The sequence below is a fragment of the Bos javanicus genome, chromosome 5 (genome assembly GCF_032452875.1).
Source record: "Bos javanicus breed banteng chromosome 5, ARS-OSU_banteng_1.0, whole genome shotgun sequence".
Classification (NCBI taxonomy): domain Eukaryota; kingdom Metazoa; phylum Chordata; class Mammalia; order Artiodactyla; family Bovidae; genus Bos; species Bos javanicus.
The window spans coordinates 118,580,519-118,652,201 of record NC_083872.1 but is presented as its reverse complement, the minus strand read 5'-3'; the positions used below and the strand labels follow the sequence as shown (position 1 = coordinate 118,652,201).

The window sequence follows — 71,683 nt, the reverse complement described above, 5'->3', positions numbered from 1 at the left end:
TCTTCCTGACCCAAGGATTAAACCTACGTCTCTTATGTCTCCTGCACTGTCAGGTGGATCCTTTGTTACTAGTACTACCTAGGTAGCCCTAGGTATATAAATACATACAAGCAGTCCACAGATAAATTAATAGTTGACTAGATAGAGGAGAACAGGGCTTTCCTGAGTGAAATGTCCACTAGTAAACACCCAGGAAGGAGGAAACTAGAAAATGTCACTTGTAATCATTTTAGGGTTCCCAGATGCTAGTGGTAAAGAACCTACCTGCCAATGCAGGAGATGTAAGGAAACACAGGTTCTATCCCTGGGTTGGGAAGATCCCCTGGAGGAGGGCATGGCAACCCACTCTAGTATTCTTGCCTGGAGAATCCCATGGACAGAGACCCCTGGTGGGCTACAGTCTGTGGGGTTTTAAAGAGAGAGGACTGAAGTGCCTTGGCGTGCATGTATGCAATCATCTTAATAACAATTTGTTTAGCAAACTCTCGGTGGTTCTGATGTCTGGGAGACAGGATGATGTGTGTTGAGGAACAGAGTATTTGTATCATCTCAAAATTAATAATCTCCCTATAGAGTAATTGCTAATTTCAAAATAAAAACTAGTAACTGTACAGTGGAGAAAACAGGTCACACTTTAACCAAGTGTTCAAAATTAGTTTTGAGATTAGGGGCAAACACACAAATGAGTCCTTTGTGGTTGTCTAGAAAGACCAACATCACTTCTGTAGTATTTCAGCCAAGATGTGTAAACCAGACCTAATCATTGGGAGATACAAGACAAGCCAAAATTCAGGGACATTTTACAAAGTAACTGATGTGCACTCTTAAAAAATAGGTGTAAAATCACCTCTGAGTCATCCAGTTCAAAAAGCAACATGTCCACAGAAGCAACATGAATGTCCATCAACAGATGAATGGATAAAGAAGACATGCAATGGAATACTTTGCTGTTCAATAGCTAAGACGTGCCTGACTCTGAAACCCCATGGACTGCAGCACGCCAGGCTCCTCTGTCCTCCACTGTCTCCCAGAGTTTGCTCAAATTCATGTCCGTTGAGCCAGTGATGCTATCTAACCACCCCATCCTTTGGTCCCCCTTTCTCCTTTTGCCTTTAATCTTTCCCAGCATCAGGGTTTTTTCCAATGAGTCCGCTCTTTGCATCAGGTGGCCAAAGTATTGGAGCTTCAGCTTCAGCATCAGTCCTTCCAATGAATATTCAGAATTGACTTCCTTTAGGACGGACTTGTTTTATCTCCCTGCTGTCCAAGGAACTCTCAAGAATCTTCTCTAGCACCACAATCCAAAAGCATCAATTCATTGGTGCTCAGCCTTCTTTATTATAGTCCAGCTCTCACATCCGTACATGACTACTGGAAAAACCATGGTTTAGTGGCTAAGTTGTGTCTGACTCTTGCGACCCCATGAACTGTAGCCTGCCAGGCTCCTCTGTCTGTGGGATTCTCCAGGCAAGAATACTGGAGTGAGTTGCCATTTCTTTCTCCAGGGGATCTTCCCAACCCAGGGGAAAACCATAGTTTTGACTATATGGACCTTAGTCAGCAAAGTGATGTCTCTGCTTTTGAACATGCTGTCTGGGTTTGTCATAACTTTTCTCCAAGGAGAAAGTGTCTTTGAATTTCCTGACTATCAGCAGTGATTTTGGAGCCCAAGAAGATAAAATCTGCCACTGCTTCTACTTTTTCCTCTTCTATTTGCTGTAAGCGGTGGGACCAGATAGTTTTAAGCCAGATTTTTCACTTTCCTCTTTCACCTTCTTTAAGAGGCCCTTTAGTTCCTCTTTGCTTTCTGCCATTAGAGTGGTATCATCTGCATATCTGAGGTTGTTGATATTTCTCCCTTAATTCCGCATACGAGGACACCTGACCTGCCTCCTGAGAAATCTGTATGCATGTCAAGAAGCAAGTTAGAACTGACATGGAACAACAGACTGGTTCTAAATTGGGAAAGAAGTACGTCAAGGCTGTATATTGTCACCCTGTTATTTAACTTACATGCAGAGTACATCATGAGAAATGCTGGGCTGGATGAAGCATGAGCTGGAATCAAGATTGCCGGGAGAAATATCAATAACCTCAGATATCCAGATGACACCACCCTTATAGCAGAAAGTGAAGATGAACTAAAGAGCCTCTTGATGAAAGTGAAAAAGGAGAGTGAAAAAGTTGGCTTAAAACTCAACATTTAGAAAACTAAGATGGCATCCGGTCCCATCACTTCATGGCAAATAGATGGGGAAACAGTAGAAATGTGGCTGACTTTATTTTTCTGGGTTCCAAAATCACTGCAGATAGTGACAGCAGCCATGAAATTAAAAGACACTTGCTCCTTGGAAGAAAAGTTATGAGCAACCTAGAGAGCATATTAAAAAGCAGAGACCAACAAAGGTCCATCTAGTTAAAGCTATGGTTTTTTCAGTGGTCATGTATGGATGTGAGAGTTGGACTATAAAGAAAGCTGAGCACTGAAGAATTGATGCTTTTGAACTGTGGTGTTGGAAAAGACTCTTGAGAGTCCCTTGGGCTGCAAAGAGATCCAACCAGTCAATCCTAAAGGAAATCAGTCCTGAATATTCATTGGAAGGACTGATGCTGAAGCTGAAACTCCAATTCTTGGGCTGCCTGATGCGAAGAACCGATTCATTGAAAAAGACCCTGATGCCGGGAAAGGTTGAAGGCGGGAGTAGAAGGGGATGACAGAGGATGAGATGGTTGGATGGCATCACCGATGCAACGGACATGTGTTTGAGTAGGCTCTGGGGGTTGGTGATGGATAGGGAGGCCTGGCATGCTGCAGTCCATGGGGTCGCAAAGAATCAGACACGACTGAGTGACTGAACTGAACTGAACTGTGGTTCATCCAGCCCAGTATTTCACATGATATACTCTGTGTATAAGTTAAATAAGCAGGGCAACAATACACAGCCTTGACCTACTCCTTTCCCAATTTTGAACCAATCTGTTGTCCCATGTCTGGTTCTAACTGTTGCTTCTTGACCAGCATTCAGGTTTCTCAGGAGACAGGTAAGGTGGTCTGATACTCCCATCTCTTTAAGAATTTTCCATGGTTTGTTGTGATCCACACAGTCAAAGACTTTAGTGTATTCAGTGAAACAGAAGTAGATGTTTTTCAGAATTCCTTTGCTTTCTTCATGATCCTACAAATGCGGTCAATTTGATCTCTGATTCATCTGCCTTTTCTAAATCCAGCTTGACCATCTGGAACTTCTTAGTTCACATACTGCTAAAGCCTAGCTTGAAGGATTTTGAGCATTACCTTGCTAGCATGTGAGATGAGTGCAATTGTACGGTAGTTTGAGCTTTCTTTGACATTGTTCTTCTTTGGGATTGGGATGAAAACTGACCTTTTCCAGTCCTGTGACCACTCCTACGTTTTCCAAATTTGCTGACATACTGAGTGTGGTGCTTTAACAGCTTCGTCTTTTAGGATTTGAAATAGCTCAGCTGGAATCCCATCACCTCTACTAGCCTTGTTTGTAGTAATGCTTTCTGAGGTTCACTTGACCTCACACTCCAAGATGTTTGGCTCTAGGTAAGTGACCACACCGTCGTGGTTATCCAGGTCACTAAGACCTTTATTATATAGTCCTTCTACTCAACCGTAGGAGGGAATTAAATAGCGCCATTGCAGCAACACGGATGGGCCTACAGACTATCATAGTCAATGAAGTAAGCCAGGCAAAGAAGACAAGTATTACATGACGTCACCTATGTGTGAAGTCTAGACCGTGGCTCAGATGGACGCATCTATGAAACGGACTCACAGACATAGAAAACAAAGGCGTGGTCCCCAAGGGGAAGGCGGGGAAGAGTAAATTAGAGTTTGGGGTTAACATGTATTCACAAGTGCGTGTAACATGGGCTTCTCGGGTGGCACTGGTGGTAAAGAACCCGCCTGCCAGTGCACGTAGGTGTAAGAGACGTGGGCTTCATCTCTCGGTCAGGAGGGTCCCCTGGAGAAGGGCATGGCAACCCACTCCAGTGTTCCCGCCTGCAGAATCCCATGGACAGAGGAGCCTGATGGGCTACAGTCCATAGAGTCACAAAGAGTTGGACACATTCTACATATGTAAAATCAACCTACAACAAGGACCTACAGTTTAGCACAGGGAACTATTTTCAATATGCTGTAATAAACTGTAATAGAATATGTGTATATGTATAACCGAGCCACTTTGCTGTTCACCAGAAACCAACACAACTTAAAACCAACTATATTTCCATAAAGAACCAGACAAAGTAGTGTGTCAGCTCATATAGTGTAAGATAGGTGCTTCGTGCACTCTCCAGAGAGCATTCATTTGTCTTTTTTCAAGAATATTCTACAATTGGATTAACCAAATTCCACTTCTTTCTATGGACAATGTCATATATAATCATCACAAGCTCAGTTGTGTCCTGCTCTGCAACCCCATGGACTGTAGCCCACCAGGCTCCTCTGTCCATGGGTTTCTCCAGGCAAGAACACTGGAGTGGGTTGCCATTTCCTTCTCCAGGGAATCTTCCCAATCCAAGGATCGAACCCAGGTCTCCTGCATTGGCAGGTGGATTCTTTACCACTAAGCCATCAGGGGCACCATGGACAATGCCTTGGACACTCAAAACAAACCCAAACTCCAAACTCACTCCAGGTTCCTCTGTGTCTATGTGTTAGAGCTCCCTGCGGCAGCAAGAGCTGGAGAATGGATTTCCAGGGACGGATCAGCTGGGGTGAGTTAAACTGCCTCAGTGACAAGTAATGGTGGAATCCGAGGACTGCTCACTTCCTGATTCTGCATGGTTTGGCAGGAACTCTTCCCCATACTGTCTGCCAGGGTATACTCCTCTGTCCAGGAGGACAGAGGCTCCGCTTTCTCGAGTCTGACTCGTGTGGAGCTCAGCCTCTTCTCCTGCCCCCATGCGGGTGGTGAGGAGAATTTAGAGAGCAGACCATCCATAGCAAGTGCACCTGTCACCTCCAGGCACAGCCCGTTGGTCCCATTCAGACCCCTGTGGCACTTCACTGTGGGGGTAGAGGGCACAGTCTGTCCTGGGTCTGGGCAGGGAAGGAAGCTTGGACACGGGTGAGCAGAGTCAGGCCTGCCCCAGGGCTAAGGGGAGGACACTCCACAGAGCCGGGGGCCCCCAGGACCTTCTCCTCTGGGGACCCCCGAGGTCAAGGCACAGGTCAGCAGCATGGACACCTCATAGAAAGTAAACGCCTTCTGCAGAATTAGCCAGAGACACTAGTGACCGAGAGACAGGAGGCACGGCTTCCATCCTTCACGAGAAGGACTTCGACTGGAACGTGCATTGCGAGTGTCTGTCCTGGGTCCTCTGTTGCCCTCAAGCCTACCCTCCCCATGCTTCCCGGTTGCTATCTTTAAAAAAAAAAACCTTTCTCAGAGTGGATTGGACCCATAGTAGATACACGATACATACGTGTTAAATTGCAATATTTAAGCTTTGCCACTCACAGCGGGAGACTTAACGACGTTTTAGAGGAAAACCGTAGGTGATGTTTCATTGTGTTTGCCTGTGATTGCAGTTTAGAAAAAGTGAACACACTGTCGGGGGAGTTATTTTCATTTTTTAATAGGAAAAAATTATCTTCTTATCATTCACCTGAACCATCATTGTAAACTCCTGAGGAAGCTGCAGGCCTCATATCTCATGCAGGGAAGTCATGGCCCCAGCTAAGCATTGGGGATGGGTCTTGTTTACTATGGCTTCCCTCATAGCTCAGTTGGTAAAGCATCTGTCTGCAATAAAGGAGACTCAGGTTCAATCCCTGGGTCAGGAAGATCCCCTGGAGAAGGAAATGGCAATCCACTCCAGTATTCTTGGCACAAGGACAGAGGAGCCTGGCGAGCCACAGTCCGTGGAGTCTCAAGAGTCAGTCACGACTTAGTGACTAAACCATCACCCCCACCACCTGGTTGGCTTAGAATTGTCGAGCATTTTGATAAACCACAGTCACGCTTGGGAATCGTTCAGCCACAAACAACGGGAGAATGTAAGAGGCACGTGGGACCTTGGTATGCAGCCGTCTTCCCTCCTGCCTCTGGTGGGTCAAGGTCACTGCTGAGGTTCTGTGAAAACGGAAGTGCCTAGTTAGCAGGAGGGGATGGTGGGGACAGGCAGAGATTCCCAGGCTCCAGCTCTGAGTCGGTGAACGCGCTTCCTCCTGATTAAGTGTGGGAACAACCAGTTCTCACCAGGGACCTGGGGACTCCACAGATTGTGGGGTCTGACCACGTGGGGTCCTGGATCCGAGGTGCCCAGTGAGGGGCCAGCACAGAGGGGCCTGGGACAGTGAGGTGTCCTGCCAACTGAGGTTGCCCTCCCCAAACTGCCAATGGCCACGTCGCTGGTGGGCAGAGATACCAGAGGTGCGGATGTGGTCCCCCTCCTCATGGCCGCTTCTGCATTTGAGAAGATTTAGATTAAGGCCAAGTAGACAGGAGCACAGGGAGACGCCCGAGGAGCCGTCCAGTAAGAGACGGCGGTCCGCGCCAGGCTGCGTGGAGGGTGGACAGAGGCAGGGACGCCGAGCCTCGGTTCATTCACTAAGTAAATACTCAGTCAGCGCCTGCCCTGGGCGCCCCCCTCGTCCTGTTCTCTGATACCCACGTGAAGGGAAATTAAGCAGAAAGACAGAGCCTTGAGGATGCATGGGGTGGGAGTGGTGGGTCTCCGCAAGTGACATTCAGGAGGTGGTCCAGGCAGAGGGCGGGGAGGTGGTGGGCATGGTGGCCTGCACAGGGACCACATCCAGGAGGAGGCCCAGGAACAGGGGGCGGGCGCCTGTCCCTGCGGCAGGTGTGGACGCTGTCTGTCCTGGGGCTCCAGGCGGCAGCGAGCTGCAGGGGGCGACCTGAGCAGGCAGCCTTCTGGCGAGACCAGAGCCCACCCAAGCCCTCCTGCAGGACGTCCCCCTGAAACGGGAGCCGGGCAGGCACGGCGAGGCCACCATGTCCCCTGATGGGCACGAGGCAGCCTCCCCGGAGACCAGCAGAGACGAGGTCCCTCCGTGACGTGGTGACGACAAAAAGGAGACCACACCCAGGAGAAATCTGAGCGCAGACACGAGGCCACCGGCGGAGCGTGGACGTGACACCCCTCCTCCCAGCTGGGCTGTGTCCCAGGGGACCTCTACCGACCCCGCTTCACCTGTACCAGGCAGCCCTCCCCCTCATCCCAGACGACACGTGTTAAGAGACTCGGTCACAGGCCCGGATCTGCCCTGTGACCCAGTGGTGCTGCCCCTGGCCGAACAGGAGAAATGGAAACGTGTCCACACACAGACGTCCATGAGTTCATAGCACTGTTATCATTCATAACAGCCCCAAAGGTGGAAAGGACCCAAACCCCATCAGCTGGATAAAGAAAATGTGGTCCATGCATGCACTAGGATATTATTCAGACAGAAACGAGCAAAGCACCGATGCAGCTACGGCAGCGAGGGACGTTTCTAACGTGCTGCTCGGTGAGGGAAGCCAGTCCCCGAAAACCGGCTAACGTGAGCGTCTGGCCGTACGTAGGAAACGTCCCGAACGGGCGAAACACAGCGACACAAAGCGCATGCGTGGTTGCCAGGGGCTGGAGCGGGGTTCAGAAGGGCTGCCCATGCTGGGGCTCCCTTTAAGCAGGTAATGAAAGTTTGCACAATCTTACGAAGATACTAGAAAATTGAGAAGTGTATTTTTAAAAGCGCCATTTTTATAGTATTGGATTTACATCCCCTTTAAAAACAAAGGCACTGAACACAGAATTAGCCTCCTTCCAGAAAGAGTCCCTCCCAGAGCACAGAAGGAACACAACCTTGACCCCTCCCCCAGGGTCCCCACGAAGCCCAAGCCCCGTCGGGTCACGTGGACACCCTCTGAGGCCCCGCGGCGCCACGCTTCCTCCCACAACCAGCGAGGGACTGCCTGCTCTGCTGGGTTGGGGGGCTGTGGCCGGGGAGGGGGCAGCATAGACAACTGAACATTCGTCTTGAGCACATCCTCATCCGCGAGGGCTGGGATGACCTTGAAGGAACCGGGTCACCTCCGAGGGTACAGACTCAGAGCATCACCTCTGCTCCGAACCCCCGGTCTGCCAAGGCGGCGCAGCTGGCTCGCTGAAAACGCCTACCAGGCTGGGCGGTCAGAGCACGTGGCCACTCCCGCCAGGCCTCTTCCTTCCCCTGGCCCTGCGGGGGGAGTGGGTTCTGCAGGCCTCTCCCCTCACCTGGCTCCTACCTGTGCCACACAAAGGCCGCTGGCTCTCCCGCGCCCAGGCCGGAGTGGGTGCAGTGACGTCGACGTGTCTGAGCCGCCCTCTCTGAGTGACAGACGGCCCTGCCTGGTGACGGTAGGTCTACCTGATGTACTTGGCTATGGGCAGGTGTCCTTCTGCACAGACCCCAGAGGAGCCAGCTCCTGGCTGTCCTGGCCTCTCCTGCCCTTGGACAGTGACAGGAGATGCAGTTGTGATGGAGACGCAGTCAGGCTGGGTATCCTGGCACTGGTGAGAGATAATGTCAGTCTTAGCTTCCCAGGTGGAGCAGTGGTCAAAAATCCACCTGCCAAAGCAGGGGATGTAAGAGATGTGGGTTCAATCCCTGGGTCAGGAAGTTCCCCTGGAGAAGGGAGTGGCCACCCACTCCAGTATTCTCTGGGAAATCCCATGGACAGAGCAGCCTGGCGGCTACAGTCCATGGGGTTGCAAATAGGTGGACACGACTGAGTGCTGGCTTAAAACTCAACAATCAGAAAACTAACATCATGGCATCCAGTCCCATCACTTCATGGCAAATAGATGGGAAAACATTTTGAGCTCCAGAATAACTGCAGATGGTGACTGCAGCCATGAAATTAAAAGACACCTGCTCCTTGGAAGAAAAGCTATGACCAAGCTAGACAGCATATTAAAAAGCAGAGACATTACCAACAAAGGTCCGTCTAGTCAAAGCTATGGTTTTTCCAATAGCCATGTATGGATGTGAGAGTTGTACTTTAAAGAAAGCCAAGCACTGAAGAATTGATGCTTTTGAACTGTAGTGTTGAAGAACACTCTTGAGAATCCCCTGGACTGCAAAGAAATCCAATCAGTCCATCCTAAAGGAAATCTATCCTGAATATTCATTGGAAGGACTGATGCTGAAGCTGAAACTCCAATCCTTTGGCCACCTGATGCAAAGAGCTAAATCGTTTGAAAAGACCCTGATGCTGGGAAAGATTGAAGGCGGAAGGAGAAGGGGACTACAGAGGATGAGATGGCTGGATGGCATCACCGACTCCATGGACATGAGTTTGAGCAAGTTTCAGGAGTTGGTGATGGACAGGGAGGCCTGGCGTGCTGCAGTCCATGGGGTTGCAAAGAGTTGGACACGACTAAGCGACTGAACTGAACTGAACTGAGTGTGCACGCCTGCACGCAGCCTGTGATGAGTGTGTGCTGGAGGTGGGAAGTGTGCACCTTGCGAAGATGCTGGTGTTTTTAGATTCTTCCTGCTGCACAACAAAGCCCGTCCTGAGTGACGCGGTTGCCTTGGAGTCTTCTACCAACTCAGTCCTGCCCTAAACAGGAAAGCTGCCAGACAAGGTCTGGGGTTGGGGAGGGTCACGTGGGCTCCTAGTGCCTCATCGAGGTGAGGGTCAGGAGAGCGGCGGTGGTGGTGAGGAGGGCAGGCTGGAGAGCCGGTGGGCCTGTGTCTGATAGGTCAGGAATGATTGCTCCCCCTGGGGCGAAGGGGCGGCATTGGGGGAGCCAAGGGGTGGTCCCCTGGCTCTTGGGTGGGTAGCTCGATGGGGAGGCTTCACGGTCAGAGTGAGTGGTCAAGGCCGGCGCCAGGAGGGGTCACTTCTGTGCGTGTGGACTGTGATCCCTGGCACAGGCTGATGCAAACAGTGAGCTGTGAATGGAATAAAGAATAAAACACTCATGCTCCTGCCTCGCTCTGAAGGTCGGGGGCGAGAAACAGCCTGGAGGAGATGTCCGTGCAGACACAGTGCAGACCCAGCTTCTGTGACCCTGGGGTCCAGCCAGGCTGGTCTGCGTCTGCAAGGCAGGCCCTCGAGAAGGGCAGGCTGGACCCCTCAGCACAGGTGGGGTTTCCTCCCCGTCCGGGAATCCTCTGCTCCGCTACTAAGACCTTTCCACTGACTGGGTCAGGCCCCCGTGCCCCCCCGTTATCTGGGGCGACTGTGCCAGCAAACATGCATTTTAGCCACATCGGTGGAGCCCTTGCTCTCTGTGTGGCTCCACCTCCCAGGCCAAGTCTGGAAATCCAGGAGGAACATGGCACTCACCACGTTTTCAGCTCCAGGGTCATGGCCAAACCCCAGCTCTCTGACCCTATACAGTTATGTACGTAAGCAAAGCAGTTGACCTGCACCTACGTTTATGATGGGAGAATAAGGCAGAGATCTGCTGAACTTTTGATTAATTCAAAAATGGTTCCTGCTATACAGTGTGAGATGAGGATCACTAGCTTTTTTAAAAAATTGCTTCCCTTTTGGGGTCTCCACTTCAATCGGGTCCTGAAAGCTTGCAGGTATGCAGACACAGCTTCTCCACGGCAGAGTGGCATCCCGGCCCTGGTAGGAGACCAAAATGGACCACCGATGCGCCAGCTTCCTCTGACCGAGGCCCCCTCCATGAGCGTCAGATCAAGGGCCCAGTGAGACACGGCGCCTCCACGGCCAGATGGGCCTGCAGGGCCTGCAGGGCGGCTGGCCTGCTCAATGGCCCCGGAGTTCAGACGCCCCCACTTCTTGGCAGCCATCCGTGGATTCCTTCTCTCAGAACACTCCCGTCTCCGGAGAGGGGAAGGTTTCGACCAGCGGGCCGTAACAGACACACCGCTGGGTGCTGGCCTCCCTGCCGAGGTGTGTCTGTGGTTCCCCGGGCGACGGTCCGGGGCTGAATCTGATTTTGTATCCCCTTGAGGTTCGCACCCGGCTTCTCCTCCCAGAGTCAGGCCTTTACTGACTCAGAGGGGTCACTAAGGGACCACTGTGCTAAAATTAGAGACTTGGCCACAATCAGTTGCGGGTGTTTGCTCAGCCACTAAAAAACGTATCACAGCTCGCCCCTTCCTGCCCAGCAGGCATGGGGCACAGAGCCTGAGGGTAACAAGGACCCAATCTCAAGGAGCCTGGACTCCTCTCAGCCTGCGTGGGGCCGGGAGCGGCCGTCCGCATGCCTCTGCTAGATCACCTGTCGGGAGGTGGAGAGCCCTGCCCCCCCAGTGCCTGTGACCGGCCATCAGTCTACACTGATGTACACTGATGTCATCAGCCTACACTCGGGACACTGCCGAGATGCTTGGTCTTCAGCCCCCATCTCATCGTCTTTCAGGTGAAGAAGCTGAAAAGCTAATGTCGACACTTGGAGTGGAAGGAATGGGGGTCGTTGTTCCGTTTCGCTGCTGACCTGGGAGGGCCCGTGATGGAAGGGTCGGGGAGGCCTCACTGTCAGACTCGGCCTTCCTGAGTGCCGCCCAGCCTCCAGGGCACGGGGAAGCCTGGGGTTGGCCGGTGGTGCGTGTTCCCGCCTGCTCGTCCAGCCTGCCTGCTGGCACCACGTTAGCCCGTGGGGTGGGCGCTGTCCCCTCTGCCCACACTGCAGCTTGGAGCCCACAGTCACCACCCCGCACGATCTCCCTGCAGACGGAACGGAGCACACTGCCCCTCCACACGCACCCTCTGAAAACTACTTAACTGAGACACCTGGGAAGAGGGTGCCTGGGTTTTCAGCCCGGGGCCCTCAGGGTGGCTGCCCAGGGCAGACCACAGCCTGGAACGCTTGGAGCAGAGCACAGTGCCCACTGTCCAGGACCACAGAAGCGGAGGATCCGCCTCTAATCGAGGTCTCGATTACTGATGGTTGTCCCAGAAACGAGGCCCCGCTCCCCTGGCACGCGCTCCACAATGAATGGACAGCCCACATGTTCAGGCGCAGGCCCCGCAGGGCTGCTGCGGTGATTAGATGAGGATCGGCTGTAATCGGCCCTGTCACTCCTGGTTCTCGAGAATGATTTTAAAGCCTTGCTTCTCAGTCCGTGAGCTCTTCTCCCCTCATCCCTCTGCCCACAGTGAACCCGTCCACTGCCTGAAAGCTTTCCTTTGCCAGCGGTGCAGGGACCCCAGGCCACGTCTCCCGGTCAAGAAGACGGGGAACTTCCCAGCCCAGAGCTCTGGAGGTGCAGGGAGCACAGCCCGGAAGCCTGGCTCCCAGATCTTCATCTAGATTACAGTTGTGTGTACACGCGTCCCTGGGTGTCACTGAACTCTAAACACTGCCTAAGGGCTGCTAAAATATTCTGGTCAAGGAACTGATGTGCTTAGCCGATGCAATTCAGGGAGGGCATCCGCAATTTCGTACCAAGGCTGAGAGATTAGAGGGGCAAAGACCAGCAGGGGGGCTGCCCCCAGAGGGGGGGCAGCAGAGGGGGATGCATGTATTTCCCTAGAGTATCCGGCAGCTGCAGGGGGCTTGGACGGCCCTGGTGGGGTCCTTGCACTCTGAGTTAAGCCCCATGAACTGCCCGTACGCTGGGTGCCGCCTCCCAGATGACCAGGGCATGCCGAGCTCCTCCGGACCGAGGTGTGAGCACAGACTCTGTGCCCCTCCTGCTGACCAGCTGTCCCTGCTGCGAGAGGAGCCCTGTTCCTGACAGAGGAGACCCCATCCTGCATAGGAGGTCCACTGAGCTCCCAGAGACATCAGGACTCTACAGCTGTGATGGCATCCCAGGAGGAAAGCAAGCAACCGGAAGCAGGGCGGAGATCCCACGTGGGGACGGAGGCCACCAGGATGCTCCTGCTTACGGCCCCTCACCCTCTGAGCCCTGGAGGCCAGGCTGCGGGGCTGTGCCTTCCCACACAGACACCAGCAACCGGAAGGCCCCCCAGGACCCCTCTGGGGAGGAATAGAAGCGTGGAGAAGGGAGGCGAGGAGGGCACTTAGCACCCCCAGGGGCTGAGAGAGTGACGATGTGTCAAGGCTGTGGAAGGGGCTGCAAGCCAGGGCCTTGGAGACAAGCCTCCCGCGCCAGCGGCCCCTCCGCCCACACACCCCACCCCCAGGCAGCACGCCCAGCTTAGCGGCAGAGCCCAGGGGTCCCCAAACCTGGCTGTGCCTCCGAATTCCTGGGGACACTTTGTAAAAACCCGGGTTCCTAGGTCCCACTATGAGTTGAACTTCCCAGAATGCATGTATCAAAGGCTTACCTCCCAGCACCCCAGAATGTGACCTTATTTGGAAACAGGTCACTGCAGACATAATACATTAAGATGAGGTCATCCCGGCAGAGGGTGGGCCCTTTGTCCAACTAGACTGATGTCTTTCCAAAAAGGGAGTGTTTGGACACAGGGAGACACAAAAGGAAGTCCACGTGGGCACACAGGCAGAAGACAGCCGTCTGCAAGCTCCAGCGGGGCGCTCAGAAGCAATCAGCTCTGCCGGCGCCTTCAGCTTGGACTCCTGGCCTCCAGAACAGTGAGAGAATAAACCCTGTAGTTTAAGCCCCCACGTCTGTGGCACTTTGTTAAGGCAGGCTTAGCGAATCAGGATCAGATAGCAGGAGTCCTGGACGTGTCTATTCAACAGCCATGGATCGATTCTTACAGGAATTTTGGCAAGTCCCACAGACAGGATGGGGCTTTGCCGGTGTCTCAGTGATAGAGAATCTGCCTGCAATGCAGGAGATGCAGGTTTGATCCCTGGGTTGGGAAAATTCCCTGGAGGAGGTCATGGCAGCCCACCCCAGTGCTCTTGCCTGGAGAATCCCATGGACAGAGGAGCCTGGAGGGATATGTCCATGGGGGTCACAAGAATCGGACACGACTGAGTGACTGAGCCCACAGCATGCACAGGGACAGGACGCAGGGCTCTTGGAACTTGGCTGTGGGTGTGGATGACCTGGGAATGCTGGTCACACGCAGGTGGGGCCCAGCAGGTCTGGGGACTGAGACTCTTCGTTTACAAGCTCTCACACGTCACTGATGCCGCTGGTCCACACGTCTCACTTTGGACAGCAAGGAGCAGGTGTTTAAAGGTGGCTGGTCCCTCCAGGCGCCTGGTCCCACAGGGTGCGGCCCATCCATGTCTGTGGCCCATCCAAGTATGCGTGTGCTCAGTAGTTTGGTCATGTCCGACTCCGTGACCCCATGGGCTGTAGCCCACCAGGCACTTCTGTCTGTTGAACTTTCCAGGCAAGAACACTGGAGTGGGTTGCCATTTCCTCCTCCAGGGGCTCTTACTCACCCAGGACTGAATTTGCATCTCTTGCATCTCCTGCATTGGCAGATGGATTCTTTGGCAGGAGCCACCTGGGAAGCCTCCATCCAAGTGCGTGGGACTGCCCCGCTCACACATGCTAAAGCTGAATGGGTCCTCCAGGGGTGCGTGCCCACGGCCCTCACTCTGCAGACTCGGAATGAGGCGCAGAAAGTCAGGGGCTGTCTACACACACACCTCCAGCTCCTAGTGGACTGGAACCTGCAAACCTTTCTCTCCATTCCTGGCCCTGCGTCCTCAGGCGTGCCCTGTGTTTCGGACCTTGGCTAAACGGTGTGTGGATTAAGAAGAGGAAGCACTGTTCTCTCCTCGAGAGCTCACCAGCCAATTGGAAGCCTCAAAGCTGGTTAAAGAGGAGGGGCTGATAGAGGCAATTAAGCCCTAAACTGACCTCAGTTATCGTGACGCTTATTCATTGACCCAGCCTTTCCGGGGCTGGCCCAGACCCCCCAGCCTCCCCCATCAGCGGACTTCTCGTGTAGCAGAACTGAGTTGCCTTGCTCCCATCCCCTTCGGGGCTGCCTCTGGCTTCCTCCGGAGGGGGCTGTCACACTTTCTGTGGCCCCCCAGGGCTGGCACAGGACTGGCTAGTTTCCCCACTTCCAGGAACTCGCATATCTTCTCAGGGGGCCTTGGCACCATCCCCTTTAATTATCTTGTTTAAAATTAATGTTTATGGAAGTGTAGTTGCATTACGCTGCTGGGCAGTCTCTGCTGTATAGCAAAGGAATCAGCCTTAAGTATACATATAGCCCCTCTTCTTTTGTATTCTCTTCCCATTTAGGTTACCCGAGAGCCTTGAGCAAAGTCCCCCGTGGTATACAGTAAGTTCCCATTCGTCATCCACTTTATGTAAGGTGGGATGTGTATGTCAATCCAATCTCCAGTTCATCGCACCCACCTTTCCCCCTTGGTGTCCATACGTTTGCTCTCTACATCTGTGTCTCTAGTTTCTGGTTTGCAAATAAGATCGTCTATACCATTTTTCTCAGAGAAGGCAATGGCACCCTGCCGGGGTCCAGCCTCAGCTGATCTAGGGTATTCGAAGGGGAGACGGCTTAGGCGACTATTTAAATATTCATCAAAGATATAAAGAGTAATAGAATGAGGATAGCTCAGTAGGAAAATTCAGTGGAGAAAAGAGGCTGAGTAGCTTGGTTTACGCAGGAGACCAATAAAACTTCAAGACAAGAAGCTTGCACCACTTACGTAGGCCGCAGGTGTCCTTCCGTTCTCCCGAAGGAGAGGAGACACTGAGGCCTCCCCGGTCGGATCTTAGAAGCCCAGGCATAATTAGTAAGCATGGCGGGTTCCACGCTCCAGATGGAGACTCAACCAGAGTGAGAGAGAGAGAGAGACATGGGGAGACCAGTCTTTCGAGGAACTGATCCCAATTCTTTATTTTCCAGGGTCTGTTTTTATACACTGAGATGTTATACAAAAGTCACGTGGGGACAGCAGTCCTGACTTTTATTAAAGTCAGGTGCTTCATACAAATGTATACAGAGGTCTTAGGGGTGTTACATCATCTTCTGGCCAGGGGGGCCTGCTGACAATTTATGACCCTCTCCTTGTGACAACGGTCAGTCAACCAGGACACTTATTTCTCCAGGGGTGATTATTCTTAAAACAGACACTACCCAAATAAAGTTACATTCCTATAGGGTGAGGGTGTAGTGGGTTTTAGTTAAGGAAAGAATTTACTTAGCCTAAGGTCTAACGTGATTAATATCAAAGGTTAATACTTATTTCTTCTATATATTCATTAATGTGTGTAAGGGCAGGGGATGTGGAGACTTAGCAACAAACATTGGCTCAACAAATGAAAAACCCTTCACCAGTACAATTTCTAATCAGCCCATTATACTTATACTAATAGTTTTCTAACTTTTCTAAGGAACCTGTTTTTAGAAGGTTTAAATCATCTCATGCCTCTCACGGTTGGGAGGCTGTGAGCAATCACATGTGGCCGGACAAGCCTGTCAGGCAGGCTAGAGAAACTTCAGAGGAGTTTGTAGGTTGAAACACTCCTATCACGCCCAGGAATTATTAGTAACTGGAGCTCTAAGTTAATTCCTTCTCCAAAAGAGGTGGTGGGGGACAGCCCCCCGTAAAGTCAAAGGTGTAGGTGAGCACAAAGTAGTAAAGTAGGCAGGCTCTGGTTATGGGGGTAGATGCTCGAGGATTTCCAGGGGGACTCCTGAGGCTTGATCCTGCCTTTGTGTATGTCGAGCCTCCTTCCTCATGACCTTTGCCATGGGCGGAGTACCTCACGCCGGCCCCCAACAGCACCCCACTCCAGTACTCTTGCCTGGAAAATCCCATGGACGGAGGAGCCTGGTGGGCTGCAGTCCATGGGGTCACTAAGAGTCGGACACGACTGAGCAACTTCACTTTCACTTTTCACTTTCTCGCATTGGAGAAGGAAATGGCAACCCACTCCAGTATTCTTGCCTGGAGAGTCCCAGGGACAGGGGAGCCTGGTGGGCTGCCGGCTATGGGGTCGCACAGAGTCGGACACGACTGAAGCGACTTAGCAGCAGCATACCATTTTTCTAGAGTCCACACATACGCCTGAATAAACATATTTGCTTTCTCCTTCTGACTTACCTTACTCTGTAAGACACCCTCGAGGTTCATCCATGTCTCCACGAATGGCCCATTTAATTCTAGACAGACACAGTAGAGAGTCGTGGTCAAGGTCAGGGCTCTGCAGCAAACCTGTAGCCTCTACATTCAAGCTGGAGCCTCAGTTTTCTCATCTGAAAGTATAAGCATCAGCGCTGCTTCCCTCCTGGGGCTCAAAGAGGGAAGCAAAGGTCAGAACCAAAGTGAAAGCCGCTCAGTCGTGTCCGACTCTTTGCGACCCCATGGACCACACAGTCCGTGGAACTCTCCAGGGCAGAATGCTAGAGCAGGGAGCCTTTCCCTTCTCCAGGGGATCTTTCCAACACTGAACCGAGGTCTCCTGCATTGCAGGCAGATTCTGTACCAACTGAGCCAGCAGGGAAGCCCACACAGGGAAGGCGACCACAAGTATTAGCTCTGGTCGAGTATCTGTTTCACTTGTTGTGAGTCTGTTTTTATTACAAAATGCTACATCCATCACATTTAAAAATCCATGCATGTACACCCACAGTATATCTGGTAAAATTATAATAAAATCAACACCAATGTTTCTAGTAGTCATATAGGGATATGAGAGTTGGACCATAAAGAAAGCTGAGTGCTGAAGAATTGATGCTTTTGAACTGTGGTGTTGGAGAAGAGACTCTTGAGAGTCCGTTAGACTGCAAGGAGATCAAACCAGTCCATCCTAAAGGAGATCAGTCCGGGGTGTTCATTGGAAGGACTGATGCTGAAGTGGCTTCAATACTTTGGCCACCTGATGTGAAGAGCTGACTCATTTGAAAAGACCCTGATGCTAGGAATTATTGAAGGCAGGAGGAGAAGGGGACAACAGAGGATGAGATGGTTGGATGGCATCACCGACTCGATGAACATGAGTTTGAGTAAGCTCCAGGAGCTGGTGATGGACAGGGAACCCCGGCGTGCTGCAGACCATGGGGTCAAAAAGAGTCAGACACGACTAGGGACTGAACTGAGCTGAAACACCAAGGCACCTGCCATGCAGGTAGAGACACTGAGCACCACCAGGGAGCCTCCTCAGGACATCTGTCAAAGGCAATCCCCACTGTGGAGCTCCCATATACAAGGTCTACTTTTTCCAATGGCATTTCTCTCTATTTGGGGATATCCCTAAAATATATTGTGAACTTTTCAATTTGGGGACTTCGTTTGCATGGTATCATTTCTTGCTATCGTCTCATCCCATCCTCTGTATTTGAGAGGTTTCTGTTTCTTTCATTGAAGGAAGCATCCTGGCTGATCACACTGCTCTCTGGTTCCTCCTTGCTGGACTGTAGCCCCTCCTGTCACTGGACACAGTGGAACTATGAACAGTCATGCTCACGCTTTCCCTGCCCCACACCCGGCATTTACACACAAACGATCCTCTGCGGACTGTGCCCGGAAGTGGAATTACCGATCTCAGGAAAGGCACAAGTGCAGCACACTTTTGGATCACGAGTTCTGTGTTCCAGTATCATTATCCCGGTTCACAAGACCTGCCATCAGCGGGGGGATACTCTCATTCTCACCAACACTCGGTAGCGGCTGCCTTTTTCATTTTAATCTTGTCTGCTTCTTAAATTTTAACCACTCTGGTGGGTGAGACCAATCTGAATGCAATTTTGATTTGCATTCTTTTATTAGTGATGAGTTTGACCATCATTTAAAACATTTATTAACTGTCAATGTCTTCTATTTTGTGAAAAATGTTTTTATATATTGTCTTCCCTTTCCACTGGTTGACATGCCTTTTTCTTAAAGGTTTATAAGAGACTGTAATTCTGGATATACTAATTCGTCCTCGATTAAATGCATTATAAATATCTTATTGCATTTTGTGTGGCTATTTCCTTACTTTTTAATGATGCCATTTCATAAACAAAGGCTTCTGTTTCTAAGATGCTTTATGGTTAGTGCTTTTGTGTCTTGTTTAAGCAACCCGAGGATTCCTATAATGCCATCTTTTAAAATATTTATAGCCATGCTTCTTGCTTTTAATTCTTTAAACAATCTATAATTGATGCTTTTAACATGGTAATGTAGGATGCAATTTTTTTTGTCCGTGTGGATAAGTAGCTGTCCTGAATCACACATCGAATGGTTCTTCTCTTCCTGCTGGTCTGCAGCACCGTCCTGCACTTTATCCCTTCTTTGGATTTTATATTCCGTTCCATAAGTCTCTCTTTCCTGTCCTTGCACCGACACCCTGCTCCGATCGTGAACGTGGATTTATGACTCACGGAGTAGGCTTCAGGAGCATGTTGGCTCGCCATGGCCCTTTGCTCCTCCATATAAATGTTAGAATTATCTTGTCAGATTCTACAGAGACCAGCACTGGAATTTTCCCTGAATCTCTGACTCGGTGTAGGCAGGTTTGACATCTTTGAATATTGAATCTTCCTCACCATAAATATGAAATATATTTCAGTGTGTTTATGCTTTTCAATAAAGATGTGCAATTTTCCTTGTGTGAGCTTTGGCACGTGTTTCAGTAATTGCTGCCTGTGTACCTTGCGTTGTCGTTGCTGAAAAATCTGTAAAAGTGACATTTCAAATATTGATGAATTATAACACAGTAAGTGTGCTTTTGTATTTATTGATCTTACAGCTAGTGCTTTACTAAATGCATACTAATTTTAATCACTTTTTTGGAGAATATTTCAAGGAGTCTGTCTATTTAATATATACAATAATAAATATTAATACCTCCAAATAATGATAAGATTTCCCTTTCTATTTTCTGATTTTTTTTTACTTTATTTTATGAAGCTGTCTAGAACAGCTCACAAATAATGATACAAAAATTATTGCTTCTTATTCATGATGTTATTCTTTTAAAAGTTTTAACTGGAGTATATTTGATTTATAACATTGTATTAGTTGATGCTGTACATCAGAGTGAATCGCATACACATATACCCATTCTTTTTTAGATTCTTTTCCCGTATAGATCATTAGAGAGTATTGAGTAGGGTTCCCTGTGCTGTACAGTAGGTCCTTATTAGTTATCTATTTTATACATGGTGGCTGGAGAAGGAAATGGCAACCTGCTCCAGTGTTCTTGCCTGGGAAATCCCACAGACAGGGGAGCCTGGCGGGCTACAGGCTGGGGGTTGCAGAGTCGGACACGACGGAACTGACTGAGCGAACACAGTAGTGGGTATATGTCCATCCCAACCTCCCCATTATCCCTCCCACTTGCTCATGCTTTAAATGTTTCCGCATTTGTTAGGATGCAGGAGCCGTCCTGGAAGCCGTGGTCCTGCGTCCTGTGCCGAGGATCTGCCTGTTACCACTCGGCTGAGAGCCTGCCCCTGCTCCCTCGCTGGAATGCCAGGGCCGGGCGTCTGTGAATCCAACCTCCCAGACTCCCTTGCCAGCCAGCATCTCATTAGGCTCTGCTCTTGGGAAGGTCTGATGGGAGATGGAAGCAGAAGGAGGCGAGAGGAGGCTTTCGTCCTGTTTCCAGCCCCTGTCAGCGAGGCAGCTGGAGCAGAAATCCAGACCCTACAGCTTGACAGCCATCTCCCTGGGTGACCCCAGCCCCGGCTCCTCCAGGACCCCTGAGATGAGCCATGCCTAGTTAGCCGTTCCCTGAGCACCAGCTGTGTAACTCCCACATGACAGCCCAGCCCCAGCCAAACGGTGTCTGTGTGTGTGTGTGTGTGCAGGGGGATGACCTTCTGAGCCACTACGTTCAGGCCTGGCTGTGATGTCAGTTCTCAATATTATTATATTTGAGTTGGCCCAGCCCGCTGGTTATAACGGTTCCTAGAATGTATGGCCTTGTGGGTACCTCATTAAACAAGTACAGAAAGTGAAAGTGAAGCTGCTCAGTTGTGTCCGACTCTTTGCAACCCCGTGGACTGTAACCTACCAGGCTCCTCGGTCCATGAGATTTTCCAGGCGAGAGCACTGGAGTGGGTTGCCATCCCCCTCTCCACCGGATGTTTTTGACGTAGGGATCGAATCCGGGTCTCCCGCATTGTAGGCAGACGCTTTACTGTCTGAGCTACCAGGGAAGCTATACAAGCCTTCAGCAAATCAACAACCCCTGCGTTAAATCCCCTAATTTAATATCTCTAGCAAAGTTTCGATATTCTCACTGAAGTGGAAGTGAAAGTGTTAGTCGTTCAGTTGTGTCTGACTCTTTGTGACCCCGTGGACGGTAGCCCTCTAGGCTACTCTGTCTGTCGGATTCTCTGGGCAAGAATACTGGAGTCGGTTGCCTTTCCCTTCTCATGGGGATCTTCCAGACCCAGGGATTGAACCTGGGTCTCCTGCATTGCAGGCAGATTCTTTGCCAGCTGAGCCACCAGGGAAGTCCATAGACCTTAATTTATCGAATCACCTCTATTCCATAAGAAAGTGTTGTTTGGTTTTAGTTTCCATCAGGATTGGTGTCAAATTTCATTCCTTCATTAATATGAATCAATTTCAATAACATCATGCTCTCCTCCTTAACTGTGTTAATGTCCTGTTTGAGTATCCAGATCATGCTAATCTGGCAGAATGTGTATTCCTAATCTCTGGCAGATCTAGGCTTGGAGGCATCTTTTCATTGGAAGGTTGTCAGTGTCCCCCTCTTAAAGGAACGAGGTTTTTGTTTTGATAAATCACTCTGAAACTGCTATTCATGTATTTGCCTTGTTGCAGTGTGTGTGCTCCGCGCTGTGGTGGCTTCTCTTTCTGTGGAGCATGGGCTCTAGAGTGCATGGTAGCTGTGGCTCACGGGCTTAGTAGTATGCGGCTCACGGGCTTAGTAGTATGCGCGTCTTCCTAGACTTGGGATCGAACCTGTGTCCCCTGAACTGGCAGGCAGATTCTTAATCACTAGACCATCAGGGAAGTTCTGATAAGCTATTTTTTATTTATCAAGTTAATTGCATTAATGTATCAGAGATCTGAAATGAGAGATTGAGCAGTGAAATCTATTTTAAGAGACCTGGGTGTAAGTGGATGAGAGAATTAGACGAAAATGCCGGGGGGAGTCCCCGTGAAATTAGTGCCCGGCAGGGCCGTGTGTTCCTCCAGGCCCGTTCACTTCTGCGTTATGCTCACCTCACCTCAACCCCACCTGAAAGGTCCTTTTAGTCCTTTTAGTAGACCAACTGTTATTGTTCTATATCTAAAAGCATATACATATTATTGCCAAATCTCACAAGTTCTGCGTCATCCTCTGTTCAGTTACCCACGTTTCATGTGTGGTCAGCATCTATTCCTGCACCTTGCCCCTCTTTCGCCCTTCAGTACTGTTTTTGCCAAAATTTCTTCTTACATCTCATTTTTTATTCTGGGGTCATTTTCTTTCTGAAGTACATCTTTTAGAAGATTTTTTTTGCTGAGGATTTGTTGATGTTTTCCTTTTGAGAATTTTTTTACCCCCTTCTTGTATTTTTACTGGCTACAGACTGCTGCACTAACCGTGACTTTTCCTTAGCATCTTGAATGTGTTACCACACAGCTTTACTATGGTTGCTATTAGGGTCTGCTGTCAACGCAATGGTTCCTCTCTCCGAGGGGAACTGCCTTTTCTCTGTAGAGGTCTGTAAGAACTTTGTGCTTCAGGCAGTTCCGTGACAATGAATCCAGGTGTAACTTCTTTCCACATGTCCTTCTGGTTGCGTGTTTTGCTTTTTATATCTGTGGATTCATGCCTTTCCTCAGTCCTGAAAAAATAACCAGCCATTAACATTCATTTTCTTTCTTCCTGCCCCAGCCTCTTTCGCTGGAATTCTGGTTGCATGCACGTGAGACTTTCTTGTCTTTTTCCCTGTATTTCTTCACTTCAGTCATACATTTCATCTCATCTTTCTGTCTGCCACATTCTGGTAATTTTATCTGATTTGTCTTCCAGTTCTTGGATTTATTTCTTAGCTGTCTCATCTGCTTTGTAACTCAGCTATTGTGCTGCTCATTTTAGCCATTGTGTTTTAATTTCCAGAAGCTTTATTACTTCTTTATGAAGTCTGGTCATTTTGTGGTCTACCACTTCTTACTCATTTTCTTATGTCATATTTCAATTTTTAAAATTTCCATATAGAATTATTTCACACTCTTCTAACAGTTAAATGTCAAATCTCTCTTTTTATGCTGCCTCTTAATTTTGGTGGTTTCTTCTTTGGGTTTGGGGGTGCGTTTTATTTTATATTATTTTTAGTTAAATTTTGTTTCACCTTTGTGCTTGGCTGAATTTAACCTGTGGTCATTCTGAGAGATCTGAATTGAGGATTTACTTATCCAGAAAAAAATTGTTCTGTTACTACCAGGTACCAGAAGGAAGTCTCTGTAATTCTTTAGCTGGAGTCTGTGACAGTGGGGGCAAAGTTGAACTTCAGAGTGCTGTGAGAACAGGGGGGTAACCACAGGTAATCGATGGAGACAATTGTTATTGGAAAGTTGAACTTCAGGGTGCTGTGAGAACAGGGGGGTAACCACAGGTAATCGATGGAGACAATTGTTATTGGCACTGTTTTTTCCCACCTGGGACTGTAGCAGAGAAGACAGAGTCCACGGCACTTCCCTTGGTTTTCAGGTAGGTCCCACCCCACCTTTTTCAGGAGACATAGACCCCCAAGAACCTGACTTCATGGAGAAATCTCAGCTTAGCTCCAACACTAAACAGGGACCACATCCTATTCCTGACACCCCAAGCTGACATTGACCCCCAGCTTCTAGCTTCTTGATCAGTATCAGCTGTCCCTCCAGAGCAGCCCCACCGTTGTGGCTGCACCGTGTTCTTCTACCAACTTTTATGGTTTTGATATGTTCTGATTTATTTCTTCTTCATAGGTAATTTCAGTGTTTCGAGCCAAACCTTTTTTTTTTTAGGTATATATACTGTAATTTACCCAGAGTCTGGGAGATTTTTGTGTCTGAGGGCAACTCAGAAGACCCATTCCATCAAGCTACTCTGAACATGGCTTTATATTTCAGACACAACGGAGTCAACGTGGATGGTGAGGAGCCCTGTGGTCAAGAGTGGGATGAGACATCTTCAAGATGTCATTTGGTAAAGATGGGGACCTGGGCCTGATGGTGGACATCTTTGGGAACCTGTCACAGGGGCTGAACAAGGGCAGGGCCAGCGTCTTGCGCACATTTTCCCCAGAGTTTGCTGGGAGGATACGTGGTGATGTCACTAACTGCGCTGTCCCCTCCACAAAGCTCACCTACGGTCTCTGTCCCTCTCGGCTGAACCAGGGCCTCCGCCGTGGCCCACTGCACGCGGTCCTTTCCAAAGCTGCAGGAATTGAGCATCCCTCACACGGTCGCAGGGCAGTGACTGCAGGCATCGTGGTCCCCAGTGTCCAGCCCCGGACCTGGGGTTGAGGGAAGGACAGTGAGAGCACCCGGAGTTCTAACTCTCACACTCGCGTTTACACAGTGCAAGGCGGCTGCTGCACTGAGGGAATAATAGACACAGTGTAGTCTGTTGAAACCTCAAAGTTGGTTCCCAGACAGTGGCAGTTCTTGTGCTTTGCTGAACACACAGACTTCAGGCTGGTGGCAGGGACTGCTCACCACTCAGGTGCATGCCCCTTGCTCACAAAAGCCTTGTGTTTCAGCCCCTGGGGGTGGCCAGGACCTTCTTCCCGAGAGCTGGTACCTCTCTGGACTTTGGTCCAAGGTAAGCTGTATCCTCACCTATTCACCAGGGCGAGTTCTCAGAATAAATTGGAATCTGGCTGCCTGGTCCTTCAGGGAGATTTGAACTCTGATGTTGGGTTACATGCATCAAATATACCCTCAGTTAGGAAAAAAAAGAAAGCATGATCTGTTGTGACTTTTGAAATGTCTTTAGTGCAGGTTGTATTAATATGGGATTTAAAGAAGATGGGTGGATATTGAGGAGCAAACCTGAAGTAATAATTGCCTCAATTTATTTCTCAGGAACCAAAATTAGAGACAAATGTGTCCCCTGTCTCCTTTCTGGAAGCACAGCCTCCTCAAAGCAGCTATGCTTAATTCAGATACAAAGCCCTTATCCCTCCCGGGTCCACCTGCAGCCCCGCCGCTTTCATCATTTCTCCCTGGAATTCATTCGGATCATAGTCGTTTTCAAGGTTTGTTTGTGTAATTCTAATAAACAGTTGCAGGGCACCAGGGAGGGGAGGCGTGGCGTTGTGGGCTCAGGTACAGGAAGGCACGGGGCCGGGCATCCAAGATCCAGGTCAGGGGAGTGGGGCACAGCAGGGGCCGCTGACGTCATGCTCAGGCACGTGGTTGGTGAATTTTGGGCACTATGGGAATACAGAAGAAGGACAGTTGAGGCTGTCTAGATGGATCACACAGAGGAAATACGACCAAAACTGGAGGCTGAGTGGAGGATGATCAAGAGTGAGGGAGGCGAACCCAGAAGGAAAACGCCAAGGGGAGGAGTGTCAGGGGAGGGTCGCCGAGGGGAGGAGTGTCAGGGGAGGGTCGCCGAGGGGAGGAGTGTCAGGGAAGGGTCACCGAGGGGAGGAGTATCAGGGAAGGGTCGCCAAGGGGAGGAGTGTCCGGGAAGGGTCGCTGGCAAGGCATGAACACAGAACAAAGGGTTGGTCCTTCCAACCAGAGTGTGTGGAGACCAAGAGAGACGCCCTAAGTCCCTGGCTGGGGCCGCGGGCGTGAGTCAGCGTGGACCAGGCCAGCTGGGCACCTGGCCCCCGTGTGCAGAGGCGCCCACGCCATCTGGCCTGACGCACACGCACAGCTCGCTGTCGGTATTGCGTTTGGTCCCTGGCCGTTCGTGCAGGTCGGGCCAGGTCTGGGCATCCCGAGGGAGGGCCACGGCCCTGCTCCGGGCTCAGCTCCCCTGTGTCTGCCCGCAAGCGGGAGCAGGCCTCCCACGCCCTGCCCTGGGCCTCTCCCACGTGGAGGAGGACAAAAGCGAGCCCTCACTCTTCACTCCTCACCCTCTTTTGTGTCCTTCTGGTGCCCGTTGCTCTTCGCTCTGTGCCAGTTCTCATGAGGTTTCAATAAAAATGCCTGAGCATCCATTTGCTCACAGTCCTTCTGATGCAGAGACTCATCTACTATCTGGAGGGACAGTGAGTGTGTGGGTCGGGGGGACGTGGTCAGGATGAAGGAGGTGATCTGGCAGAAGGAGCTTGGGTGACGTGGTCAGGATGAAGGAGGTGATCTGGCAGAAGGAGCTTGGGTGCTGAGACCCCTGGAATCCAGTCCCACGTGCCGTCTGGAGCGGGCAGCGCTCTGATGCCTTCCAAGATCCTTCTGCTCGCTGTCCAATTTATCCCTCACTCTGCAGTGAGGACAGCGTTGCCGGGCCATCACGGGGGCTTAGTGGGGATGCCAGGTGGGATGGAGTGATAAAGCACTCCCGTAAATCAATCTCTTGAAGTTTTAAGATTGCTTTTTCCACTTAATCCCAAGAAATTTCAAGTCAAAGCTCCCTTTAAAGTGAGCTATAGCCGGAGCCAGGTACTTCGGGTCCGGGGCGTTGGTTTCTTGTCAAGTTTTACTTATAGAGAAGATGGTGGCCCAGAAGGAGCTAATAATAATAAACCACAGTTTCCTTTATTATAAATTCCACAGGGACAGTCAATTCTCATGGAAGGCTTTCACCAACTCTTGCCGGTCTTGTATAAGGAGCCAACTAGAACTGCAGCAGATGAATGAGAGTAGGTCGGGGAGGAAAGCTGGCTGATATTTCCGTTTGCATTGTGAGTAATACATAAGATAAAAGCTCGGCAACTAAGACCACCGGCCAGTGACCGGAGGGCCTCGTTTGTAAAGCTGGAGGGTCGTGCTCAGGTACGGGAGGGATCTTTCTTCGTCTTCCTTGTGATGCTCTGCGCAGCAGCTATGATCACACACAGTTTTTCTCACTCCTCTGAACCCTGGGCGTTCTCTCCATCGTTCTTCTAAACAGACCACAAAATGGCAAGCCGCCTGGATCCGTGGCATTTGTCAATTTCCATGGTGTGAATATTCACACCACAGCAGATTTCAAAATACAAACCTGACTCCATTCTTATGACTGCCAGTAAGTAAGGACGGGGGGGAAGGGATAGTCAGGGAGTTCGGTACGGACATGTGCACACGGCTATATTTAAGAGGGATTACCAACAAGGATCTACCATACAGCATAGAGAACTCTGCTCACTTTTCTGTGACAGTCCGGATGGAAGGGGAATTTAGGGAGGATGGATGCGTGTGTGTGTGCCTGAGTCCCTTTGCTGCCCACCTGAAACTATCACAACATTGTTAGTTGGCTAGACTCTAATACAAAATAAAAAGTAAAAAAAGAAAAATGTGATTTCCTGGAACGGGAAGGGGGGCAGTGTTTGGAAGTGATGCTGCGTCCATATGGTTACACTGCGATCCACCGCGCAGGAAAAACAGATGTAAACAAGAGTTCAGGAGTGAAAATCCCACTGAGATGCAGCGAAGCTGTTAGGAGGTGCTGGGTATACTGAGTAAGCTATTAGGCGGAGCTGTTAAGTATGCACTGTCCTTATCTGATGTACCTGACAGTAAGTTTGCACATAGGCATGCTAAGTTGCTTCAGTCGTGTCCGACTCTGCCACCAGATGGACTGTGGCCCGCCAGGCTCCTCTGTCCGTGGTTCTCCAGGCAAGAACACCAGAGCAGGGTGCTATGTCCTCCTCCAGGGGATCTTTCCGACCCAGGGATCGAACTCAAGTCTCCTGCGACTCCAGCATTGAAGGCAGATTCTTTACCGCTGAGCCACCGGGGATGCAATGCCTATTGTCTTAGCTTCCTGCTGCTGCTAAGTCGCTCCAGTCGTGTCTGACTCTGTGTGACCCCATAGACGGCAGCCCACCAGGCTCCCCCGTCCCTGGGATTCTCCAGGCAAGAACACTGGAGTGGGTTGCCATTTCCTTCTCCAATGCATGAAAGTGAAAAGTGAAAGTGAAGTCGCTCAGTCGTGTCCAACTCTAGCGACCCCATGGACTGCAGCCCGCCAGGCTCCTCCGTCCATGGGATTTTCCAGGCAAAAGCACTGGAGTGGGGTGCCATCGCCTTCTCCCTTAGCTTCCTAGGGCTGCCTTAACAAATGACAAGAGGCAGGGTGGCTTAAAGCAGCAGACTTTGATTGGCTCACAGTGTCGGTGGGGCCCCGCCCCGCCCCCGTCCTCCCCACCATGGCGGGAATCCTGCCTGCCCCTCCGGCTTATGGGGCTCCATCTCTGCCTCCGTCTGCATGTGGTCTCCTCCCCTGAGCATCTGAATTTCAAGTCTCTTTCTGCCTTTATCTTATGAGCCCACCACCCGCCCAAATCTAGCATGACCTCTCTCAGGAGCCTTAACTTAATACATCTCCAAGACCCTTGTTCTAAACAAGCAAACTCGTGTGTACAGGCTCCGAGGGAACCCGCTGCACCTCCATCTAAGCAACCAGCTCATAACACGCCTGAAAAATTAACAGCCTTCTCTCGTAAGCCAGTGTGAGCCAGCCCCGGATCACCCCTGGGAAGGTGTCCGTTTCCATCACACTTCCAGTGAAATAAAGCAAAGCCCATTTGTCCTCTTACTCCATCACGTGTTAATAGTTACCAGACCCCCACCAGGTCCCCACCAGGCAGGGGAGCCGGCTGGAGGCCCGAGTGCCTGCTCCCCAGTGGCCCTGACAGATCTGGCTGGAGCAGGTGGTGGCGTTGTCCTCCAGGGAGGAGGTGGACAGCTTGAGTGGGCTGGAGGGACCTCCCCAGCTGTGGCAGTTGGGTCAGAGCCCAGAACAGGCAGGGGCCCTGGTGGGAGGCTCAGTGCCCCTGACCACTGCGTCTCTGGAGCATCGCTGCTCACTTACCTTGAAGATGGCCAAGCTGGTGACAGTTCCAAAGGGTAACACAGGGCGGGAGGGCAATTGAGCGACGTCCCCCAGACCTCCCTGTAGCCGGCCTGCAGGGCGGATGTCGCTGAACCGGCACCATCCTAGCTGCAGCTGGCAGCCTGGCTCCCCGGACGCCCACTGCGCTGATGGTGGTGGGCTCCATGCCTGAGTCATCGCTGGTGAGAAACTGGGGGGAAAGCAGGGAAATTGTCCAACCCGGCGACATTTTCCTTGACGGGGGAATCAGTGACTACAGGGTTTCTGCCAGCGTCTGAAAAGGAAGCAGGTGGGAGCTGGAGGGGAGACGGGCCTGCGTGGTGGGCGAACGGGTCCTGCTGCAGGACAGGCCGGGAGCTGCCCGAGGGCTCGTCCTGAACCTCGCCTTCCTCTCCCCCCAGGTTCTGCTGCACTCGCTCCTTCCAGGGAGCGCCAGAGGACTGGAAGGGGAAAGGCACGAGAATGACCCCCACCAAGGTCAGGGTGATCGGATTTGCTGGGTACCAGCACTGAGAGGATGGGGTCAGGCAGAGCCAGCCCGGGGCCGGGTCAGAAGCGTCAAAGCCTAGTCCCTGGCTGGGGGCTCCAGGAAAGCCGTGTTCCCTGTGTCACTCACCCTGGCAGGTAGCCCGGCCCTCCCCGTGGCCCCGACAGGAGCTGGTAGGAGAGCGGAAACCCAGGTGTCCCGCGCAGCCTCCACTGCACCAGGCGAGCTGGTGTCTGCTGGATGTGGGCATCACATGGGGGTTTCAGAGTCAGGACAGGGGTGCCACAGAAGTCACCCCCCAGGGCGCGGACGCAGGACGCCCCTCGAGGGGCCATCAGCAGCCCCCTCCCCACATCGGAGGGGTGACAGTACCTCCCGTCCACAAGGCTGCTGTTGAAGATGAAATATGTCAAAGCACGTCCAAGCAAGCACCACTTGCTTCAAATGCCAACACATGGAGCCAAGGTCTCCCATTTCCAATGTTTCTGTTCTCTCCACCAAGAAAAATACAGTTTATGATAAAGAAAAAAAGAGACTGTTTGATCCTAAAACCCCAAGACTACTTTGCCCTGAGCCCACTGCTCCCCACACCTTGCCCCCTCCCATCCACGATGGGGGTGGCCCAGCTAAGCTCTGGTCGAGTCCAACACTTGCAGCTAATGAAACAGCAATTCCTCAACACAAACATGCATTTCCTTCTCACAGCTGCTCTTGGTTGGAGAACCATTAAGACCTGTTGTCTCTCATCGCTTGATGGGCTGAATCACCCTTGACGTTCTTGCCCAGTTCCCAGGTAAGTGGTTATCATCGACCAAACAACGTCAGGTCGTTTTCCAGTGCACTGCCTTGACGTTCTGAGTTTGTCTGATTGCTGTGTGTGTGGTGTTTCTGAGGGAACTGACTGCTTTTCACTGCATTCAGTGCCTCCCTAAAAGCCATCATCTGAGAAGCACTCCTCAAGGACCTGCGATGTGCAAGCTGGAGTGTGAAGGGTGCCTGGGGCCTGCGCCCCACCCGCTCGTCCTCGCAGAGGGCGTGTGCCACACGGGGGAAGCATGCCCATGATTGCCACTTCGCCCTGGAATTGCAGCCCAGTCAGGTGGGCTTTGGGCTGAACTGAGGACCAGGCTTTTCAAACATCTCTCTCTCTACGCTCCTGAGAGCTGTCTTGCTGGGGTTGCATAGTGAGAGACAGATTGGACGAGGCCAACGGGTCCGTTTGCAGAGGGATTTCTGTTCTCTGCCCCTGAGTGTGGACCGTGTGTCTTGGGAGATGGAGCCTTGTCGTTTTGAGGAAAGGTGTAGAATTGCCCTTGCCCTCAATGGTTCGGTTGGAAGTCTGGAGGCAGGGGGATGTCCACAGTGACCCATCAAAGGCACGTCTCACCTGAGAGGCAGGCACACGTCAGCGGCTCTGGGCTTCGCTGTTAGCGGCTCTTATCTCGGGCTGACAGCACTGCCTGAGGAACTGGCCTGGATCTAAGGCCAGTCCTGGCCTGAGTCGTGCGTCTCCTGCTAGAGTCCAGGGATCGGTCTTCACCAGGCACAGAGTTTTCCTGCCGTGTCTGTCCCCACCTGAGATGCTTGTCAACAAGGCAAAGTGTCAATACATAGATGATAAATGTAAAGCGAGTCCAGAGCCTGCACTCCAAAATCTAACAAAGTTTTAATCTCACGTCTGTCTTAAGAGCTGCGAGGTATTTTGGCCATGATTTATCTTTTGATTTTCTTAAAGAAATTGCTCTCAAATGTGTTCGTGCTTCAGAGGAGCCACAGACACAAAAAAATGCAATCTTTATTATAACACATCATTTTATTTCCTGCTGCATGAGAAAGATTCAAGGCAGAAATTGTGATTGTCCGGTTATTTTTACATTCAAATAAATGGCAAATCAGCCTGTCAGGACGGCATGTCCTGTCTTAAGCATTTAGCTCATTCTTACAGGAATCAGGGAGCCAGATGTCTTGGGAGCATTTGGACACAACGCCTCTCACGTGGCCCCAGGACAACAGCTGGTAGTTTTCCATCCTGCCTTCTTCCTGGACCAGGTCAGCATCGGGACCAGGAAGCTGGCGGCCAAGGCTTGATGTGAAGGCGGTGAGTCAGGGATGCTGAGACGGGACCCAACCAGAGAGCTGCCCTCAGCACTCCCCGCACCCTCTACTTCTAGGTCAATCTTCTGCCTGTGACGGAAGCAGACGCTCAAGTTCAGGGAGGCCTGGGAGCTCCCAGGATGGGCCTGGGGGAGGCAGCAGTCGGGGTGCCCTGAGGATCTTGGAACCTTGCTGTGTCTTGAAGATGCTGAGAAATGGCTTAGTACGAGGAGGGTGGGAGAGGGCAGGGGGCACCCTGAGGAAGGGGTCCTGGGGGAGTAAAGACGTGGAGGTCTGCACAGAAGGAAAGCTGGCACCAGAGTCAGATGGCACTGGGAAGCAGATGGAGGCCGTGCCGTGGTAACGAGAGCATCTACCCTGGGCCTGTCCTGGCCATGGTTCGAGCCCCTCTGTCCAAGTCACTGATCCCGGCACCATGACGTAGGGAGGCCGCCGCCCTGATTACTGAGGTCCAGGGCCACCCTGCGGTATGCCAGACTCAGTCCAGGCACCAGCAGAGCCGGGGTTGGAGCTGAGTGCTTCCTACCCTCCAGAATGTAGGGAACTTCTGGGGAGGCAGCTGGGATAGGAATGGGACGTTTCACAACTCTTGGCCCAGCTCCCCCAAGTCTGTCTTCCCCTGTGGCCCCATGTCACTGGTGGGACCACCGACCTCAGCCTGGAAGCCACTCTGGGGTCTTCTCCCCCACACCGGCCCCTCCTTCCCAGCCCAGTGACCACCAGGCTCTGCTTCGTGCCTCTGAGCCCTTCCAGCCACTGCCTGATCCTGGCTCTGTTGCTTCAGTCTGCATTCCCGTGAAAGCCCTGGTGCTGGCTCCATCCTGGGGGCTACTGTGAGGGTGACACAAATCAGTCTGCGCGTGGAGCCTGGCACAGGGCACCCTCTCACGCAGCGTCCCGTGCCAGGGTGGACTTCCATGTGCCCCCTCTGCCTGTTCATCTCCTTCTGTCCCTCCACGAGCTTGTGTTCCCAGCCCCTCTTGTGATCAGTGGGCCGTGCGATTGAGTGCCGGCCCCTCCCTGACACTCTATGATCTGCGCTCCTTCCTTTTTTGCCATTTTGACAGCCAGTTGAAGAGAACGCAATGGAGAACACTGAGACCCTAGGATACTGGTTCTCAAGAAAATAGGGGGGCTGCACCCACGGGTGTCTGCATGGAGACCTTTCAGCCATCCCCGCTGGCCCACTATGGACCGAGGCAGGATGGACCAGCTGTATTATGAGACAGCATCAGTAGTAGCATCATTATCATCACTCTTTTTACATTTTCAGTTCAGTTCAGTTCAGTTCAGTCGCTCAGTTGTGTCCGACTCTTTGCGACCCCATGAATGGCACCACGCCAGGCCTCCTTGTCCATCACCATCTCCCGGAGTTCACTCAAACTCACATCCATTGAGTCCATGATGTAAGCATTTATTTCTTTCATTAGAAAAAAAGCAATACATTAAAATGAAATACATATATATTTGCAAGAAGTTTGGATTTTGCATTGAGGTGCTCAAGGATAATGGAAAAAAGATAATTGAGAAAAAAGAGCAATGATCTTACTTTTCTATAAACAGTAATTCCAGTTATGTTAGAATTAATGATCAATATGAAACTCTTCAATAGCAGCTTTGCCAAAAACCAACTGACAGAATGCATGTGGGTCTGTGCCTGCTCTCCGTTCTGTTTTTCCATCTATGGGTCTCTGCGTGAACCTGAATCGCATTGTCCTGATGACTGTAGCTTTATACTAAATTTTGAAGTAAGATAGTATAAAAATCCTCCAAATGTGTTATTTTTTTTTTAATTTCACCAGCTACATAGACCTTTATATTTCTACATGCAGTCTGGCTTCAGCCTGTCAATTTCTGTTTAAAATATTGATTGTAATTACTTTATTTTTTATTTGGCTGCACAGCACAGCCTGTGGGATCTTTGTTCCCTGGCCGGGGATTGAACTCAGGATGTCAGCAATGAAAGCCCGGAATCACTGGTCCTCCAGGGAATTCCCAGCTGGGATTACTTTATATTTATAGATCAACAAGAGGAAATGTCCATTTTAACAATGTTTGCTGATTTTTCTAGATATGGTATCACTAGGGATTTTAATTTGACTTAGTTTTCATCAGATAAACTCTGCAGGATTTGATTCGATTGAAATTTTTGTGACGAGTTTATGGGTCTGCATCAGGTCTATGTTGGTGAACGTGTTCTGCACACTTGAGAGGGGAGTGTGCTTTGCTGTTGCTGGGTGCAGACCCTACAAATGTCACGCGGGTTTGGGGTGATCGTCCTGCTCAGGCCTTCTCTGTCTTCACCGTCTGTTCGGTTTTACTCTATCAGTTGCTGAGACGAGGTGTTAGTCTCGGAGCTGTCTTTTTCGCTCTTGCATTCTGTCCATTTTTTCCTCACTTATTTTGAAGATCTGGCGTTAAAGGCATGCACATCAGATTTTGGTTTCCGTTATTCAAAGTCTTAATGAATGTTTCCTGTTTCCAGTATGAAACAAGCCTCTCCACTCCTATAACATCCCCTCTTCTGAAGTCTGCCCTGCCTGATATGAATGTCGTGGCACAGAGATCTCTTGCTCACGGCTTGCGTGTCAGGCCTTCTGCCGTCCTCCTTCACCCTGTCTGTGTCTTTTCACTTGGCGCGTCCCTCTTGTAGGCCGCCTGTGCGTGTCCTGCCCGTTTATCTGGTCCGGCAGACTAAGATTGGTTCTTTGGTCCGTTTACATTTAATGTAGCTGTAAACGTGTTTGGCTGTGTGCTCCGTCTTGCTATTGCTCTCTGTCTCCCCCTGCTCTCTGCTTCTTGTTCCCTTCTTTCCTGTTTCCTTTGATTTAGTCAAATATACATTTATTTCTGTATTCTATTCTATGCCCTCAATTGGCTTTCTGTCATACCTGTTTTTTTCTCTCTAACTGCTTGCTCTAGAGATTGCAATACTCATTTTTAATTTATCATAATTTATTTGAATTAACGGAGAAGGCAATGGCACCCCACTCCAGTACTCTTGCCTGGAGAATCCCAGGGACGGGGCAGCCTGGTGGGCTGCCGTCTATGGGGTCGAATAGAGTCGGACACGACTGAAGCGACTCAGCAGCAGCAGCATCTGAATTAAAGTATGCAAGAGCCTTCTGTCCAGCCTTCCTGCCTATTGTGTTCTTATTGTTGTATATATTATTTGCATATATGGTATAAACATCAAAATAGATCATTGTATGTCCCTTGGACTACAAGGAGATCAAACCAGTCAATCCTAAAGGAAATCAGTCCTGAATATTCATTGGAAAGACTGATGCTGAGGCTGAAGCTCCAACCCTTTGGCCACCTGATGTGAAGAGCTGACTCACTGGAAAAGACCCTGATGCTGGGAAAGATTGAAGGCAGGAGGAAAAGGGGATGACAAAGGATGAGATGGTTGTATGGCATCACCGACTCAGTGGACATAAGTTGAATAGGCTCCCGGAGTTGGTGATGGACAGGGGAGCCTGGCGTGTTGCAGTCCATGGAGTCACAAAGAGTCAAACACGACTGAGCGGCTGAACTGAACTGTTGTTAAAATGGTTGTCTTTACAATTATCTAGATACTTGTCTTTACAGTTGGTCTAAAGTTTATAACAGATTTATAGATGGGAGGATTAGTCCAGCATCATGTCCTTCATCATGACCAGAAGTCATATAATCTGCTCCAGTGTGAGTCACCTTACAGAGTCGATACACTTTTCTGTGAGTCACTGAATTTCCCCAATAGTCACATTTCTGCTTCTGAAGGGCACCTACACCAGCTTGAACAATGTAGTCACAGCCTTTTTTTAAAACAACTTTGTTGAGATACGACAAAAAGATCACTCCTTTAATATCTACAGTTCAGTGGGTTTTAGTAAATTTTCAGAGTATGTAACCATCACCACTACCTCCTTTAGAGCATTCTCATCACCTCCAAAGGGAACTCTGTGCCCATTGGCCATTGCTCTGCCTTCTCGCCCAACCCCAACCCGTGGCAACCACCGTGTCTACTCTCTGTGCGCGTCTGCGCCTTCTGGACATTTTGTATAATTAGAGTTGTATGCTATGCGACCTTTGGTGACTGTCTTCCTTACTTAGTGTACTGTGTTCAGGATTCATCCGTGTGGGATTCATAACGAGCATCACTCCTTCACTCCTTTTCATGGCCGAGTGCTAGGCCACTGCATGGACTTCAGCTGATCCAGGGAGCATCAGCAAACCCACGTATATGATCACCTGCTCTGTTAGCTCTTCCAACCCAGCTTTTAGGTGTAATAAAGCAGCCACTTCTGTTCCAGCCATCTGAATGCCAAACCTCTCCCTAACTTGAATCACAACGAGGGTGAGGATAATACAGTGTGTTTGATAAGACTCGTCTCTGTGACACGAAGGAAAGATGGCGTCATGATAGCATCAATCACATCTGAAAGATGGGCTCTTGGGCTCACGTTACAATCTCCACAGTAATTTTATATATGGTGGAAATACTTTTTACTGAAATTACTTTAGTGGGCTTGACTCTGAAAAGGAAAGATTACAGGCACATTAAGAAACACCCCATTTAATTGTGTTGATACAATTTTAAAATTCAGCTCATGGATTTATAGCTCCCTGAAGGGTGAGAAAGGTAAAGGAATCATGAGCCTAGACATGGAAAATTTATTCTGCAGAATAATGCTGGTTTCCTTCCACTGGAAAATCAAAGCTAAGGTCACATTGATGTGCTTGGAGCCAGGGTGGCAAGTGTCGATTATCAAAGTGTGTCACAAAACTGAGATAATTTGGTGCCGATCCGCACAACCTAGAAAGGAAAAGATATTGATTTGTAGAACAGTCAATATTTTCTCCCTATAAAGGAAGAGGAATTGAGACAATTGTAAATAAATTCTCACACCTCTCAAAGAAGCCACTGGAAGACGGGTCATCTGAGTTTGATGTGTTAGTCGGGGGAGGGGGGAGCGGAGCCTGGCAGCTGTGTTTCTGCTGCACACAGCAGAGGACTGGGACCTGGCTATGGACATCACTGTGTTGGGACCAGGTCCCCCTGCAGGTGAGCCAGGTGGAGGTCTGAACTTGTCCCTTGGCCAAGAGCAAATGGGTGCAAAAACCTCAAAAGGGCAGAGGCGAGACTGGCCTGGGTGGGCCTGATCCTGCCCGCTCTGACCACGAGCACTCAGCACCTGTGGACAACATCCTACGGAGAGGCTACGACCTGAGTCCTCACGTGTGATGGACCGAAGTCCTCATGTTCCCGAGGACATTCTATCTCTGGGCCAAGAGTGGAAGAACTGGAGTGCGGGCCGCTAGTGCCCTTCTCTCATTAAACCTCCCAACACAGCAAATTAACAGGTCTCTTTTCTCTCTCTTTTGTTCCACAGCGGAATTCACTTTGTTCTTATTGCTAGATTTAATTTTTTAGGGGAAAGACTTTATTGATGCCCTAACACTGAAGATGTATAAGTGTGGTTTCCAAAATTTTATCCTGAGGGTTTCTTTTTTCGTTTTAATTTATTTTTCTGTATGGTGTGGAGGGAGAGCTCAGCTTTATTTCCTTCTATTTGGATGATAAACCATCATTTTTATACCGATTTAAAGGATTTTCCTGGTTTCATATTAAATTCCTCAAAATACTGTGTTCTATTTCTGAATATCCTTCTAGCCCACTCACTTCTCTCTGTGCCTATTTTTAGGCCATTTCGGAATTTTGGTAATAACAATGGCTGTGTAGCACGCATCTGGTATGTGGAGGACTTTCTCATTATTTTTTTGTCATTTGTCTCTTAGCTAACTTTGAATGTTTATTGTGTCGTGTGATCTTTGTAATTACTGTATTTTAATTTTTTTTTTAAAGAGAGTTTGAAATACATTCACATTCATTCTTGTTACCGTTCTTTCTCCACCGTTTATGGGTTCTCACCAGGTTCCAGGCCTGCTTCAGACACTGGGGTTCAGGTAGAGAGGGGACAGATGGCCCTGGTAGTGCTCACGTCACGGCTGGAAAGAAAAATGACCAGGGAGATGAGTAGAAGGTGCATCGTGTTAAAATTCCGAGAGCAGTAAAGCAGGGGCGAGGGGGTGAGGTCATCCTTTGTCCTCAGCCCTACAGATGTCCTAAACTCCAGAAAAGAGGGGCCTCATCAAGAGCCACAGAGCACACTCTGCCCCCTGGTTTGACAACCACAAATTAGAGTGAGCAGGTGTGTTATTCACCAGGGCTGCTGAAACAAAACACCACGAACGGGCAGCTTAGAACAACAAAATGTCTTATCCCATGGTTCCAGGGGCTAGAAATCCAAACTCCAGGTGTCGGGAGGACCCCATGCCCTCCAAAACCCTAGGGGGTAGGGTCCTTTCTGCCTCCTCCCAGCCTCCACGCTGCCAACAATTGTGGGTATGTTTCAGCTCATAGACGCATCCCTGCTGTTCTCCATCCTCACCTTCTTCCCTGTCTGTGTCCAAATTCCCTTTTCTCAGGACACAGTCCTAGGGCATTAGGGTTCACCCTCATGATCCCAGTGTAGCTTGGTTTCCCTTGTAAAGGCTCGGTTGCCAAGTGAGGCACCTTCAGCAGTGCCTGGGGTCAGGGCTCCAAGCATACCTTTTGGGGACACAAAATTTGATCCCTAACAGCAGGGTTTTGCTGGGTATGCAGAATTCATCTGCTTTTCAAATATAGAATCTGTGTCAAATGTGTCAAATGACAAGAAGGTCCCTGCTCACCTGCCGGAGGTCTGTGCATCCCAGGGTGCCTTGTTTCGTCTCAAGGTCAGTGCCGTGGTCTGCAGAGGCCAAGCCTGCAAACTCCAGGCGCCTCCCACCATGTCCCCATAAGGACACCGCAGGCCCGCTGTCCATGCACATCTACATATTCAGGAAAGTTATTTTCCCTTTCTACCTTCTTTGGATTTATCATGTTCTTTCTCTCATTTTTCAGGAGGACACAGCAGTCATTAATTTTAACATTTTTCCTTTGTCGAACTTGTTCACGTGAAGGTATAAATCTCCTCCCAAGTCCTGCTGTAGCAGCACCATGCAGGTTGTGATAAGTAGGACTTTCATTACTCTTTTAGCTTCGAGTATGTTCTCCTTTCCACTCACATATTTCCCTTCACCACAAATCATTTGGCAATGCATTTTTATCGAACTGCCATCAGCGACGATGATCTGCCTGATACTGATCTTCTCATAGCGTTGAGACTTCGCAGGGATGGGGACATGGGTGAGGTTTGTGAGTTCCATGGCTCCTGGAGGAGAGGGCGTGTCACTGGGCTGTGGAAGCTGTGGCTCAGTCCTGTTTTCCAATAGCATCTTTATTACGATGCCCTTCCAGGCTTCTGTGTCAGGGGCTTTGCAGACTCTTCTGGAAAGGGCAGACAGTGGTATTTCCAGTTCCCTGTCCCTGTCATCCAATTACCCCTTTCTTTCATTGTAGCTTGAAAGCAGTCATGGGCAACACAATCTAAATGAGGATATTGTGTGCCAATAAAACTTTATTAACCACAACAGACTTGTTCTGTGTCCTTAAGGATGCGTCTGCTTGATCTGTTACCTGGTTAGCGGTGCATTCAAATCAACCATGGTGGGTTGTGCATGTTTCAAAATTTCCTGTAACTCCACGTGGATCTGCTGTGTCCGTTTCAAGGCTATATTATTAAGTGCATAGTGATTCGGGTTTACTGTCTTATTCTCCTGAATCAGTCCTTCAATCATTGTCAGGTAGCCCTCTTTATTCACAATGATACTTTTAGCCCTAAGGTTTGTTTTATGTAGTATCAATAAACTTACTCTAGTTATCCTGGGCTTTGTTCCTAATTTTTGTTTGTGGTCTGGTGTGGATTGTTTCTGTTCCCACTCTGTCGGTTGTTCATTGTCCCAAGAACCTTTCAGACACTTGTGAACAGCATATGTGGGCCCTGGCTTTGCTTTTTCCCCTAGGACTTTATATTAGGAGAGGCTTCCCTCATAGCTCCATTGGTAAAGAATCCCCTGCAATGCAGGAGACCCTGGTTTGATTCTGGGGTCGGGAAGATCTGCTGGAGAAGGGATAGGCTACCCACTCAGGTATTCTTGGGCTTTCCTTGTGGCTTAGCTGGTAAAGACTCCGCCTGCAGAGCGGAAGACCTGGGTTTGATCCCTGGGTTGGGAAGATCCCCTGGAGAAAGGAAAGGCTCAACTCCAGTATTCTGGCCTGGAGAATTCCATGGGGTCGCAAGGAGTCAGACACGATGGAGCGACTTTGACTTATGTGGGGAGCTAACCCTTCTGCATGAATATAAGTGGCTGACATATTGGGGTTCATTCCTGGTTGCCATGGTTTTCTTTAGTTTCTTAATTTTACCTCTCTTTTCCATGTGTTGGTTTTATTGAGTTGCCTCGTTTCCTTCCTTTTTGTTTGTGATTTAAACGTTATACATTTTATTTTATTTTTATTTGATGGTTATCCTTAACACTTCACCACTTCTGGGCTTAGTAAAGTCAAAGTTGAGCAGCGTCCCTTCCCTCTTCCAAAAGTACAGGGGTGTTAGATGGCCTTGATGGTGACCCAGTGCCCATCCACCATCGGTGCTAATTATCTTTGTCACACCTGGTGTGTTTGTGTGTTTCCATTTTGTTTTAGAAGGTCCCTGAGCTGAGGCCACCATGCACCAAAGCCTTTTAACCTGGTTTCCAGTAGGTGGTTAGAGCTCCTCTTAGGAATGGGTGCTAACGCCTCCCTCATGTCTGTGGTCACAGAGGCCAGCACTCAGCCTCAGTCAGATTCAGTTCAGTTCAGTCACTTAGTCATGTCTGAATCCTTGTGATCCCATGGACTGCAGCACCCCAGGCCTGCCTGTCCATCACCAACTCCCGGAGCTTGCTCAAACTCATGGCCATGAATGGAGAAGGGAATGGCAAACCACTTCAGTATTCTTGCCTTGAGAACCCCATGAAGGGTATGACAAAGCACTCAGCCTCCATGCCTGTAAATGGAGCTTAGAGTAGAGGAGGGCAAAACTCGAGGGGAGGGGCGTTGGGTCTAGAAGCCCCCTCCCCTCCATGCCTGCTGCCTGCCCCATCTCATGCGCATCCTCAGGGCGCTTTATTTTTTATTCCTGGCTACTTGCCCTGGAAATATTACAAAACATCTTCATGTTTTCCTTCTTAGTGGATTAGCCTCAAAAATATAATCCTGTTCCTAGGGAACATCTTTTTTCCTCTGCATTGCAGACACTGTAGATTCCTACGCGGGATGTTTTGTTCTCCTCTGTTCCATCTCGGAAACTGCTGTCTGCTCGCAGGGCTGGTGCGCGACTCGACTCCCGGAATGACGCCCAGGGCTGGCACGCGCGGCCTGGTGATGCTGCGCTGCTCTGCTGTGTCCAGTCTGCCTCCCATCTTCCTCCCACGTGCAGCCGCTCCCACACCAGTGGAACCACCGAAGAACTTTAGTAAACGCCTCTCCATCCCCCCCACATGATGGCCCTGAGTCCCCATCCACCAACTCCAATTCCCTTCCCTTTTTGGGGTCGACCCTGCTCCCCTTGCTCCCACGGCTGAGTGTCCCATGACAGCCAGACCTCCCCTCCCTGGCGAGACGGCCAAGGTGGTTGCCCAAGTCCCCTGGGTGGAGCAGGATGAGCCATCTGCCGGGACGAGGCCACACCGCTGTTCGAGTGCATGTCCCCTGCTTCAGGTGGTTCTCCCTCTCAGGCCGCCGCTGACTCATCTTTGCAAGGGGACAGATCGAGCCAGACCAGAGGGGTTTTGCTTTTACAGGAAAGTTACAGGCTCCAGTAGAAGCAGGCAGCAGGAGCTTCCAAGTGAGTGCAGTCCTCTCCTCTGCTTCCTTCTGGGAGTGAAGCCTGGCAGATGAGGGTGGGTCCAGCCGCACCCCAGTGTTGGCAGAGCCCCGCCATCCCTATGCCAGAGCCCCACTGCCCACAGGCCCATGGCCTGATGACACAGCTCCACGAGCCATCCCTCTCTCCCGGGAAGCTTGTGGGAAGTGGCCCATCTCCCCAGCTTGCCTTCTGAAGTCCCGGCGAGCTGACACAGGCTGCGGATGGGCTCCTCTTCCTCTGTCAACATTTGTGGAGATCTTTCTGATTTTTGAGTTTGCCTGTGGGTACTCACAGACGGACACCCTTGGGAGACAACAGGCAGAGGGGAGGCCTGTTTGCTCTCAGGCCGGGCAACCTCTCCACTCCGCTGCTGTAATTAGATGTGAAAGAAAACGATGATGTGACATTTTCCATTTGAGCCTCATCAGAAAGATGGCGAGCCAAGCACTTTGATGTCAGGGATGAAACTCAGGGTGGAAATGCAAATTTCAGGAAGGTGTGTGATTCGTAGTGGGGGATGCATCTCCCCCCACGTCTTGGCCCTGTGGGTCTCAGAAGGATGTCTGCAGGGAGGGGAGCTGTGGACCACGCTGCCTCCTCCACAGGGGAGCCCTGGGCTCCCCACTCGGCTTGCATCTCCCTTCCTGGTGGGGCATCACTTGTCCCAGCCTGGGGATCCCTGCTACCCTCCTGGATGCTCACCTCACGCCCTTACAACAATCGCCCTGCTTTTTGCTCAACTCCATGGTCATCAAAGTGCCCTTCCAGCGTCGGCTCCATCAGGAGACAAGGAAGGATGTTTGCCCGCCTCCCTCCTAGTTGAGGGTTTGTGGCACCTTCAGAAACTGACCCAATCAGCCCCCTGCCTGCCCTGTACCCATGCCATCTGCCAGTCACACTCCACGTTTCCCCCAGGGGCAGACTGAGCAGGTAGACGGCTGCGGCTAATGGGACTGTCTCAGTCGGGACTTGCAGACCCCGAAGGGTGATTCCGTCTGGACCTGCCTGTCCTCGGTCCTCTGCTCCGACATAAGAGCATCCTGGGCTGAGGGCTACCCTGGAGGATGAGGGGCTCGGGGTCAGAGTCCCCCGAAAGGCCAGGCCAGGCTTGGGTGACTCATCCTGGTGAGAAATTGTCAGGGTGTGCTGTTCTCTGGGGAGTGTGGTTTATTGTTCCCCAGGCAGGTCTCAGAATGGGCGTGGGTTTGTCTGGTCCCTGTCCTTTCTACTCTGTTCTGAGAATGCAACCTGATTTAAATGTCAGTCATACACAGAGAGGAAAGAGACCGAGGGGGATCAGTGGCATCTGTCAAGCTCCGGCTTTCTCAGAGTCTGCCTCATGTTTCCTTTTTGTTCGGGGACATGTTCAAATTCAAGAGGCAGGAGACCGAGCTGGGGGAGGGCCAGTGCTGAAGCTCCCGGCTGGGCACGAAGGTCGCAGTGCCATCGGGGGTGAGGGCACATGTGTCATCAGGAAACAACTTTGGAGAGTCTTGGGCAGCGTCGCCCACAGCTGCACACGCGCCAGCGACCCAGTGTTCTCATGCCCCGTGCACACTCACGGGAAAGGCATACATGCACTCACGCCTCCACCGTGAAGCGTGGACCCGCGTGTCTTAGCAGTGCTCTTGACAATTATAAAACCAGGAAACCATACACTCTCATCCTCCGCAGACATGATGGGGTCGTACAACGGTGTGCAGCAGAGCCGTGAGAACTCAACCGCATCTGTGTGTGAAGTCACTTCAGTCGCATCCGACTCTGTGACCCCATGGACTGTAGCCCTGAGTGAAGTCAGCCAGACTAACACATCTGTCCTGCAGCCTCACACCGTGTGACGCCCAGACCCCAGGCTGTGCCGAGTTGTGAGTCATTACCAGGGGTGGCCTTGTTGGGGGGGGGGGTGCCTGATGGGACAGAGGGCCGCTTCTCAGATGCCATCTGTTTTCTGGTTTTTTGATCTGGCTGTGGTTGACATGGGTGACCTGCGTATGAAAATTCCTAGAGGGGGTCCCTGATGCTCTGCTCTCTCGTGTCTATGCTGTACAGCAACTTGACGTTAAAAAAAAAAGGCCAAGTTTGGAATCAGAAAGCTGAGGTTCTAAAGCGGCCGCCACCTTCTTTCCTGGCAAGACCAAGGAAGTCGGTTTCATGGGAATCCCTGGACCAGCAGCCCACATGGTGTGTGGGGGAGTCCGGGGGGCAGAGAACAGAACCGCTCCCGGGAGGTGTGTGGCGCCTGCAGACGACCGCGGGCTGTGTTCATTTGCGTTACGATTATTATTCATCTTTGTTATGTACAAGAGTCACATCTGGAAAGGCCACCATCCACATAGGCTTGAGGTGCGGAAACAAATCGGTAATTTAGCACAAGCTCCCAAGTGTTCAGAGACCCTTGCATCATGCAAGACGTAAGAAGGGACTGATGTGGGGCATCGGCCACTCCTGGGAGGAGCCCAGAGTCCCCGCGGCCTTCGGGGGGTGCAGGGACCACAGGCACTGCTTTTGTGACCCCAAGGCCGCTGGGCCGGGCCCTGAGGTCCTAACCTCGGCCGCGAACGGGGCAGGCCCGAGCAGAACTGCGACAACGCAGTTTCCAAGTCACAGGCTGTCTCTCTCCAATAGTTGCTTCATCTAAGAAGAGGCTGGACTTAGGCCTGGAGGGAGGCATGTTCACAGCCGAGTTCACAGCGCCGCTGTGCGCGGGGCCTGGGCGGTGGTCCTGCCATCGTCACCGTGTCCAGGGGGCCTGGGCGGTGGTCCTGCCATCGTCACCGTGTCCAGGGGGCCTGGGCGGTGGTCCTGCCATCGTCACCGTGTCCAGGGGGCCTGGGCGGTGGTCCTGCCATCGTCACCGTGTCCAGGGGGCCTGGGCGGCAGTCCTGCCAGCGAAGCCAAGCGGGAGCAGGAGCTTTGGGAGGGCGGCGTCCGTTACCGTCCACATGCTGTAAAGGGCTGGGGAGGCCGGGCACATCAATTAGCCGTAAAGACCAAACCCAGTGCTCAACTTTTAATTTCATCTCGTATTTATCCGGCTTTATGGCAGAGCACGGTGCTTTTTCACGAGTATGTTTATTTCTGCCATAGCATTAAGCCTGCCTGGATGAAATGTGGGCGCTGGAGCCAGGACGCGGGCAGTGATGACGGAAGGCTGAGGCTGGAGGCGGCGGGGCCAGGGCCGCTGGGCCCCACAGGATGGAGCCCAGGGCACCCCAAAAGATGAGCACTTTCTGGGAAACCAGCTCACTGACCCCCGCTGGGAGGAAGCAGGTGATTGCTGAGCGTGCTCCTGGTGTGGCCCACTTTGTGTATGATTTCACTTGATTTATTTTTTCTTTAATTTTTTTTTTAATTAGAGTATAGTTGATTTACAATGTTGGGTTAGTTTCGCTGTACAGGAAAGCAAATCGATTATACACATACACACATCCACTCCTTGTTAGATTGTTCTCCCCTACAAGCAGTCACAGAGTACTGAGTAAATGGACTAAGGATTTCAATTCACACATCAGGCCATCACAGAGTATTGAGTACATGGACTAAGGATTTCCATTCACACATATACACTACCATCTACATGTGAGTGAAAGTTGCTCAGTCGCGTCCAACTCTTTGTGATACCATAGACTATAAGGTCCATGGAATTCTCCAGGCCAGAATACTGGAGTGGGAAGCCTTTCCCTTTTCCAGGGGATCTTCCTGACCCAGGAATCAAACCAGGGTCTCATGTATTGCAGGCAGATTCTTCGCCAGCTGAGCCACAAGGGAAGCCCAAGAATACTGGAGTGGGTAGCCTATCCCTTCTCCAGCGGATCTTCCCAACCCCAGGAAACGAACTGGCGCCTCCTGCGTTGCAGGCGGATTCTTTACCAACTGAGCTACCAGAGAAACTGACTTATATATAAGAAATAACTAATAAGGACCTATTGTATAGCACAGGGAACTTAACTGATTTTTGAACAGCAACATTATGAGTGCAAAGGTGTGGATTTCAGGGTTTTCAGCTTTAGTGCTTTTTCCTTTGGTAAGAAAAGAGTTAATTAAAGAAAAAAAAAAAACAAACAGAGTCTCAAATCCAGGAGAATATCCCTTAAACACAATCTTGTCAAAAATTAGGACCAGAGCTGTTCTTGATGCTAGAGGCACGGTCAGAGCTGCTGCTCGGCTTCTATGTGCTGTGACATCATCTAAGGTCTTTAAGGCATCGGGTTGGCCAGAAAGCTCATTCTGGTTTTTGTAACATCTTATGGGAAAAAATGAGTTTTTTGGCCAAGCCAGCGCAAGGGGCCCCTCCCAGCCCTGCTGCCCTGCTGCCCCTCAGCTGAGGTCAGTGTCTTCCTCCTTTGCACCCCAGCAGTTCAGCATCACTTTCTCGATCTTTGACCCACCTGGAGGTCTGTGGAGGCTCATTCCTGGAACCCCACCACCCTATCCCCCGACTACCCACCTCCCCCTTCTCCGGATTCAGTCTGTGGGGTCACCACGCCCCTGTGCTCACAGGTGGGGATTCTGAAACCCTGAGGCTGCTTTCTGGTCTGCTGCCTCGTCCCGCACACCCTCCCTGCCGAATCCTGGGCCATGTCCTTCTCTCCTCCCTACTCCCAGGGCCCTGGCATCTGTCATCTCTGTCACCAGGAGTATTGCCAACACTCGCCATCTGGTGTCCCTGCCTGACGCGCCCCCAGGAGGACAAAGACTCCTGACCTCAGGGGTGCCCTGTGTGAGGTCAATCTGGACCACCCCCGCTTCCCCCCAGCCCCAGGGCCCTCCTCCCCACGCTCTGCTGACCCGTATGGAACCCCAGCTGCCCTATAGTCCCAGACCCCCAGCTTCCACATCTTTGGTTTCTGGTCCATGAAATATCCTTTTCCCGATGACTCCTTGAGCTCCTGGTGATCTGTCCCTCTGGATGGAGACAATCCCTCCTGCCCCTTCTGTTTGTGTGATTGCTGTCAGGTCAGCCTCCAGAGGTGGCCCTGAGCTCCCACAGGGCAGGGACGTGCTTGTCCGGCTCTGTCTTCTGGACATTGAGCTCAGCTCCGCTCGCCAGCCGAGGGGTGGATGAAGAATGTGTGAAAGTGAGTTTGTTTTCTTTCCACACTTGTTGACTTCACCTCCACCAACTGGAATCCGAGGTCCCTGGAAAACATTGCAGTTTCCATGATTAAGCTTAGCCTATGGAATAGATGGGAGCACGCACTCAGGGCCCCAGCTTATTTTGCCACAGCTAAGACCCTGATTTACAGCATCTTGTCCTCAGGCACACAGCCAGGAATTGGGCTCTGACGGGTACTTTAGTCCCTAGCCTTTAGCATCGCAACTGGTCATGCTGTACCTGGAATTAATCAAAGATAGATAAATGAATGGATAAGTAAATACACCCATGAAAGAATTCTTGGGAAGGCTGGGGTTCTTGGAGAAAGGGTGTGAATCTGTAAAGTAAAGCAAACAGAACTAAACTTGGAAAACTACATTTCTCCAATAATTAGTGATGCTGAGCATCTTTTCATGTGCCTCTTGGCCATTTGTGTGTCTTCTTTGGAGAAATGTCTATCTAGATCTTCTGCCTATTTTTTGATTGGGTTGTTTGCTTTTCTGATATTGAATTGCATTAGATATCACCTCACACCACTCAGAATGGCCATCATCGAAAAGTCTACAGAGAATAAATGCTGGAGAGGATGTGGAGAAAAGAGCTACCATATGATCTAGTGATCCCACTCCTGGGAAAACCATGGTTCAAAAAGATTCCTGCACCCCAGTGTTCACTGCAGTGCTGTTTACAATAAGCAAGACACAGAAGCAGCCTGAATATCCACTGACAGAAGAATGGATAAGAAGGTGTGTTGCAGTTACATATGATGGAATATTACACAGCCTTTTAAAGGAATGAAATAATACCATTTGCAGCAACAGGGATGCAACTGGGGATCATCATACGAGGTGAAGTAAGTTAACTAACATATGATATTACTTAAGTGTGGAATCGAAAGAAAATGATACAACTGCACTTAGTTACAAAACAGAAGCAGACTCACAGGCTTAGAAAACAAACCTGTAGTTACCAGTGGGGAATTTGGGGGTTTTTAAATTGGGAGATTGGGATCGACATATACACCCTACTCTATCTAAAATAGAAAACCCACAAAGGGCCTATTATATAGCACAGGGAGCTCTGCTCAATATTCTATAGTAACAGTGGGAAAAGAATTAGAAAAAGAATAGACGTAAGTATATGTAAAGCTGAATCACTTTGCTGTGCACACGAAACTAATATCATGTTGTCAATCAACTATAGCCCAGGATAAAATAAAAATATAACCTTACACAATTACTGAAGGAAACGCTTTCGTGAAATGTCAAGAGAAATGATGGGGAAAGAGAGAATATGGAGTAAAGCAATGGAGCAACGGAAATGAAGCGTATGGGGTGGTTCAGAAATAAAGCAGAAATGAAGAAGCCATTGGAAAACAAACCTAGACAGGAAAACAGAGACTGAGAATTTAGAATGGCTGACACCTACCGTCCATCTGGGTGTAAATGAATCAGTTGATGGCTGTCTCTATCACCTACACTGACTGTCACACCGCTCCTGGAAGCAGGAAAGACTCGTAAATTCACAAGAAGCCGAATGCGCGACACTAAGGGCATCTGAAGTCCACTGAGGAGTGTCCTGTCCTGGCAGGACAGTAGGTGTAGACTGAAAACGGACACCCTGCTCTCGGGACCCCAGCCCCCCGTGTGAGCCAACGCATCAGTCATTCCCGAATGGTGATCAGTGGACCCGCTGGGCTGGACCCGCTCAGGAGGGCTCCGACCATCGGATTCTCAGCCCAGGTTCTGAGTCCAGAAATCTGTGGTTGGGCCAGCGTCCATCTGCCTCTAATAGTGTCTCACTTTCTTCCTCCCTCCCAATCTATCCACCTATCTACGGTGCACTATTATCTATCCATTTATTTATTATCTCTGTTATTGTTTAGCCACTAAGCCCTGCCCTACTCTTCTGAGACCCTGTGGACTGTAGCCCGCAGGCTCCTCTGTCCACAGGAATTTTCAGGCAAGAATATTGGAGCAGGTTGCCATTTTCCTTTCCAGGGGATCTCCCCGACTCAAGGACGGAACCCGCGTCTCCTGCATCAGCAGATGGGTTCTTTACCACTGAGCCACCTGGGAAGCCCCAAGACTGGCTTGCTGCTCAGTCACTATGTCGTGTCCAACTCTTTGTGATCTGCGGGAGTGCAGCCCACCAGGCTCTCTGTCCATGGGATTTCTCAGGCAAGAATATCAGAGTGGGCTGCCATTGCCTTCTCCATTTTATATTTATCCATCTATTTATCTATTACATGTCTAATAACTATCTGTGTATATATGTTGTATGTAGTATATATCTATTACCTATTATGTATGTATCTGTCATCTATTCCGTGTATCTGTATATATTAAGGGCTTCCCTGGTGGCTCAGACAGTAAAGCATCTGCCTGTAACACGGGAGACCTGCATTCAATCCCTGCGTCGGGAAGATCCCCTGGAGAAGGCAATGGCACCCCACTCCAGTGCTCTTGCCTGGAAAATCCCATGGATGGAGGAGCCTGGTAGGCTACAGTCCATGGGGTCGCTAAGAGTCGGACACGACTGAGCAACTTCACTGGTATATATTATGTGTCTATCATACCTATCTACTATCCTCGAATGTATGTATTGATTATATGCGCACACACACACACACACACACACACACATATATATATCTACTATATCATCTATCTATTATCTATGTAGTATCTGTCTTTGTACCTATGTGTGAATGTATCTACCTAATAACAACCTATTATCTATCTATATATAAATGAATCAATTGATCTCTATCTCTGTTAGCTACCTAATCCTTCTATTTATATCTATCCATCTATCTCTAAATCTAATGCCTACTTATCTGCCGACTTACATCCATCTTCTGTATCTAATGTTCATCCATCCATTTACCTGCTTTTACGTTTGCCCGTCTTTCATTGTCTCTCCATCTTAAAAGAACAATAATTTTTAAAAGATGTTTGTAAACGTGACACAAGCTTACTATAAACTCATGAAGTGACTCAAGCCGACAGAAGAAAAAGTAAAGATTCCACGATTCTCAGGACCCAGAAGTAACCACAGATAATATTTGGAGAAAGTTATTCTGGACGCATCTCTATGAATATATAGAGATGGAAGGCTGCACTGACAGCCTGGCAGGTAAACGCATAAACCAGACGAAACGGGCTCCTAAAGTGAAAACGGCTCCGACCCATCTAGTTTTTAATAAAAGACATATTTTACTTGGAGAAGCAGTGTGGAGCCAAGTTTAAGAGCTCAGGCTTGGAATAAGACAGCCTGTGCTCAGATCCTGCTGTTCCCACTTACTTCCAGAAGAACAAGTGCCTCTCCTCAAGTCTCCTACTCTGTAAAATGGAGATAATTATAATAGCATATTCTTCACACTTGTGGGAAGTAAAAGAATTGATGTTAACATATGGAGATGCTTCAAACTGTGCTGAGTGTACAGTAAGCAGTATGCATAATAGATATGAATTAATGAAAAGGAAGTTCAGGTAGTGAAAATTTAAAGTTTCAAAAAGGATTTATTCATGAGAGTTATTAGTTTCAAAAATGTGTACACAGTTTAGTATAAAATGACTACTAAATGTGTTAGGACATTAGAGTTCTTGTATATTTTATCATAGCTTAAGCTGAAACATGACTGACATAACATAAAATCACTAATTTAGAGTGTACAGATCAATGGTTTTAGTATATCCACAAAGCAGTGAAGACATCACCATAACCTAACTTGAGGATATTCCTGCTACCTCAAAGAGAAACCCCGCACCCACTAACTGTTCATCCTCTGTTTCTGCTAAGCCCTAGCTCCTGATGATCACAAATGTATTTTTTCTGTCTACCGATTTGCTTACTCTGAACATCTCATGTAAATGAAATCATAAAAATATGTGATCTTCTGTGACTAGATTCTTTTACTTAGCATAATATTTTCAAGGTTCAACCAAGTTGTATCAGTACAGCATTATTTTTATGGCCAAATTATATCCATTGTACAACTAAACCGTAATTTGTTTAACTACTCATCAGTTGCCATGAATCAAGGCAAATTGGAAGTGGCCAAACAGGAGATGGCAAGAGTGAACGTCAACATTCTAGGAATCAGCGAACTCAAATGGACTGGAATGGGTGAATTTAACTCAGATGACTATTATATCTACTACTGTGGGCAGGAATCCCTTAAAAGAAGTGGAGTAGCCATCATGGTCAACAAAAGAGTCTGAAATGCAGTACTTGGATGCAATCTCAAAAACGACAGAATGATCTCTGTTCGTTTCCAAGGCAAATCATTCAGTATCACAGTAATCCAAGACTATGCCCCAACCAGTAACACTGAAAAAGCTGTAGTTGAACGGTTCTATGAAGACCTACAAGATCTTCTAGAGCTAACACCCAAAAAAGATGTCCTGTTCATTATAGGGGACTGGAATGCAAAAGTAGGAAGTCAAGAAACACCTGGAGTAACAGGCAAATTTGGCCTTGGAATACAAAATGAAGCAGGGCAAAGGCTAATAGAGCTTTGCCAAGAGAGCGCACTGGTCATAGCAAACATGCTCTTCCAACAACACAAGAGAAGACTCTACACATGGACATCACCAGATGGTCAACACCGAAATCAAATTGATTATATTCTTTGCAGCCAAATATGGAGAAGCTCTATACAATCAGCAAAAACAAGACCAGGAGCTGACTGTGGCTCAGATTATGAACTCCTTATTGCCATATTCAGACTGAAATTGAAGAAAGTAGGGAAAACCACTAGAACATTCAGGCATGACCTAAATCAAATCCCTTATGATTATACAGTGGAAGTGAGAAATAGATTTAAGGTTTCTAGATCTTAATAAATAGATTTAAGATTCTAGATCTGATAGACAGAGTGCCTGATGCACTATGGATGGAGGTTTGAAACATTGTACAGGAGACAGGGATCAAGACCATCGCCATGGAAAAGAAATGCAAAAAGCAAAATGGCTGTCTGAGGAGGTCTTACAAATAGCTGTCAAAAGAAGAGAAGCAAAAAGCAAAGGAGAAAAGGACAGATATAAGCATCTGAATGCAGAGTTCCAAAGGATACCAAGGAGAGATAAGAAAGCCTTCCTCAGCCATCAATGCAAAGAAATAGAGGAAAACAACAGAATGGGAAAGACTAGAGATCTCTTCAAGAAAATTAGAGATACCAAGGGAATATTTCATGCAAAGATGGGCTCAATAAAGGACAGAAATGGTATGGACCTAACAGAAGCAGAAGATATTAAGAAGAGGTGGCAAGAATACACAGAAGAACTGTACAAAAAAGATCTTCATGACCAAGATAATCACGATGGTGTGATCACTCACCTAGAGCCAGACATCCTGGAATATGAAGTCAAGTGAGCCTTAGAAAACATCACTACGAACAAAGCTAGTGGAGGTGATGGAATTCCAGTGGAGCTATTCCAAATCCTGAAAGATGATGCTGTGAAAGTGCTGCACTCAATATGCCAGCAAATTTGGAAAACTCAGCAGTGGCCACAGGACTGGAAAAAGTCAGTTTTCATCCCAATCCCAAAGAAAGGCAATGCCAAAGAATGCTCAAACTACTGCACAATTGCACTCATCTCACACACTAGTAAAGTAATGCTCAAAATTCTCCAAGCCAGGCTTCAGCAATACGTGAACTGTGAACTTCCAGATATTCAAGCTGGTTTTAGAAAAGGCAGAGGAACCAGAAATCAAATTGCGAACATCCACTGGATCATTGAAAAGCAAGAGAGTTACAGAAAAACATCTATTTCTGCTTTATTGACTATGCCAAAGCCTTTGACTGTGTGGATCACAATAAACTGTGGAAAATTCTGAAAGAGATGGGAATACCAGACCACCTGACCTGCCTCTTGAGAAACCTATATGCAGGTCAGGAAGCAACAGTTAGAACTGAACATGGAAGAACAGACTGGTTGCAAATAGGAAAAGGAGTACGTCAAGGCTTATATTGTCACCCTGCTTATTTAACTTATATGCAGAGTACATCATGAGAAACGTTGGGCTGGAAGCACAAGCTGGAATCAAGATTGCCAGGAGAAATATCAATAACCTCAGATATTCAGATGACACCCCCCTTATGGCAGAAAGTGAAGAGGAACTCAAAAGCCTTTTGATGAAAGTGAAAGAGGAGAGTGAAAAGGTTGGCTTAAAGCTCAACATTCAGAAAACTAAGATCATGGCATCTGGTCCCATCACTTCATGGGAAATAGATGGGGAAACAGTGGAAACAGTGTCAGACTTTATTTTTGGGGCTCCAAAATCACTGCAGATGGTGACTGCAGCCATGAAATTAAAAGATGCTTACTCCTCAGAAGGAAAGTTATGACCAACCTAGACAGCATATTCAAAGCAAAGACATTACTTTGCCAACAAAGGTCTGTCTAGTCAAGGATATGGTTTTTGCAGTGGTCGTGTATGGATGTGAGAGTTGGACTTCACAGAAGCTGAGCCCCGAAGAACTGATGCTTTTGAACTGTGGTGTTGGAGAAGACTCTTGAGAGTCCCTTGGACTGCAAGGAGATCCAACCAGTCCATTCTGAAGGAGATCAGCCCTGGGATTTCTTTGGAAGGAATGATGCTAAAGCTGAAACTCCAGTACTTTGGCCACCTCATGCGAAGAGTTGACTCATTGGAAAAGACTCTGATGCTGGGAGAGATTGGGGGCAGGAGGAGAAGGGGATGACAGAGGATGAGATGGCTGGATGGCATCACGGACTCGATGGATGTGAATTTGAGTGAACTCTGGGAGTTGGTGATGGACAGGGAGGCCTGGCGTGCTGCAATTCATGGGGTTGCGGAGTTGGACACGACTGAGTGACTGAACTGAACTGACTCATCAGTTGATGGACACTTGGAATATTTCCACCTTGTGGTTATTATGAATAAATCTGCTGTGAACATTTGTGTGCAGGTTTTTATGTGGACATGTATTTTCATTTCATATCTATATGTATCTATCTGGAGGGGAAAGGCTGGATCATGTAGTAATTTCAAAGTTTAATGTTTTGAGAAACTGCCTAACTGTTTTTCACTGTCTGCACCATTTTACACTTCTGCCCAAAATACAGGAGGATTCCTATTTCTCTAGGTCTTTGCCAACACTTGTTAACATGTGTCCTTTTAATAATAGCCTTCTATGTGGATATGCAGTGCCATCTCATTGTGGTTTTGATTTTCATTTTTCTAATATGTAATGATACTCATTATCTTTTCATGTGCTCATTGGCTATTTGTATATCTTCTTTTGACTATTATTAAATTGGATTAATAGGAGCTGCAAGAGTTCTTTGTCAATTCTTGAAGCAAGTCCGTTATCAGATATAGGATTTGCAAGTATTTTTTCCCATTCTAAGGACCTTTTTGCTTTCTTGACGGTGTTGTCTGAAGTGTAAGCATCTTTAATTTTGATAAGGTGCAATTTATATATTTGTTTCATTGCTTACGCTTTTGGTGTTATATCTAAGAAATCAGTCCTTAAGCACAGATCACAAAGCTTTATGCTTCTCTTTTCCTCAGACTTTATAATTTGCATGCTTACATTTAGATTTTGATTCTAGTTTAGTTAATGCTTGTATATGCTGTGAATTAGAGCTTCAGTTTTATTCTTGCCTGTGACCGTCTGGTTATCCCAGCACCATTTATTGAAAAGACTGTTCTTTCCTCATTGAATTCTCTGACATCCTTGTTGAAAAATAAACATTGTGTATTTTTAAGTATGTGTTTGAAATTTATATGGTAGTAAGTACTCTCTTCCATCAGAGTAAAGAATGACCACAGTTACGCTTCACCGCTGCTTCTATTATGCAGTTAGCTCGTTTTGCTTGTACCAATGGCCGTACCTCCTGGTTGGAGTCCAGTCCACAGCTTCCACAGCTGTTTTGATTCAGTTTAATGTTTAATAGCTCCACGGCTCATGTTCAGTATGACTGGTCTCTCCACGTGTGTTTATCTGCATTCATCTCTTAGTGAGATAAGTCCCCCACCACCACCAGGAAGAGTTTCGGGTTTTGTTTTTTCCTGGAGTTTTGCATATGGAACATCTGTCTCTTATTTATTTATTTTTTATTAGAAAGAATGCTTGCCTTCTTTCCTTCAGAATTTTGTAGATGTTGACCTACTGCTTCTTAGTTTTCTCCCTTGACTGCTGCTGTGAGGATGTCTGCAGCCAGCCTGACCCCTCGTCATCTCAGAGAGAATGGCGCGATGCCGTGGACACCCCCGATCTCCCTCTGAGCGTGTCCAGTGCCGATCTTCTGCTGTTGCCCGCCCGCTTTGGGCTGTGACTTCCTGTTTTGATCTGCTTACTGGAGTGCTCCATTCCTCTTGGAAAGCGTCTTTTTGTTACATGTTTGCATACTTTTTCTGTTTCCATCTTATAAATTACAATTATATGCTGTTTCATCTTTGTCTGTATGACATCTCTCTCATCTGATTGCACTCAGCTCCCCAAAATGTTACTGCCCCTGATAGAGCTGTTATTTCCAAAGGTTTTGTATTTTTTCCATTGTTTTCTCTTGTCTCATAATCTCTCTTCTAAATGGCTCTATTTCATTTCTGAATTGTTTCTAAAGCTAGATGGGGCGATCCCTGATGTCTTCAGGATGTGGAAAGATTTTCAGCGAATTTTAGGCTCACATAATTCCCTGGGAGGCATTACCTGGGGAAGGATGAGGCCGTGTGTGTCTGTGGCTTCTATTTGTTCTTCTTTTTCTTTTAATTCAGAATTTTACTGACAGATGAAGGCCTGTAGAAAGACCTTCAGTGTGGAGGAGCACTGTGATGCTCTGAAGCTCTGACCCTGCGGGACCCCAGGAGACGTCTCGAGGTCAGCCTGGGATGGGGTCAAGCAGCCAGTCTACCCCAGAAAGGCAGGTGGCCAGGAAGGGCCAGGAAGGCTTGTCCAGCCAGCTGAACCCCCCTCTTCACACAGCACATTTCCCATCTAATTTTCTCGCGGGTCACCACGGGTTAATTAAGTCACCTCTGTTTTCGTTTTTTCAAAATCATGTTAAAAATCGATTTCTTGAGAAAATAACACTGAAGCATGCACATTACCATACGTAAAATAGACAGCTGGTGCAAGTTACATGCATGGAGCAGGGCACGCAAAGTCAGCGCCCGGGACAGCCTGGAGGGATGGGGTGGGGAGGGAGCGGGAGGGGACACGCGTGTGTACCTCTGGCCGATTCATGTTGATGTGTGGAGAAAGCCAAGACCATATTGTAAAGTAAGTATCCCCAATTAAATAAACAAATAAATTTAAAAAGATAAAGTGAGTAAAGCTTAAAATCCAACACACAAAAAGCCAATTTCTTTACTGCTTCTACTCTCAGGTCCCTCTTGGCTGAACCCAGCCACCTGAAGCGATCAGGGAGCCAAGATCCCATCTCGGGCAGGAACACGCAGGCTAACCCTTTAACAGGACAATACTGAGTCCTTCACAGAAGAGCGCTGGGCCGAAGACCCACACATCATCCTCTCATCCTAGCCTGACCGCGTTATCCCAGTGCTAGTTGCTGGGGTCTGGGTTATGAGGAACAAGGTATAATTTTGATGGTGTGTCTTTTCAGATTATCTATTTGATTGACTACAGTCCTGGAAATCTACAGTAGCCCTCCCCTGAATCCCCTTGACCTTCCCCACCATCCTCCATGCACCCTCCTCATCCCAGCCCTTCCTGCCTCTTTCAACCTTTCCCATCCACCATCTCCCAAGCCTCCCTTTAACCCATGTGTTCCCTCCACCCCACATCCCTTCCCCACCAACCTCCACCCAACATCCTGCCCATCGCCCAAGTAGCAACCCAGACCTCACTTTCCACCCCAAGTTTCCAGGACGTTCTGGTCCTGCTGAGCCCCACTCCCTGAGCACACACGCCTTCGTGCAGCAGGACTTTCTCACTGTTTCCATAGCAGCCTCTCTGAGGCACAAGCTGTAAACTGTTGGGAAAATCAATTCCTGTGTTTTCCTGGGCACACACTGAATTGCACCTCTCAGGATCCCTTCTGGCAGGCATGGCCATGCATGATCTTGTGATTTATGGAAAGAAATATAAATTTGGTCTTTGACCCCATTTCTAGCACAGAGCTCTCCAAACCCTTGGGATTTCCTAAGTGATGAGAACAGCCGAAGTGTCATTTGCTAACTTTACAAGTGTGACTTTCAGACCTCACCTAAGAATGGGGGCTGGTTGCCAGGGGAGCCAAGCTTGTGATAGAGGGCTGGGACTTTCAGATCCCCGCATCACAATCCCTGACTCCAGGGAGGAGAGAGGGGCTGGATATCGAGCTGAATCTCCAATGGCTAATGATTTAATCAGTTGCACCTGTGTAATAAATTCTCTATAAATCCCAAAGTGGTCAGGTTCCAAGGGCTTTCAGGCTGGTTACCACCAGGAGGTATGCAAGGGTTGTGCCCTTGGAAGGCATGGAAGCACCTTCCCACACCTTGTCCTGCATACCTCTCCCATCTGGCTGTTCCCAAGTTGCATCATTTTATAATAAACCAGCTATCTAGTGAGCAAGTAGGTTTTCTGAGTTCTGTGAGCAGCTCTAACAAAGTAACCAACCCAAGAGGGGCATCTTGGTAATGTCTAATTGACAACCAGACAGTCAGAAGTGCAGGTATCAACCTGGACAATCTTGGAGGACTGAGCTCTTAACCTGTGGGTCCCCAGGTAGATGGTGGCAGAATTGAGTGGATGGTAGGACACCCAGTTGGTGTCCAGATATTCGCATGGTGGGGAAAACACATCCCTCCATCCCCGACCCACTCCTGCATGACTAGGAATTAGAATCTGGACACTTCCATGGAGTGACTTTGTCCAACCCAGTGGATGACCAGTGGAAGTGGCATGCGTCACTGTCCAGGTTGATCCGTTAAAAACACCTCCTCGTACCCCATCTTGACCTTCTACTCCCCTAGCCAAGGCAGAACAACACTGAAAGCCATTGTCCGCCTGGATCCCTGAAGGGCCTCATGCAGGAAGGTGGAGTCGCCATCTGGGGACCAGTCCATGTGTTAATGTGTGTGTGTGTGTACTCAGTCATGTCCGAGTCTTTGCAACCCTTTGGACTATAGCCCTGCCAGGCTCCTCTGCCCATGGAATTTCCCAGGCAAGAATACTGGAGCAGGTTGCCTTTTTCTCCTCCAGAGGATCCTCCTGATTCAGAGATCAAACCCGTGTCTCCTGTGTCTCTCCTGCATTATAGGCAGATTCTTTACCATGGATCCATCTAATGGAGAATGAAATCATTTTCTCATTTTTAGAGGCATTAAATTGTGGGAGTCTATTTCTGATTTCTTCCTAATGTGCCCTAATTGTTACAGAATGGCTTTGTGGGGGTGCTGCGGGCTTGGCTTTTATGAGGTTAGCCAGCGGTGAGAAAATAAAGACCTCCACCTGCGTCTGTATGAAGGGCTGACACACGGGTGCGTGTTGGTAGCTCCTCGTCCCTTACAGCCAAGATTTATACGAAAGAGATAAACTCAGGCAGCACTTACTTGGTCTGCAAATAAAAGTTAGAGAAAATAGAGAGAATCTATAAGTTGGGTTTGGAAAAGCACTTCTGGATTCCAAACAGTAGGAAATAAGATTGAAAAGGCATTGAGCTCCAAAATCCCATTAAGACTTCTCAATTAAACAGAGGAATGTAACCAGGCAGCTACGAACAGATTAAGGGTACTGTCTGTTTACCAAACCTTCTCTTCCCCCCCACTAGCCTCGAGGAAGCTGCCATTAAATTGACAGAGGGAGAAAGATTTGGGGACAGAGAAACTAGGAAATAATGGAGATTTGTGGATGGTGTCTGGGAAAAACAGAACTTTCAGTAGGGTTATTGGCATATGGAAATGATGTTTCTCAATTCCGCTAACCCCACTGAGTGTTATTGGTAAAGAAACCACATGCTGGGCTTACAGAAGGGTTTTACTTCACAGTCACGTGGTCTTGGAGCTGCTGAACTTGGACCCATAGGAATTCGGCTAGAAAAGGTACACAAACCCCCAGAAGACATGCTTGGGCTTGGCCATGGACCGTGGTCAATAGAGAGCTCTCTAGAGGGTGAGAACTGGGGCCATGGAAATGATGGACAAAGGAGCCCCCCCTGCCCCCCAGAGAGCAGACCCAGCCTCCAGTCTGTCATGGCCCACCTTGGACAGGGGACCTTTCCTCCTCCTGGGCAGTGTCATGCTGTTGGCCAAAGCCAACTGTGCATGGGTCTCCTCGCCCCGTTCCGTCACCCTAGGCTGAGTGTGTGTGTCCAGAGGGAGGGAACAGAGGTCTTTGTGTTTTCTAGGAGGTGGGACTAGGAGGAGCCACATCTGGACTTAAAGGAGGGGCCGGAGCACCCTCCAGCCATCAGGGCTTTGAGCTGGATGAAGGAGTCAAATGGAACACTCCATGTCTCCATGGGAGAAAGAGTGTGTCTGTATGTGATGACAGGCACAGCTGGTGACCACACCACCCCAGGAGTGGTGCTGTCAGGAAAACTTTGGAAGCCCTGTGCCCAGTCTATGGAGGAGCCACGAGCCAGGACCCCTGAGGAGAGCTGCCCTTGGGCATAAATATGAGCTTAGGACTGTTCAGTTCAGTTCAGTTCAGTTGCTCAGTCATGTCTGACTCTTTGCGACCCCATGAATCGCAGCACGCCAGGTCTCCCTGTCCATCACCAACTCCCGGAGTTCACCCAGACTCACGTCCATCAAGTCAGTGATGCCATCCAGCCATCTCATCCTCTGTCGTCCCCTTCTCCTCCTGCCCCCAATCCCTCCCAGCATCAGAGTCTTTTCCAATGAGTCAGCTCTTCACATTATGGCAGAAAGTGAAGAGGAACTGAAGAGCCTCTTGATGAAAGTGAAAGAGGAGGGTGAAAAAGTTGGCTTAAAGCTCAACATTCAGAAAACTAAGATCATGGCATCTGGTCCCATCACTTCATGGCAAATAGATGGGGAAACAGTGGAAATAGTGTCAGACTTTATTTGGGGGGGCTCCAAAATCACTGCAGATGGTGATTTCAGCCATGAAATTAAAAGACGCTTACTTCTTGGAAGAAAAGTTATGACTAGGCTAGATAGCATATTCAAAAGCAGAGACATTACTTTGCCAACAAAGGTCCGTCTAGTCAAGGCTATGGTTTTTCCTGTGGTCATGTATGGATGTGGGAGTTGGCCTGTGAAGAAAGCTAAGTGCCGAAGAATTGATGCTTTTGAACTGTGGTGTTGGAGAAGACTCTTGAGAGTCCCTTGGACTGCAAGGAGATCCAGCCAGTCCATTCTAAAGGAGACCAGTCCTGGGTGTTCTTTGGAAGGAATGATGCTAAAGCTGAAACGCCAGTACTTTGGCCACCTCATGCAAAGAGTTGACTCATTGGAAAAGACTCTGATGCTGGGAGGGATTGGGGGCAAGAGGAGAAGGGGACGACAGAGGATGAGATGGCTGGATGGCATCACTGACTCGATGGACGTGAGTCTGGGTGAACTCTGGGAGTTGGTGATGGACAGGGAGACCTGGCGTGCTGCGATTCATGGGGTCGCAAAGAGTCGGACACAACTGAGCGACTGAACTGAACTGAACTCAAGCTACTCATATCTGCGGGTCTATTGTTGCTACTGCTCAACAAGCCCTAATTAATATGCATCTTCAATGGGCCAGGATATTCCTGAAGGATTCGTCTTCATCTTCTTAAAATATCTGTCAGTGGCTTTTCATTCTTCTGGTTTCTATCTGAAGAAATAGAAAGTGACCTCTGCTACTAAAACTGCTGCTTCAGAAGCTGATCATATATAGAAACAGTCTGATATTGAACTTTTTTCCCTCACAGTAAGTTTTGGAAATATGTATCAGATATATCAGTCTTTTTCTCTTTAAAACCACTTTATCGAGATAGGATTGATGTACAAAAAGCTGTACATATTTGATGTAGAACTTTAGGAGTTTGGAGATAGGTCTCCAGCCATTAACCTATCACCATAGTCAAGGCCATTAACTTATCCATCACCTCTGAAAGTTTCCTTCTGCCCCTTTACTTAAAAAAAATAATTGTGTCAATCAAAGGGTACACGTTATGCGGGATAAATTATTTCTGGAGAGCTGCTATTGATCTTAAGAAACATGCTCCTCTGACATGTAACATACATATATGACATACATACAAAAGCCATACGTGTCCTGACAGCGAGGGCCACAAACAACAAGAAGCTTGTTTTAAAGTTAAGGAAAGTGTTCAAGGTACCCCGAAGCTAAGAGCTGGGAAGAGCAGAAGGCATAAGCAGTAAGCGAGAGCTCTAAACGGTAACCTGCAAGCTGTTCCGAAGGTTGGCCGTTCTTGAAGCGGAACCGTCAGCCAGCGACGTCAGTCACGGGCGTGGGTCTCTGAGGAGCCAGGAGAGGCAGGTAAAGCTGGAAATTCCGAGAGAGTTGTGGAAGGGGAGGGCCTTCCTGCATCCGTGGAGACCTGAGCAGGGACCGCGCCTTCCGCAGGCTTGGTGGGTGCAGGGGCTGCTGCAGGGGTGCGTGGTGGCCGGCACGGGTGGGTTCAGGCAGAGAGGACTGGTCTTCTGCACACCCAGCTGGAATGGAGTGATGTTCAACATTTGCTTGAGATGAACGGTGGGAAGAATGGAAGAGGCCCCCTGGTCCTGGCTGAGGATGCTGCCGGCTGAGGCACTGCGGCATCAGTGATGGGTTCTGTGAACCGTCAGCCACGAGGTCTGTCCTCACCCTCTGCCCAAGAGGAGTGGGGAGGCTTCACATCCGTGACCTAACATGGTAACTGAAGGAGACTACATAAAGCTGGAGATTTGCGATAACAATAAGAACTGAATAATTTTCCTGAACTGAGACATCATCAAGGAGTAGGGAGTGGGCTGTTGTTCTGAATGAGGTCTGTTTCCAATGGAGTCACTCATGAGGAGTCCCAGTGTGACTGAGTGTGCCTTCAATCGTCCACATCCAGCTTTCTTGCTTTCCTTGTATTTTTTAATTTTAAGATTTTATTGAAGTATAATTGATGGGTAATGTCTCTCTCTCCATATCTATCTATATTATTTTTTCACATTCTCTTCCATTATAGGTCATTACAAGATACTGAGTTGAGTTCCCTGTGCTGTGTGGTAGGACTGTGTTGGTTATCTATTTCATATAGGTACAGAGTAGTGTGTATCTATTAATCCCCAACTCCTAATTTGATGTTCAGACTAAGATTTCCCTGTCAGTGTGGTGGAGTGGGATCTTCACACAGAAGTCAAGGTAATTGAGTAAAGATGAGAGAAGCTGCATTTATGGCCCACACACTGCGGTCTATGAAGATGCCATCTATTACGTGTGGACCCAGTGCCCAGGGGAGCCGAGGGCCAATTACACGTGGGCTTCCCTGGTGGCTCAGACGGTGAAGTGTCTGCCTGCAATGCGGGAGACCCAGGTTCTATTCCTGGGTCGGGAAGATCCCCTAGAGAAGGAAACGGCAACCCACCCCAGTATCCTTGCCTGGGAAATCCCATGGACAGAGGAGCCTGGCGGGCTACAGTCCACGGGGTCGCAGAGAGTTGCAAATGAGCAACTGAGCACGTCCACACGTAATGTTTGACAAGCAAATGAGTAAAAAATCCTCACGCACCAGTCTTCTTTCTCCCGTTTAGCCTAGACTGACAAATGAGAACACTAGATGATCCCTGTGTAAACAGCAGCCTTTTCACCCAAAGACGTGTTAGCATTAAAACCACATCGCTCCTGTGCGTGTGAAAACACGTCTGCGAAAAGTGTTTAAGGCACACCTGGCCTGCTAGGAGTCATGGAGATTTAATTATAAAACTTGTCATGGAAGCTGAACATGAGGTAAACTGACTTGAAAAAAAAAAATCCCAGATTTCCTTTGACAGGCCTTTTAACTCACTATGTTGCCCCAAAGTTGAGTCCATGTGCTGGAAATGAAAGGCTGTGCCCAAGAGGGGCAGAGGAGGCTTTGCCGGGAGCAGCTTCAAAGGGATCTCTGCACCTGCGATGCCCTCGTCTCCTTCCTTTGCTCTGTCCTCGCGTTCCGATGCTGAATGCTTGGGTGGCGCCCCTCACCCCAGACGTGCGCTGGCACGCGGGAAGTCGAGACTTCAAAGTCAGCTGGTCGGGAACATCCAATTCAAGGCATGTCTGACACTGCTTTCGTTCCATAAGGTGTTGCTGAGTCGGATTCACAAAAACGAGATAAGGCTCGTGGATCTGGGTCTAACCAGCTCTGCGCTGCAGCTCAAGCGCTTTTCAGTTAATTCGCTAATGACTTGCACGGTCCCCTGTGCTTAGATCTGGCCGTAGACTTTACAGCTAGGGACTTTCAGCGTTATGCTCAAGTCTGGCAGTGAAATGACTTAGTCGTGGGGAACATCTCAATGTTTTACACAAGCTACTTAATGGAGTAATTCTTGACTTAAAGATTATTCCTACCAGATGTTAGCAGAATAGTGGACTTTATTGAAACCTCAAAGTACACACACACACACACACACACACACACACACACTACACCCCATCGTAGAGAAACAACAGAAAACAACAGAAAACAAAGCTGGCAACACTGGTTCCAGGTAAGTTGGAGTAAGCACACGCCCCTGCGTTTCTTCCACTGAAGGTGCTAGAACTCCTGGACAGATGCCTGGCCCAGCCATCTGAGGATTCAGGAAAGTAAAGAGCAGCGGGGAGATTGAGGAGAAAAAGCGTAGAATTCAAGTTGCACCTTCAGGGAGTGAGCCCTCTGCCTCGCTCTGGATTCCTGCTGCCTGGACTTGGTAAGCCCATAATCCTGAGCCTTGCATGCAGATGGAGAGCCCCAGGAACCTCTGCCGCCTTAGCTTGAGAAAGAAGCCAGGTAGTAGCTTAGGCTCAGAGAGGGTACTGAAAACTGCTTGCCTAGATTTTTTCTCTCAGGTCCCAGCCCTCGGCAATCCCTCAGGGTCAGCAGAGCAGTGGTGGGAGCTCCCACAGCAGAGGAAAGGGAACTTCCCCTCCTGCCAAAGACGCTGCGGTCTCAAGGCCAGGGGGAAACTCATTTGCTCCTCTTCTGCGTTCTCCTGTTTGCCTCAGTACGGGGGCAGAGTTGCAGAAATGTGTGGCAGAGTGGGGTGACTGGCTAGAAGAACGAGACAGGGATTGGAAACACCAAGGAGATTATGAGGGAGGAGGAGCTGGGGGAAGTACTCTGTGTGTGAACTCCTGGCTCATTGGCAGCGTGTGTGGGCATGTATCTGATTATAGACATACACACAAATGCTGAGAACTGAACTACAGAATGGACTACCCTCCACATGCCGGACTGGCCACTGGCATCACACACACAGGGCCGATTAAAACTCTCTGCAAATGTTTTGAAAACTATATTGATGCTCCAGGCATAACCCACCAAAAGCTTGTTGGGATTGGAAGCTTGAACTTCAGCTGGGCCAACTGCTCACTAAAACAAAATAACTTTCCTTACAGGGTTTAAATATGGCCCAAAGTATCATAATAAAGTAACTAGTAGCACATAACAAAATATGTACAACAACCAGGATAAAATCCAAAGCTACCTGAGAATAAATAGCAGACGATGACTCTAACACAAAGAAGATGTTGGAAATATCAAACAGAGAGATAGAGCAGCTGTTACAAATATGCTCCGACAAATAAGGGCAAACGTTCATGAAACAAAAGGAAGGAGAAACAAAGATAGACAATTTCAGCAAAGATTTAGGAGATATAAAGAAGAATGAGAAGTGTTAGACATGACTTAGCGACTGAAAAACAGCAGATCTCAGTTGCAGATTGCAGATGATTGAGAACAGAGATAATAAAATTATACAATGTGAAAAAGAGAGAGGAAAAAAGATTCAAAAATGAAACCTGCAACCAAACACATCATAATGAAACTATTGAAATGTTAAGACAAGAACAAATATTGATAGCATCTAAAGAAAATTCATCTATTACTTAGAGGGTGACAGCAGTTTTTCTCACTGCAGATTTCTCATTATAAATTATGGAAGCCAGAAGGAAATGAAAACACTTTTAAAGTGCTGAGAGTGTTTTAAAGTGCTGTCAATCCAAACTTTTAAATACACCGAAAATATCCTTCAAGAATAAGGTCATATAAAGCCATTCTCAGATAAAGGAAAACTGAAAATTCATTTCCAGCAGAACCTGCTTTAAAAGAACTACAGAGGAATTTCTTCAGACAGAAGGGGAATGATACAAAAAGGAAACTTGGAAAATCAGGAATGAATAAATAGCAACAGAAATGTTAAATAATTGGGAAGATGTAACAGACACACATACACACACACACACACACACACACTGCAGTTTCTGTGGTGCTGAAGGAGAGGAGAGCTTATCTTTCACCCCATCCATCCCCAAACCACCCAGTGGAGCCAGCTGGTGCTCTGACTCCCCACCTCACCGAGAAGTTGTGAGTGTGTGTGGGGGCTTGGGAGTCCTCTCCTCCCCACGCTGGGTGCCAGCAGGGTCCAGTCCTGACAGTGGTGTGTGCCAGCCCTCAGTGCCCTCTGTCATGGCAATAATGCCCACTTGGCATCCATGTGAAGTGAAAGTCACTCAGCCGTGTCTGACTCTTTGTGACCCCATGGACTATTCAGTCCATGGAATTCTCCAGGCCAGAATACTAGAGTGGGTAGCCTTTCCCTTTTCCAGGGGGTCTTCCCAACCCAGGGATCAAACCCAGGTCTCCCGCATTGCAGGCAGATTCTTTACCAGCTGAGCCACCAAGGAAGCACACTTGGTGTCCATGGTGATGAGATAACGAGAGGAGGTATCTGGTGTCAGTGGGATGTTGTCAGCAGAATCAAAAGGGAATGAGCCCCACGCCACCCCTGGGCAAGGGGACAGTGGATCAGAACCCCTCACTTGCTGAAGTGGTGTATCGGGAGTTGAACACTCACCAGGCTCTGGCACCAGGGCTCAGAAGGATCGCTTCCTGCTAGACACCTTCTAGATGCTCACCTTCTTTTGGGTGTGTGGTTTGCAGATACTTTCCCCTCGGGCTTCACTTTACCTTCCCATTCTCACAACAGGTTTGCCCTTTTCTTCAGAACAAAAGTTTTTAAGCTGGATATGATCCAAGTTATCATTTTTCCTTTTATGACCTGGGCTCTCGGTGTCAAGTTTCTGCCAAATGCAAGGTCCCCCAGATTTTCTTTTGAAGTGAAGTTTGCTCAGTTGTGTCCGACTCTTTGCGACCCCATGGACTGTAACCCACCAGGCTCCTCTGTCCATGGGGATTCTCCAGGCAAGAATACTGGAGTGGGATGCCATTTCCTTCTCCAGGGGATCTTCCAGACCCAGAGATTGAACCTAGGTCTCCTGCTGTCTGAGCCACCAGGGAAGCCCCATGATTTTCTTTTATGTATTTTTAAAGTTTTATGATTATCCTGCCAATCTTTAAGCAGAGGAAGGAGGTGAAGGCTCTGCGGAGCCCTCCACGCAGGAAGGGGGCGTCCTCAGGCCTGGCGGCTGCAGTGCCAGCTTCTGAAAGGGAGCCTCTCACTTGCTGTGGACCAAGCCGGAGGTTACCACCCAGGTCCTGTTCGAAGCCATGCTGGGCAGAGCCCAGCCAAGTCCTAACACTGGGGGCAGCTCTCCAGGGTGCTGAACCAGCAGCCGGTCAAGGAGCGGAGATTTCAGTCAGGGGTCAGGATGGCAGGCAGAGCAGCAGCAGCTCTGACAAGCAGGGCGAGTGGAGGGAGCCTGCAGGAGGGTTCGTGTGGGGCCAAGGGCAGCCCTCTGAGGGCTTCTGTACCATCTGTGGGTGCATTGCAGGGACACAAATAGCTCTGGCAGGGAGACAGACATCTGCCTGCAAACGGGGCACAGAGCCTGAGCTGAGACCACGTGGTCGTGATGGGAGAGCAAGCAGGGCACCGCAGCCAGGCCTTTCTGTCTCCAAATGTTCATCTTCACTCTTTCTGCCTCTTTCCAGCCCGAGGTGGACACAGAGCAAAGCCCGCAGCACAATGTCTGTGACCATGGCCAACATGACACATAGGAGGGGATGATCTGAGTCAGTGTTACTTAAAAGGGCCTATGCTTGTGGGGTGCATCAGGTTTGCCTAGGAAGTTTGCCTGGCCCCCACTCAATGCCCTACCCATCAGAAGATTCGGGCAGGGGTGGGAGTTGGGGGGGATTTTAGTTGCTGCTAAAATTTTCACAGCATTTTTGTGGTTCTTATGGGCTTCCGTGGTGGTGCAGTGGTAAAGAGTCTGCCTGCAATGCAGAAGACACAGGTTTGATCCCTGGGTTGGGAAGATCCCCTGGAGAAGGGAATGGCAAACAACTCCAGTACTCTTGCCCAGAGAATTCCATGAATAGAAAAGCCTGGTGGGCTACAGTCTACGGAGTCACAAAGAATCGGACAGGACTGAGCTACTAAAACTTTCGCTTTCACTTCAGTGTGGTTCATACCCATAGAAGAGCCTGTGAGCATCTGTATTCCTCAAATTCCAGGGAGAAGGAGGCCTCACAGGTGAAGGAAGGGGTTTCTGTGTGGGGGCTGTTGTAGCCTAAATAACAGAGATGATGCTTGATCAGGTTACAAGGGCCGAATGGCAGAATTCCAACACAGGAGCTCTTGCTGGTTTGGTGGAAATTTAGAAGTTTAGTTTCGGAAGCTTCCTGGATAGTTCTCCTCTTAAGAGGAAACTCTGAAGTCCAAATGTGCCTGTCTGTTCTACTCTCTTTGAAATGGCAACTCCGATCTCTTCATTTTCATTCAACCTTATAATTAGTGATGCTGCACAACATCTCCCAAATAATTAGGGAGTAGTCCGGGAATCACCAGTTATGAGACGGAACCGGAGTTCCATGAGGCTTTTAATTCATGGAGTTATAAATAATGTTAAATGCCCAGGAGTTTCAATTAAAGGATGTTTACTTGTGTAAAATGAAAAAAACGTGATGGGGAAGCAAGAACTTGAAAGTGGGGAGATGAGGTGGGGCTTCGACTGCCAGGCACCCTGTGTGGGAGGTGTGTGCTGTCCCTCCCGGAAATCTTAAGTCAAAAACTGGGACAGACACTCCAGTAACTGAATCAACCTTCAGCTGCTTCCTCACCAGCCTTTGGGAACTTGTCAGTATGGCATCCTGTTCTCCAGCCCAAACCTGGTGCTCCATGTTGGCAGAGATGGGTCTGCTGAAGTCTGGCTGACTCTTCTCCCTGCTTTGAAGGCTTATCCCAATCGAACCTGCCTTTCTTCCCTGAACCCTGCACCTCACCCCCGGGCTCCATTACTCCACAGCTGGATTCTGTTGTAAGCTCAGCATCCTCACTACCCACCTCTGCCACTATCCAGGCATTTCCTGAAGTTGTGGAAAGCTGCCTCCTTCAAGGGTAATGGAGGAAGAAAGTTATACTTGTCAACTGTGGTCACATAACCTGGTGAAGAAACAAGGATGGCAGAAGTCTGTGATATTTGGGAGGAAAGCATGCTTAAGCCGTATGATGCGTAGGTCATGCTGCTTTGCCCCTTCCTCCCTTCTCTTAGTGCCTACTGGCGGAGCAGCAGAACTAAACCTGTGTTTCAGGGATGATGCTGCAAAATATCAAAGGGGAGCTCTGTCTGAGCAAGAAGATCATCCTCAGAGACACATGATGTGGATCTGGGGGCTCCCATTCTAAAGACACTTGCTCCTTGGAAGGAAAGCTATGACAAACCTAGGCAGCGTATTAAAAAGCAGAGATATCACTTTGCCAGCAAAAGTCCGTATAGTCAAAGCTACAGTTTTTCCAGTAGTCATGTATGGATGTGAGAGCTCGACCATAAAGAAGGCTGAGTGCTGAAGAATTGATGCTTTCAAATTGTGGTGCTGGAGAAGACTCTTGAGAGTCCCTTGGACTGCAAGATCAAACCAGTCAACCCTAAAGGAAATAAACTCTGAATATTCATTGAAAGGACTGGCGCTGAAGCTGCAGCCCCAATACTTTGGCCACCTGATGTGAAGAGCTGACTCACTGGAAAAAACCTCTGATGCTGAGAAAGATTAAAGGCAGGAGGAGAAGCAGTTGATAGAGGATGAGGTGGTAAGGACAGCATCTCCAACTCATTGGACATGAGTTTGAGCAAACTCGAGGAGATAGTGGAGCACAGAGAAGCCTGGTGTGCCACAGTCCATGGGATCACAGAGAGTCAGACATGACTGAAGGACTGAACAACATTCTAGAGAGAGAGAACGCGTCTCCAGATCTACGAGGCGGGTGGCTTGTCAGGCCTGACACTGCTCGGGTCCTCACCTGGGGGACAAGCTCGCAGTGGGCCAGTGGGGACCAAAACTGCAGAAACACACTGCTGTTTTCCTGGAGCTGGAGACATAAGGAATCATGCCCTCACTAAGGGGAGAGGGAACAGGGGAAGGAAGGAGGGAGGAGAAGAAGGATACACAAGTCCCTGGGGCTTGACCTGGACCAGAGGACTACCAGGGCCACCAGCCAAAGAAGCAGGGGAAGGACCTCCAGTACTGAGAATTCTGACGCCGGGGCCATGCCCAGGGCCAGCGGAGGCAGATCTTCGGATGGGATCAGGGGACCCAGTGGGCATGGGTTTTTGATTCCCAGAGATCCTGATATGGGGACCAGCCTCGAGAAGCCCTGGCCCACAGTGAGAGCTGAAGGCTTTCCAGGGACTTCTGCACCCATGCAGCCTGGGGAGCCTGGGACCTCCAAGGGAGGTGAAGATGTGATGGGCCACAGATGAGGGGCAGAGACGTAGGTTTCAGGGGTCCTGCTGAGGGTCTTGAGGGAAGCCACGAGACATTTGGAGGAGGGGATGAAGGCCATGATGTGTTAATCTTCCAGAAATGCCCCTGGGGACTGAGCAAACAGGCTGGAAGGGAAGACGCTGGAGGCAGAGGGATGCTCGTGAGGCTGTGATGGAGGACACGTGGGGACGGCTGCTTCCCCGCCTCCTGGTCCTCCTGGTGTTTCGGCCCCTTTTATCTCTCTGTAAGCTCATCACATGAGAGGGGTCTCTTCACTTCTCCGTGAGGCTCCTTTCTTCTCTTGAGGCAGCACGGCCTCACTCAGGGTAGAAACGATGATGGATAATAGACTCCAAGAGCGGCTTGGGCTCTGGGGAGCGAAGCAGTGGATCCCCCACTCGGCAGCACGTGGCAATTCAGACAAAACACTCCACCTGAGATCGCTTGGGGAGATCCTTCAGACTGACTTACTGCATCAACACATCTCCGCACAAGCCTGTAACGGCGTCACCGCTTTCCAGCACGGATCGGGCCACCCTGTGACTGGCAGCCAGGCGGTCTCTGGCCTGCGGGGTGAGGGAGGGGATACCACTGGCCCAGGAACCAGAAAGCTGAGCTCTCCCAGGCCCACTTCCATGCTGGCTGTTTCCTTCCCTAGCCTCGGGTGCAAGAGTTGCAAGGGGCCTCACACTGCAGGGCGGGGGCTTTTAAACCATGGAGAAGCTCTAAGGCAAACAAGTAAATCATGAATTACGTAGTCCGAGCTGTTTCCTGTGCAGAGAGGAAAACTGAGGCTCAAAGGTGGAAATAGTCTGCCCCAAACCACATGTTCTATCTCAAGGTCCCCTGATGTTCTGATTAGCCGAGTCGTGTAGGAAGTTTAAAATACCCTGATGCTCAGGCCACAGTGCAGATCCACAGATGCAGAAGCTCTGGGGGTGGGACCCAAGCTTCTAGACATTGTCAGTACCCGCCCCCTCCACCATGATACCCAGGGATGAGCCGGGCACCTGCCTGGATGAGCTCAGCGCTGGCTCCTGCACCTGGTCCCAGGGGCCTGGGGCCATCTGGGCTCCAGGGTGGGGGCACCAGCTGGCTTCCCATCCAGGGAGAGACCTTGTGGCCCCGGTGCCCATGCAGGTGGTTCCTCCCCTGGAAGGATGCGTTCCCCACACCCAGGCTGCCCAAACCACTTGCCGAATGGCTCTGCTTGGTCTCCCCTGTTTCTGGGTGACGGGAGGCGCGGAGCTATAAATAGGCATGGAGCCGGATGTTTGCGGCGCTCTGGGGCTGTCAGAACTGGTCTTGTCAAAGCCCTCGTGTTGACAGCTGGGAGCCGGCTCCCCGCTCCGCACCCCCACTCACCACAGCCCGGGGGGAGGAGAGGCTGCAGGCAGGGAGTGGACCCCCACACCCTCCTGCCTCAGCTGGGCTGTTTTGGGCCCTCTTCCTCGATCTCTCACGCTGGTGTCTGCGAGGCCGCCCCTGCCCTTTCTGCTTGGCTGACCTCCAGTCTGTCCCCAGGACCCTGCGGGCTGCACGGATGATGAGCGTTTCCTGAGCGGGGATGAAGGCCGCTTCTCTGTGTCTGTGGTCAGCTATCTCCATCCACATGCGAAGTGCTGAAGCTGGTGGAACATGGCCAGGACTGGGAGCTCCAAGGCTTGGGCTCAGGAGGAAGCAGGTTCAAGGTGACGCGTGGTCGATTGTCACCATGATGCATGGTCCTGATGCATGAGCTTAGCAGGAAGCCTCAAGGCAGCACTGCTGCACAGGCTTCTGGGGAGGAGAGCGGGACCCCTGCCTGTGTATCTGACCCTCCCCGTGGACTAGAACCTTCCAGTAGCTCAGCTCATCTGCAAAGGCATAAGGAGAGCCCTCTCACCACCCAAAGGGATCATACGCTAGTTTGTTAAGTGTTTATCACAGTATTTGGAAGAGAGTGCTGTGTGTGTGTGCTGAGAAAAAGAAGAAAAAAAAAATCCAGTCCACTCAGGGACTTAGCAAGCAGTCGCCACCCACGACGTCAGTTTCTCTCTCTAACTCTCCCCCTGTCATTACCCCCATGGAGACACAGTGCCTGCCCAAGACAGGGGTCCCTTTCCCAGCTCTGCCCCACATAGTACCTGATGGCCAGGACTTGCTCAGAAGTGTGTGTGTTCGTGGGCTGATAAGGGGACCTCTGCTTCCAACTCATAGTGATGGTGGTTTGCTGAAAGGGATCTGATCTGATCTGTGAGCCAGAGCCTCCAGGTTAGAATTCTCTGTCCACCGTTGTCTGTGATTAGGAAATTACACCCTAACACCTGCAGACCTGTTTTTATGACATCTACAGTGGGGGAGGAAGAGGTTGGTTGGTTCTGAATACAGGTGGGCCCTAGTGCCTAGAATCAGTGTGGACAGATCCTGTGAGAATTGAGACCAGCAGAGTCGCTTTTGAATCATGCCACAGACTCGATGTGTGACCTTAGGCAAGTCTTCAAATTCCCCAAGTCTCAGAATTCTCATCTGAAAAGAACCATCTGTGTCTCATAGGGCCATGGGGCAGGCCTCACACATGGGCAAGTCCCCCGTGCTTGGTGGGAACGGCTTCACACGAGACCACGTGTGTGTTGAGGTTTGCACGAGGGTGACGCTATCCCAAGCCAAGAGGAGAAATGCATGTTTGTG

General features: G+C 49.4%; 1 long non-coding RNA gene across 4 annotated transcripts; it reads left to right on the top strand.

Annotated features, from left to right (window-relative positions):
- Nucleotides 1–12,743: 12,743 nt before the first annotated feature.
- LOC133248552 (uncharacterized) lies at nt 12,744–37,809 on the top strand. Of its 4 annotated transcripts, XR_009736756.1 has the most exons (5): nt 12,744–13,509; nt 23,773–23,953; nt 24,835–25,007; nt 26,482–26,567; nt 29,143–37,809. It is a non-coding gene; the product is annotated as an uncharacterized LOC133248552 (long non-coding RNA). The 4 variants fall into 4 exon arrangements; XR_009736755.1 differs by lacking the exon at nt 29,143–37,809 and having other exon boundaries at nt 23,878–23,953; nt 26,482–27,690; XR_009736754.1 differs by lacking the exon at nt 29,143–37,809 and having other exon boundaries at nt 23,773–23,900; nt 26,482–27,690.
- The last annotated feature ends 33,874 nt before the right edge of the window (nt 37,810–71,683 follow it).